This window comes from Hypanus sabinus, chromosome 13 (genome assembly GCF_030144855.1).
Source record: "Hypanus sabinus isolate sHypSab1 chromosome 13, sHypSab1.hap1, whole genome shotgun sequence".
NCBI lineage: Eukaryota > Metazoa > Chordata > Chondrichthyes > Myliobatiformes > Dasyatidae > Hypanus > Hypanus sabinus.
The window spans coordinates 12,455,925-12,528,013 of NC_082718.1; the positions used below are offsets into that span (position 1 = coordinate 12,455,925).

The 72,089-nt window shown below is 41.1% G+C and overlaps 1 long non-coding RNA gene across 1 annotated transcript; it reads right to left on the bottom strand.

Annotated features, from left to right (window-relative positions):
• Positions 1-23,261: 23,261 nt before the first annotated feature.
• LOC132403445 (uncharacterized) lies at positions 23,262-33,620 on the bottom strand. Its single transcript, XR_009515263.1, has 3 exons — positions 33,577-33,620; positions 30,450-30,561; positions 23,262-23,473 (listed from the first exon to the last, which is right to left on the bottom strand). It is a non-coding gene; the product is annotated as an uncharacterized LOC132403445 (long non-coding RNA).
• Between the last annotated feature and the right edge of the window lie 38,469 nt (positions 33,621-72,089).

A 72,089-nucleotide genomic window follows, 5' to 3' on the forward strand; every position in this document is an offset into this window, starting at 1 on the left:
ATCCTTATACTGTTTGGGGTCTGTATATAACTCCCATCATGGTCTTTTCACCCTCGCTAGTTCTTTCACTCTATCCACAACAATTCAACATCTTTGTCACCTCTTTCTAATGATTTGATTTCATTTTTACCAACAGAGCAATGCCACTCCGTCAGCTTTCCTGCTTGTCCTTTGGATACAATGTGTATCCTTGCACGTCATGATCCCATTTGTAATCTTTTTTCTAAGCTCCATGTATCTATCCAGGAACCTCTTAAAAGACCTTATCATATCCGCCTCCACCACAGTCACCATCAGTGCACGCACTCACCACTTTCTGCGTAAAAATCTTCTCTGTGACCTGATAGAGGTGTATAAGATGATGAAAGGCATTGATTGTGTAGATAGTCAGAGGCTTTGTCCCAGGGCTGAAATGGCTAGCATGAAAAGGCACAGTTTTAAGATGCTAGGTTTCTGCAATGGATTACCAGGGTAGTAAAGGAATCAGGCAGTTTGGCGGAGTTTAAGAGGCTTTTAGCTGGACTCATGAGTATGGAGGGAATGGATGTAGATGGATGATACACAGTTGGAGAACGTTTCGTAAAAATTGGCTTTGTTTGGTGCAAAATCATGGACTAAATGGTCTGTTGTGTGCTGTAGTGTTCTATATATTCCTTTTTCCATCAATGTCATTGGTACTAATATGCACCACAACCTCTGACCCTTCCCCTTGACCATTCAGAACAGTGTGTGGTCACTGTGATGTTCTTAATACTGACAGTGCAACATCTTACACCCATATACACTCACATGTCTGCTCCACATCTGGGGAATCCCCATTAAATGAAGCACCTTTGATCTGTCTCCTCTGTATAGTTGAGCCACCCAGGGCTCTATAGTCTTGACTCTAGATGCAATCCCAGGGAACCTCTTCCACTATCAGTACCTGGAAATGTAGTTTTGTTAGAGAGCAAGATAACCTCGGGGGTCTCCTGGACGCCCAGTGATGTATGATCAGTCTGGGATTCAGTTAGAATGTACTGAGAGAAGAGGCCACCCAGTTATTTTACCCACTGCACATCAATGAACTGTCAGACATCTCTTTTAACTGCACAGAAAATGAATAAACATCAACCATTATTCTGAGATTACTCACAATTTTACCTGTTCCGAAGGAATCTTAATTGTCTGTAAACTTGGATAAAACATCCACAGATCCACTGGCTGAGCAGTTCTCCTCATCTCCTGGTCAGAATCCATGACTCCAGCAGCACTCTCTGGGTGTTATAGTCATGGAGAAAAAAATACATTTTTCCAGTCATTTCTCCGTGGAGCGCTGGGCCTTTCTCTTCCCCAAACATTACTCACATGACTATTGCCAGATATTCTGTAACATTCAGAGAGAAAGGAACACTTCTGTTCATTTCTCACCATTCTTGTACAGCACACTGCACCGTGTACCCTTCACCAATGTTCTTCACCACACTGTGTATGGCAATGGAAGCCCCCCCCCCCCCCCCGAGGAACTTGATCTTTGCATCAGACAAAGCTGACTCTGCTTCTCCTGTTGCCAACAAGCTCAGTAATAGACAGAATAATCTGCTGAAATAAAAACACAACATGGAGAGAGATTCAGAGTTGAAGTTTCAGATCAAAGGCCCTTCAGTAAAGCTCTCTGACCAATTCCCTGACATGGTTAACACAATTATTTTAGCACAGAAGTTAGTAACAGTTATGTTCATGTTTGATGAGTGGTTATGAACTCCGTACTTTAGTTCAGTGAAGTTTAAGCCCAAGGGGAGGTGCAGTTTATTGAGTTGTGCTGGTTTATCAACAGTTAACCAGCAGGGGGCATCTCGAGGAGGAAAATAACAGAACAGTACAGCTGCTCAGCATAATGCAAAATTAAAATAATTGTTTCCACCCACCCATTCATATCCCTCCATTCCCTGTTTATTCATTTTCCTCAAATAATTTACTCAAGCTTCTTGAGTCCTAAATTAACCCATGATCTTCCACATGTGAGTAAATCCTATCCCCAATGATCCTCTCCAACAGCTCTCAACAAGAATTTTCCCATTAGTGTCCCAACATAGATCCCATTGGACCCTGGTGATATATACACTTTAATGATCTACAAGAGATTCAAAGTTCAAAGTAAAAACTATTATCAGAGTACATACACATCACCACATACAACCCTGAAATTCTTTTTCCTGCGGGCATACTCAGCAAATCTATAAATTAGTAACTGCAAACAGGATCAATGAAAGAGCAAGTGTATTGAAGACACCAAACTGTGTAAATGCTAATATAAATAAATAGCAATAAATAAACGAGAGCTTGAAATAACAAGTTAAAGAGTCCTTGAAGTGAGATCATTGGATGTGGGAACATCTCAATTGATGAGTGTAGTTATCCTCTTTTCTTCAAGATCCTGATGGCTGTGGGGCATTAACTGTTGTTGAATGCCCTGAGGCACTTGTACCTTCTACCTGATGGCAGCAGCAAGAAAAGCACATGGTCTGGGTGGTGAGGATCTTTGGTAATGTTTTCACCTTAGTCTAGATCTCAAAATGTCCCAGAATATCAGAATGTCCCACATTGATCTCACTATCCTTCACGTCCTGCTGCTCATACAAAACAGATGAAAAGTACTGGTTTAGTACTTCGCTGGTGTCACATGACTCCTACCCCTCTCTCATCATCCCCTTGTTTGCGATCTCAATAAAACAAGAGGGCTTCACTCATGGGTCTGTCTGCAGTTCTGTCTTGTCCTAATAGAGCTTATTACTGAGAGAAAGAGGACATATTGGAGATGAGGAAAGAGGAAAAAAGATAAGTTGACTAAGAGAAAGAGACATAGGGAGAAATAAGGACTGGGAGATAATAAGAAAGAGAGAAGGATAGAGCAAGACAGAGAGAGACACTTAAAGAAAGAAAGACAGGGACAAATGGATAGGGAGAAAGAGAGGGAGAGAGATCGATACATGGAGAGAATGAAAAAGAAGAAAAGAGTGCAGTGTATTGAGTACTGCAGTTGGCTGTGTTTTTTCTGCCTTTCATTATCATGGAGCTGCTTCACCAGCAGGGGGAGCCTGGCTGAACAGCATCCTGCTCTTCCTCCTGCTCAGTTTTACTAAAGGGCCAATTACTGAGAAAAAAAGGACAAATTAAAGAGAGAGGGTGTGGTGGTAAGTTAAAGACTCATGGGATGGAGAAAAGAAGAACTATAGACAATAGACAAGAGCAGAAAATTGACGAATCGGTGAGTGAAGACATGATAAAAGATCTATCAAAGTTCCGGAAGTGTGGAGCATTGTAGCTGGGAAAAGTACAACATACAAAAAGGATCTGAAAACACAGCAACTCCTGCAATGTAGGATCCCTCTGTGTCACCATTGTTTTTGGTGCTCTGGTTTCTGTCCTTTGACCTAAACACATAACCTCATGACCCAGAGATGAGAATGGAGATCAGCAAAGAAAGGTGTCAGAAATTACAGGAAGATCTTGATTAGCTCAGTAAGTGGGATGACCATCATTAACTGGCTTTCAATTCATCTGAGTGCAAAGTGTTGTACTATGGATTCTGGTCAATTGATTCTCATCAGGACCAGTACAATTTGACTCCATTAAGCAACTGCCCAACTAACCAAAGTTTCATGGAAACTTTAAAAATATATAAAAAAGATTTAAGACAGAGATTGATAAGTTCTTCATTGCACATGGCATCAAACGTTGTGGGGAGAAGGCCAGGAAATGGGGTTGAGGAGGAGATGGGGAAAAAAGGATCAGCTATGATTGAATGGCGGAGCGGACTCGATGGGCCAGATGGCCTAATTCTGCTCCTATGTCTTATGGTAAATCCATGTGCAGCTGAAATCTCTGAATGATAGGAACACATGAAGCAAAACTGCTTTTCAATTAGTGTAAATCAATACAGAAAATGTAACCACATGTCATCTACACGCAGTTTTGCACACATGTACAGTGTGGAAGGTTGAGTCAGCAGAACATGTAGAGCTCCTGATACCTCCTTGTGTTTCAGTCTAGGCTCTGCATTGACTAAGTATTAAAGCTATAAGACATAGGAGCAGAATTAGGCCATTCGGCCCATTTAGCATATTCCCTCATTTCGTCATTTCTGATTTATTTTCCTTCTCAACTACTTTCTTCTGCTTCTCCCTATAACTTTTAATGCCTTTACTAATAGGGCAGATGGTAAAAAAGGAAAGATAGCGTGCAGTCAGACTGTCAGGAAGGGCAGGCAAGTGATGGAACTCAGTTGTAGCCAACAGACTGAGTATCAAATCAATAGGGATGTAGAATCAGAAAGGACAGCAAATATGGTACTCAATGTGTTGTATCTAAATGTGCGTACTGTAAGAAATAAGGCTGATGATCTTGTGCAATATTACGGATTGACAGGTATGGTGTTGTGGCCATCAGTGAATCGTGGCTAAAGGATGGTTGTAGTTGGGAGCAGGGGTGCAGTGCTGCCGGAGCTCACCAAAGTATCGCTCTGGCACCTCTGTAATAAAATGGCAAAATAAACATGTGGGGAATTTAACAGCAGCCGCATATTAAATAGGGGGAACTTTACCAAAGTGGGGTTGGGGAGAGGGGTTGGTGGCTGGTGGGGAAAATACCACTAATATTAGGATAGGATATTTGATAATTTTTGATGAAATTCTGGAGCATTGACTGTTTTTTTATTTAGGTAACTGTGAAATTTGTCTTTGCTTGACCTGTTGTTTTCCCAGCAAACCCTGCTTTAGCCTCCCGCCATTTCTCAGATCCTCAGTCTCTCTCCAGCTGAGGGATGATTGTACACAAGTGTGAGCAATTTTTTGCTCTTTCCAATGGATACCATTGGATTCCAGGTAGGAGCTATATTAAGCAAGGAATGAACATTGAAACCTAAGGTAAAAGTTGAAAATAATGGAAGAAAAATTCTTTGCTTGCTTATATTCGGCCTGATTTTGATGAAATATTCAAGGTAATTATCCAAAATCCTCTTCTACACCTAGATAAAGTGAATGTAGTTTTTTTTTACAAGCTAAATGTAAAAAAACATTTCTAGGCTATAAGCTAGTTTTATGTCAGTTCAACTATCGTTAATACCAGATCAACCCCTTGCCCTAGCTCCACCAACTGTCGTTGATTGGAAAGAGGCTCTTTTTCTCTTTGTGTTGATAGGAAAAAGAGTAGTTTAATGAGGCAATGAACGAGATGAAACAGATTTCCAAACCTCCCTAATGGTTGCTCTCCTCCCTGTTAACATTCGTCACTTCCAAAATACGAAATTTTTTATTCGTATAGATACAATAATAATTTCTGTAAAGATTCAAGCTTCCTTAACTTTTTATATATATACTTAAAGACTAAACGAGATCTGTATTGGTCTAACCATGTAATACTTGATGTGTGAGGATATTGTGAGTATCGACACTCACAGGTAAACTTCCTGTCTAACCATTTCTGTGAGAGAAACGGTACGAGGCAGAATTGCCAACTTACTGCTTTTGATACTAATATTCAGCAGTATTCATGTCTTTAGCAATAGTTCATTAGACGTTCTTTTTTCTTATTTGATTACTTGGTTCCAATGTAGGTGGCTAAAAGTATAAAAAGCTTATTTGCTTTATTTCTGTTAGCTTTCTACCTGCTTACGAACACCGTTAAGCACCATGGGCCCTACTGTCTGCCCTGACACAGTCGTTCGTATTAGTGAGGCTACATCTGTGGTGGTCCGTGGATTACTCACTAATACAAAAGCAAATTTTTCTCACTAACAACCCTATGGCTTCTAAGCAAACAATGTTAACTTCTTTCTTTCGTAAACAAGCTGAGGAGTGTAACAAGAATAACGTACAAGAGACTGATTATAGTAAAAGTGACAAAAGCTGTGTTTCGCCTTCTTCTAGTTCAAATTTTCTAACTGGGTCCAAATGCAGTTCCAAAAGTCAGGCGTATATCCCTGTTCAGATGTTTTATTGTACCAGTTATACACTGAAATGTAGTGATAGGCTATAATCTTGTTAATATCTTAACTATCACTATATTTCTATGGAGCTCTGGAATTCATATATTTCTTTCATCTTGGTTTAGTGCTTGACATTATAAAAAGCCCTATATATATATGTGATGTTTGTGTACCTGCTCATGACATGAATGGGGCAAGGAAGTTGTCCAGTACATGAAATGAGCAGGTACACAAATTGGATGTGACATACGAGGGGTGATCAATAAGTTTGCGGTTTGTGGCCTGAGGTGGAAGGAGTCAATTTTAGAAAACCTAGCAATTTTCAATTATCTGAAACAGAAATACCACAAAAGTTATTAACTTCAAACTTTCTGCATAATCACTCAAAGAGTTGAACTGCACCTGCATGTTACGAGAGCTGTATAACCATAGGCCTTCTACCTTAGGCCACAAACTTATCAATCACCCCTCCTTACGGTTCCAGCACCTAAAAAATTGGCACTGCACCCCTGGTAGGGTGCAGAATGTTCAAGAGTAATTGCTACATCAGAGGGATGGGAAGGTAGGCAAGGGGGGTGGTGTGGCTCTACTTTTAAAGAATGGCATCAAATCAGATGAAAGATGCGACATAGATGTTGAAGATGTTGAATCCTTGTGGGTTGAGTTAAGAAACTGCAAGGGTAAAAGGACATTAATGGCAGATATATACCGGCCTCCCAACAGTGGCTGGATGGTGGACCACAAGTTACACCAGGAAATAGAAAAGGCGAGTCAATACGGCAATATTATGGTAGTCATGGGAGATTTTAACATGCAGTTCGATTGGGAAAATCAGGTTGGTAATTGATCTCAAGAGAGCGAGTTTCTTGAATGCCTAAGAGATATTTTTTAGAGCAGTTTGTTGATGAGCCTACTAGGGGATCAGCTGTACTGGATTGGGTGTTATGTAATGAACCGGAGGTGATTAGGGAGCTTAAGGTAAAAGAACACTTAGAACCAGTGATTACAAGTTGCATCACTGTCTGGCATGGAGGGGCTACTGCACAGAACTGAAAGAAGCTGCAGAGGGTTGTAAATCTAGTCAGCTCCATCTTGGGCACCAGCCTACAAAGTACCCAGAACATCTTTAGGGAGCGGTGTCTGAGAATAGCAGCGTCTATTATTAAGGACTTCCAGCACCCAGGGCATGTCCTTTTCTCACTGTTACCACCAAGTAGGAGGTAAAGAAGCGTGAAGGCACACACTCAGCATTCCGGAAAAGATTCTTCCACTCTGCCATTTGACTCCTAAATGGACATTGAAGCTTTGGACACTACCTCTAAGTACTCTATCACCTCATCCTTAATAATTGACTCTAACATCCTCCCAACTGCTGAGGTCAGGATAACTGCTCTATAACTTCCTTTCTGCTGTCTTTCTCCTTTCCTAAAGAGTGGAGTGACATGTGCAATTTTTCAGTCCTGTGGCACCACACCAAAGTCCAATGACTTTTGAAAGATCATTTCTAATGTCACCACAATCTCTAATACTACATCTTTCAGAAGCCTAGGATGCAGTTCATCTGGTCCAGGTGAATTATGTACATAATTGCTATTTGAGCACCTTTTCCATTAATAGTAACGGCATCCACTTCTCTTCCTTCACACGCTACAACATCAGGCATGCTGCCCATGTCTTCCACAGTGAAAACTGATGCAAAATACTCATTTAGTTCATCAGCCATCTCCTTGTCCCCCGTTATTATTTCTCCTGCCTCATTTTCTAGCTTTCCTATATCCACTCTCTTTTTGCTTTTATTTTCAACATACTTGCAAAATTTTTTAAGGATGAGGTGATGGAGTACTGGGTGACAAAGGTCAAGGTAGTACAAAGTCAGCCTGATTACCTTCAGGGAAAATCCTACCTGATGAACCTATTGGAATTCTTTGAGGAGATTACATGTGGGATAGAGAAAGAGGATGCTGTGGATGTTGTATATTTGGATTTTCAGAAGGCCTTTGACAAGGTGCCAGACATGAGGCTGCTTACCAAGTTAAGAGCCCATGGTATTACAGGAAAATTACTAACATTGTTAGAGCACTGGCTGATCGGTAAGAGCCAGTGATTGGGAATTAAAGGATCCTATTCTGGATGGCTGCTAGTGACTAGTTGTGTTCTGGAGGGTAGGTGTTGGGAGCACTTCTTTAGATGCTGTATATAAATGATTTAGATGATGGAATAGATGGCTTTGTTGCCAAGTTTGCAGAAGATTGGTGGAGGGACTGGTAGTGTTGAGGAAACAGGTAGGATGCAGAAGGACCTAGACTGATTAGGAGAATGGGCAAGAAAGTGGCAAATGAAATACAATGTTGGTAAACTCACTTTGGTAGTAGAAATAAATGTATGGACTATTTTCAAAACAGGGAGAAAATCCAGGATTCTGAGATGCGGAGGGACTGTGATGGCGGTGCGATGCAGTTTGCAGCGGCCGATCTGGAGCTGATATCTGTTATTTGTTAAGCGGGGTGCCATGCACAATCCTAATCTGATGAAAAACAGACATGGGGAGCACAGAGGAATATCTGGAAATCTCCAGGAAGGTCTTCTTCATTGCTATTGCTGTTGTGAGGTCCGGGTCTCTGCTGAGAAGAACAGGCTTGCATTGCAGGTGGCTGGGCAGAGGATGGTGCTCAGAGAGGCTGTGCCCGAGGGGATGGTCAGAGGCTCAGAGGTTCGACAAACTCGGAGTCCGCTGTGGTCAGGGCGCTTTCACTGTGTGCTGCGTGTGCGAGGCTGGGTTCGACGGAGCTTTCGTTGTGTGCTGTGTCTGTGAGGCTGAGTCTGGCGCTGTGGAAGTCCATAGCGGGGGTATTCCCTTCTGCCGCCTGCGTGGGATGACAAGTCAATCGGGACCCTGAGGACTTGTGGAAACTGTGTGGTGGTTTCTTTTGAACTTACAGTCTTTTAACATCTTTGGACTATTTTTACTGTGCCCAATGTCAGTTTTTTTTAATCAATTATGGTATCGTCTGCACTGTTGTAACTATGTGTTAAATATAACTATATGTAACTATGTGGTTTTGTGTAGGTCTTGTAGCTTTAGTTTTTGGTTTGTTGGGTGGTAGAGTTAGTCTCCTGATGTGGTGTGTCTGGGTAGTCTTGTTCTGTCTGGTGGATTTGGAGCTCCTTTCTAAGGAATGCACTAAGATGGTAGCGTGATATTAATACGCAGCAGCCTCTCCGGACTCTGGATTTAGGGATTACCAAACGTTATGTGGATTTTCTGTTGTAGTCTGTTTTGTTGTGTGCTTTTGTGATATCATTCTGGAGAACGTTGTCTCATTTTTTAACTACATTGCATTTGTGGATTCTATAGGAAAATAAACTGAAATTTAACTGAACTGAAATGGTGAAGCCTCACCTTGAGTATAGTGAACAGTTTTGAGCCCCTCCTCTTAGAAAAGATGTGCTGGCATTGGAGAGGGTCCAGAGGAGGTTCACAGGATGATTTCAGGGATGAAAGTGTTATCATACAAGGAACGTTTGATGGCTCTGGGTCTGTACTCGCTGGAATTCAGAAGGATGAGGGCGATCTCATTGTAACCTTTCGAATGTTGAAAGGATGTTTCCCACATTGGGAGAGTCTAGGACAAAAGGGCACAGTCTCAGGATAAAGCGGCGCCGCTTCAAAACGGAGATGCGGAGAAATTTCTTTAGCCAAAGGGTGGCGAATTTATGGAATTTGTTGCCAGATGCAGCTGTGGAGGCCAGGTCATGGGATGTATTTAAGGATCTTGATTGGACATCAAAGGTTACAGGGAGAAGGCCAGGAACTGGGGTTGAGATGGAGGAAAATCAGGATCAGCCATGATTGAATGGCAGATCACACTTAATGGGCAGATGGTCTATTTCTGTTCTTATGTCTTAGTCTATGGTCTACTTAAGAACCTATCAGCCTCCCCTTTAAATATATCCCAATGATTGGTCTGCACAATTATCAGTAACAATGAATTCCATATATTCACCACCCCAAAACTAAACAAATTTTTTCTCATTTCTGTTTTAAAGGGACATCCTTCTATTGTGCCCTTGTTCTTGAGTCCCCCATTATTAGAAGCATCCTCACCACATCCACTCTATGTAGGCCTTTAATATTCAGTAGGATTCAATTAGATTCCCACCTCCTACTTCTAAACTCTCGTCAGCACAGGCCCAGAGCCATCAAATGCTGCTCACATGTTAATCTTCATTTCCAGCATCTTTCTCACAAGGCTCCTCGGTGAAGGAACGTGTGTGGAGAAATTGGGAAAGATACAGTGCTCCGAGTTTGTGAATTACTGCATCAATCCCGCTGTCTTGCAACACACACCAGGAGAATATGTGGAGTTCATTGTGTGGTTCCTGCTGCTGAACCAGTCCAATCGAACACAGAAACTGGAGGAAGGGCAGCAACTCATAGACCTGGAAGTTGTGGGTAACAGAAATGGAGTTGTGATCTCCATCCCAGTAACATGGTCATCGCAATATTCTCATTGATAATATTCATTGATCCCAGTATTATAAATTCCCCACAGGCTGGCCGATAGGTTGTGCACCCTTTCTCAGTGACCAGTTACACCTCACAATGTCCTGTCTGACAACGAGCTCACAAAGTGTTGCCCTGGTTTCCACTCCACTCCAGGGGATTCTGTAATAATCCTTTTAATTAATGAGTTGCATTTCATCTGATTTTGCTGTATGTATCAGTTGCACCTCAAAGCAGAAGTTTTGCATAGATATTGGTGCGGCTGAAGTGATCACATGTCCACATTGCCAATGTCTCCACAATCTAGGATCTATACACGCATATGTATGTATATCAGGAACACCTCTTCGGACAGCTCAGTGAGAGAGAGAGGAGGGACGGCAGCAGAATCCCTTCGGAAACCTTCACTCTGATTTTGAACGTTTTGTGCTTCGAGCTGGAGGAACGGAACTCCACTGTAGAGATGATGTTGCTGCTGTTTCTGTTGCTAAGCACATTGGCCAACAGTGATGGTGAAGGTAGGCTCGCGTGATGTTTTTATGGTTTTCAGATATAAACCGCTGATCAGAATCAGTGTATGGCTGTGGCATGGATGACAGAAACTGGGAATTTGTGGATGGCTGCAGCAGGGAATGTCTTTTGTCTGACACTGTCTCAGAGTTATTGAATTGCAGTGTGAGATAGAGACTGTCGAGGACATAAGTCAGGTAGAGAAGTCCTGACGGGGACATGTCAGAGGAATCACACAGCTCCCACTGAGCTCTGAGCCCTCCCTGTCTCCTCCACTCTGCCATGACCACACCGAACTCACAACAGGTCTCTTCCTCCTCTTCGTGCATGAATGGGTGTGCAACAGGAGACACCCACACAGCACAGGTGTCCACAGGGTCCACATCACAGGAGGTAACGAACGGCTGGCCCCCCGGCTGAGCCTTCTTCTGCCCTGGTCATATGTGTCGCTCTGAGACAGACACAGTCGGGAACGCAAGAACAGTGCATCTTTGACATAACCCGGTTCCAGATATACTGTGTGTATCATAAAACCCAGTTGGACATTAATTGCCATAGGCCTGCTTCTCTTGTTTGGTGAGGAGACAGGCAGCAAGGTAGCAGTTTGGCCTCAGTTGTAGCCAGGACTAGGCCTCAGTCCTCAGGCCTGTGTTGCAGTGTGGCACCTCGGCTCAGTTGGGGGAGACCTCTCCCATCCGTGCTGCCAGCCAGTGGTGGATCAGTGGAATTACAGGCTAGAAAGTCAGGAACCATCAATTTATGGTACTTGCTGCTCAGGAATTTGGTCTAAAACTTTGTTTTCTTACATGATTATGTTCTGTTTTACCTTTCTTGTTGTTTTGAATGTGCATGTATGTATGGCATCTTGGGCCTGGAGGAACACTGTCTCATTTGGTTGTATCCATGTATGGTTTGAATGACAATTATTGATTTGATTTATGCTGACTGTCCAACTGGAGTTGGAGTGTATTTCTGCTCAGAAAGAACATGGAGCTTTGTGGAGATAATGGACTACTTGATGCCTGATGCTTTTCCAGGGGCAGCTCAAGGAGATCCCTGTACTAACCTGATGCGGGAAGCAAGTTGTCACTCTCCAGTGGATTTGGACTGATGGGCCAATTGGCCCTTTCTCTCTCTGGATCTTCTTTTATTCCCCAGTCACTTCACATCCTACAGGCAAACACATTGTCCATATCCTCCATTTTTTGACTTCATTTATTTTTACACTTCAGCGCAATCTTTTAGGTTCACTGAGATAACTTGGTATGTGCAAAAATGAAAAACATTTTTCTATGAAATGTTATCAAATCAATGTTATCAGTTTGCTTATTTTTCAGTCAGTTCCGTATTGGCTTTTATTCATATTTCACTGTCTTTGCCAACATGTTTCCATGGAGAAAAGAGAAATCAGGAACTAGAACCAGTTGGGCTGACAGCAGCCATCCCTCACTCATGGCTAATCAAATATAAACTACACCCAATACTTGTGACATTATTTCAACGTCTGATGAAGCATTGGCATACCATAGTCATAATCATAATACCATAATCTATTAGCATTTGGATGCAAATTGCATATCAAATTAGAAACAACTAAATAAGTTATACCTTGCTACACTTTCTGTGTGTGCACTATCTGAAATTATACACTCCTTCATCAGTAAAGCTAAAGCTTTACTATTTTTAAAAGATGTACGTATGGACTTTGGACTAGATAAGTGCAAAGGATTTAACATAAAGAAAGGTGCAATAGAGCTAATAGAATACAAAGCAGAGCAGTGGGATACAATACAACTGATGGATGAATTTGAAAGGTATAAATATCTGGGATATCAACAAACAAAAAAAATAGATAATAGTGTGATAATGGACTATTTGATGCTCCGTGCTTTTCCAAGGACAGCTCAAGGAGATCTCTGTACTAACCTGGTGTGGGAAGCAAGTTGTCAATTGCCAGTGGATTTGGGTTGATCATCCAATTGGCCCTTTTGCTCTCTGGGTCTTCTTTTCTTCCCCAGTCACTTCATATCTTACAGGCAGAGCAAGTGGCCTCATGAACCCATTCTACTTTCAGCTTTATTCACAATGCCTGATATAATCAAGGAATGTTATAATTATACTGCACAGATGGAGGGCATTTAGCCCATCCTATCAGTAACACCTCTTTCTTGTCCTATCAATTTGGTTCAATTCTCCTGCTCTTTCTCTGTACCGCTGGGAATTGTTCCTTCACACATTTAGCCAAATCTCTTGATAGTTATCATTGACTCTGCTTCCACCAGCCTTTCAATCAGTGGATTTCAGATCGGGGCAACTTCCTGAGCAGTATTTATTCCTCCTCTCACCTCTCAACCATCTGTCAATTCTTTAAGATCTTCCCTGTCGGGTTAGTGATCCAGCTGCCTGGCCGAGAGTCCCATTTACTGGAAAATACGGATCAATATGCAGTAGCATTTGCTATCTCATCGTCTTGGAGAGTTGGGAGACCCTCATGGAACAGTAAAGCACAGGAACACAATGTTAATTATTACAATCCTACTATATGAGTCCCATCAGCCTCCACATTGTCCATATTCCTCCATTTTTTGACTTCATTTATTTATACCCTTCAGCAAGATCTTTCAGTTTCACTGAAATAACTTGGTATGTGCAAAACTGCAAAACAATTTTCTCTGTAATTTGCCTCACTTCAACTCAATGTCATCAGTTTGCTTATTTTCACAGTGAGTTCCATAATGGCTTTTAGTTATGTTTCACTGTCTTTGCCAACATGTTTCTATGGTGAAAAGAGAAAGATATCAGGAACGATCAAACAGTTGGGCTGACAGTAGTCATTCCACACTCATGGTTAAAAAAAGTTCTTAATATATATAAACTACACCCAATACTTGTGAAATTTTGGCAACGTTTGATGAAGCATTGGCATGTTTCATGCCTATTAGCAATTGGATGGAAACTGTGTATCAAATCAGAAACAAATAAACAAGGCAACACACACAAAATGCTGGAGGAACTCAGCAGGCCAGGCAACATCTATGGGAAAAATTGCAGTCGGTGTTTTGGGCCGAGACCCTTCCTTAGGACTGGAGACAAAAAGATAAGGAGTCAGAGTTAGAAGTGGGGGAAGGGGACGAGGAAACACAAGGTGATAGGTGAAACAAAAAGGGGGGAGAGGTGAAGGAAAGAGCTGGGAATTTGATTGATGAAAGAGGTACAGGGCTGGAGGAGGAGTAATCTAGTAGGAGAGGACAGAAGTCCATGAAAGAAAGAAAAGTGGGACGAGCATCAATCATCAAAGATCTTCACCACCCAGGCACATTTCTCGCTGCTGCCATCAGGTAAAAGGTACAAGTGCCTCAGGACTCACATCACCAGGTTCAAGAACAATTACTTCTCCTCAACCACCAGGATCTTGAACAAAAGAGGATAATTACACTCATTTAAGATCTCTGTTATATTGTTATTTCATGCGTGTTACATATTACAATTTATTTATATCTGCATTTGAACAGTTTGTTTACATTTGATAGTTCCTGCTGTTTACAATTACTGTTCTATAGATTTGCAAAGTTTGTCCCACAGAAGAAAAATTCCAGGGTTGTATGTGATGACATGTATATACGCTGAAATAAATTTAACTTTGAATTTGAACTTTTGAACTTTGAGCATACACATGTTGAAGAACACTCACGGTCCTGTGATTTGGTTGCAAGGTTCCCGTTGTCGACAGTGTTTATCCCTGGTATTTAACCCACAACATCCGTCAAGAATGCCCTTGTGGAAGAATTCTATGGAGATATTAAATGCTGCATTGCCTGCACTAAAGCAGAGATAACACTTGAAATGTCGTTCATTAGCTAAAAAGCAAGTGGAAGGATGAGTCAGGACTGTTCAGAGGTGTGTAAGGCTCTGACTTATCCTTCATTCCTCTAACATTCATTAGATTTCTGGGTGCAGATGACTGAGCAGTAATACCTGCCTGTCATCTGTTGGAGGTGCCGCTACCTGACAAATGAGGGGGAAAACATTTGGGAGCTGAAGGGCTAAAAATGAAAAAAACGCAGGTGCTGGAAGTAGAGTTAATGTTTCACCTGAAAGATCTTTTGTCTTTCAGGCTCCTGAACATTCACTGATTTTGGGCCTGGCCAGAAATGAATTTGGATGTGAAAGGAAGGATTTAGAAGGTTGCTAGAATGGGCAATAGAGAAAGAGGTAAAAAAAGAGGATGTAGAAATAACCAGAAATTGGAGAAATGAATGTTCATGCTGTCAAGTTGTCGGGCTCCCAGATGGAACAGGAGGTGTTTTTCTCCTGCTTGAGTGGCCTTATTGTGACAGGAGAGGAGACCATGGACCAACACATAGGAATGGAAATGGGAGATTCTGTGTAAAAAGGAGTTTCCGTAGCTGCAAGTGGACTCCTTGTTGGTGTGTTGCCTCCCAGGTACTAGAGTCAGGAGTGTCGGACAGCAGCAGCAATGCATTCTGGAAAGCAAAACAAAGTCACAAAATGATGCTGATACAAAAAGTTTTGCTGAAACAGAATTTTGTTTCACACTGGCCTGGTGTGAAATCAAGAGCGCTGAATTAGTCAGTAATTTTGTTTTGGACCTTGCACCATCTGAACCAGAACAACTACATTCATTTTTTTCCAGGAATATACTGGTGAAGAAAGGCAAATGGAAAAAGTAAATTTGGGTCAACAGACTGATTGAGAGACGGAGAGAACAAATTCAAAAATGAAACTATCCGGAGTTATCAGAATGAACAGGACTGTCTGTATAGGTGTGGGTCGATGAGTGGGTGGGAAAGAGTCTGTTTTGCTATTGTTGTCTTGTTGCTTGTTATGTTCTGTTTTGTTCTACATCAATGTGGGCATGCTATGTTGCACCTTTTGCCTTCTCCAAATCAGCAGTCTGCTCCATTTGGTCTATTGAGGAATCTTTGGGTTTTACTGATGTATCCAGTGTGTCTTAGGCCAACCACAGCTCTGTAAAACATAGAATGCAGCAATCTCTTATTTCCTTTCCATACAGCTATCTTCCTCATCTGTCTTCAATTTTGTTTTCAGTGACTTGTTTAGGGAAGTCATGAATCTGCTGTTTAAGAAAGGATCTAAAATAAAATCAGGAGATATAGGCCGGTGAGCATATCATCACCAGTGAGAAAACTATTGGAAAGTATCGTAACAGAGCAGATAAAAGGAAAGTTATTGGAAGGTATTGCTAGAGGGTGGATATATGAGTATTTGGATCAACATCACTGATTAGGGATAGTGAGCATAGTAGGTGGTATCTAACAAATCTTATTGAGTTTTTAAGGGAAGTAACCAGAAAGGTTGATGAATGTTGTCAAGGCAGTGAATGTTGTCTACATGGAATTTAGCAAGGCACTTGTCAAGGTTCTGTAACGGAGGTGTAGTTTTTCACAAATAAAATGAGAAGAGGTATTTTATACTTAAGAGAAGGTGTAACAATTCATTTATTGTACTCCAAACACTGAGTACAGAAAATGCTAACAGAACTTCATATAATACAGCATCACATCAGACCAGCCTCTTAAAAAGTGAACCCCAACTCACTGTTGGTGATTGTGAATTACGTATGTTTCCACCAATTACATTACCCTGCACAGTCCCCACCCCCTAGAATTCACTAAAAATGGCAATGTAAGCCTGTCTGGAGCTCAGACAATCTGCCTGGTTCAGGTCCTATGTTCCATGGGTGGAGAAACAGCAGGTGCCTTTGGCTCATCCAGAGGTGTGTTGACGTGCTTATGGTCATATCTTGACAGCAAGAACGTGGCAGCAGAATCCTCCAAATCTTGTTGGGCCAGTTTAAGGCAATCTATTGAAATAAATTCAGGATTATCCCTCTTATCCATGACAAAAAATATTTTCCTTCCATTCCAAAATATAGAACGGGCCATTGTAAGGGGGCCTAAGGTGATTTGGGGGTGTGCATCATGGCAGATGAAAATAAATGAGGCAGAATGTAGGCCAACAGGAACCCAAGAGTGCTGTATGCCATGATGAGTGGTAGGAATAGGTGCAAATGAATCAAACTCAGGAGGGTGGAAGGAACACTGTCGAGGGGCCAACCAGGCAGTTATGGCATCAGGAATAAAATCATCTGGTACTCATAATGGCTGCCCACAATACCAAGTCAGCATCCATTATAAAGGACCTCCAGCAGCCAGGGCATGCCCTTTTCTCAGAGTTACCATCAGGTAGGAGGTACCATTAGACCAGACATTAACAGAGCTATGCTGCGACAACCACAGACTCCCAAGGAAGAGAGAGATCCCAGTGGGAATAGATAAGTGAAATCTAAGCATTTTATCCAGTCCCCTATCTAGAAGCCAAAGGGCTTTGAAACATGACACCTTTCGTGGCTCAAGTGCGGTGGCTGTCAAGGGATGTTCTAACCTTGAGATTGGGACTTGCAGCCATCGGGCCACCCCCAGATATAGAAAATTACCTGCGGAGCCTGAACCTATGAATGCCTGAAAGGTCAGTACCTTGTCGCCCCAGGCCAATAAAGAAGGCCCATTTATCCCAGAGGTTGTAGGAATATGAGGTATCTCCAAGGCCATCACTGACCTCCCTCTATTGGATGGTTCTTGGAATTGGAGTTTCCTGACCTCTCAGGAAAAGGAGATCAAAAATGCCATGTTTCTATTCAATAAAGGCACCATCCCTCTTTTTCAGAAGGAAGTGAGTTATACAGATACATATTACTTAAGTCTCCCATCCTTCAACAACATGAGATCAGTCTTGTTTTTGTTAAACTGGTCCAGCTTTCGATCAACCAAACCTTTGTGAGCTTTTCATTGACATTCTACAATGAGACAGTGGTTTAAGGATTGCTGGACAAATACATTTTGTAAAAGAATTACTTTGAAAATGTGGTGAACTATGTATACCTGTCTCGACATGCCCCTCTGTTGACTGCTCCTGTGGCTCCTCCCACAGACCCCTGTATAAAGGTGATTGGGGCACTGCTCCTCCCTCAGTCTTTGACATGTCGTGCTCCCTTTTGCTGTTAATAAAAGCCTATTGTTCACTTCCAGTCTCCGAGAGTTATTGATGGTGCATCAGAAATATTTTCATTCACCTTCATCACCATGGTACTGAGATATTTCATTGGACCTGAAAGACTGTACTGGAGCAGGGTCAATACGTTGGTACAGATACCACTTTGCTCACTGTCTCATCACATCCAAATTCAACCCTGAACAAAACTGCTGAGTGTTTGGGGACCTGAAATCCAATCTGTCTGGCTGATCGTGGCTTTCTGATTCCTCAGTTCACAGTTTTGGTCACAGTTTTGCAAAACGGTTACAGCTGTAAATGATGCTATTCACCCTGTGAAGTCTGTACTACTGTACCAATTCTGTGCAAGTGATCCAGATACATCTACTACCCATAGACAACCAATCCCAACTCTCCTCTTGTAGTCTCACCACATTCCTTAACAAATATCTCCAAATATTTCCTCTGATTTTAGCTTGTCAGATATATTTCCATTGTTCTACCTGAAAACTAATTTCCCAAACCATACAGTGGGAAATGTAACACTGTTTCAGTGGAGTAAGAGCATTATATCAAACCACATCCAAGGAAGGTTGTGTGTAGATAGTGCAGAAGGTCAAGAAGAAGTATGAAAGATTAATGCCAGAAATGAAAAGCTGAAAGAAGAGGAATGTTTGATATCTCTGGGTCTGCACTCAGTGGAATTCAGGAGGATGAGTGAGGATCTCATTGAGATTTTTTGGATCCTAAAAGGCCTGTAAGGAGTTTGTACATTTTCCCCGCAAGCATGTAGGTTTCCTCTGCGTGCTCCAGTTTCCTCCCACATTCCAAAGACATAAGTGTTGGTGGGTTAATTGTTATGTCATTAGGGTACAATTAGGGATTGCTGGATGGGACAGAAGGGCCTATTTCACACTATATCTCAAAAAATATATAAAATTTATTCTTATCAAGGAGAAGGCAGAAGATTGGGGCTAAGCAGATCAGCTATGATGAAATAGTGGAGCAGACTCAATGGGAAAATTGGCCTAATTCTTCTCCTCTATCTTATGGTCTTATGATCTTATTAGATGCCTCTGACATTACCAATAAGAAACAGCAATCTCTCAAAATGTTACTTGAACACTAGTAACAAGTTCTGGTCATTAAGATCCTCCTTTGTAACCAATTTCGCATGACAACATCAAATTTATCTTATTTTGGATGTTTATGGAGAAAGAGCAATGGACCTGCCCACAGGAGGAAGTGTTAACACAATAACATGTTATGAAAATCTCCTTCCCTCAACAATCTGAGATAACAGCTCACCATCAACTTCTCTAGGGCAATTTGGAATTTGCAATTAATGCTGATGCAGCTTGCAAATTTCATATTTAATAAATAAAATGACATTGCATGAAATAAAGAGGACAAATCCAGTCTAGCTATCTACCAGCTCACCAGGCTGAGCAATGTCAGCAGCAAGTGACAGGAATCATCCGAAATGAGGTTGGAAGTGGGTTGAATTCAATCCTCAGATAAAATCAAATGGCTGTGGTCTAACATCACAGTCCAGGATATCACTGCAGGAGTTCCTTAAGTCAATGTCCCAGACACATTCATCAACAGCAGCTTCTTTCCATCAGAAGGTTGTGAGTGGGGATATTCCTTGATGTCTGCATGATGTTCAGTTCCATTCATAACTCTTCAGAAATTGAAGCAGTCGATTTAGGAAACAGACTCAGACAATGGAAAATAAATGGCAAGTAACATTTTCCCCAGACAATGACTACCTCTAAAAGTGATGGTTGCCCCTTAACACCCAATGACGTTAATATCACCAGTTCGCTCACCATTTACATATTGGGAGTCACTATTGATCTGAAAATCAACTGGACACATTCTGCGGCAGTAAGAGTCACTTGGAAGCTAGGTGTATCTAAACAAGTGACTTATTTTTGGCATGCCAAGGCATCTGTAAGTTTTGAGATCAGGAATATAATGGAATACTCTCTGTACTTTTCTCTGTCATCACCACCCCACTCTGACAATTCTCACTTTCCAGCACAGGCCAACAATGGCTATTGTTCTGTCAGGCAGCAGGAACACTAACCCGAGTGATGTGCTCTTAGATGGCAAATGGATCAGAGGCTTCAGGAGGAATTCATTTTGCTCAGGAAGTTGTCATGATCTAAAATTCACTGACTAAAAGGTTGGTGGAAGTAGAGTCAATAAGAACTACCAAGGGTTTTGGCTGAATATGTGAAGGAAAAAATCCCAGTGGCACAGGGAAAGTGGTACAGAAACGATGGGGCAAATAACCTTTTCCTGTGCAGTATCATTGCATCATTCCATTGTTCTAACAGAGGATGAGGATGAGCTGAATGTACAACGAGTTTGAGAGATTACTTGCTCTGCCTGTTAGAGTGAAGTGATTGAAGAACAAGAGAGATTCCAGAGAATGAAAGAGCCACTTGACCCATTGGTCTCATTCCACTGGAGATCAATGGATTCCTTCTCACATCATGTTAGTTCAGGGATCTCCTGGAGAAGCATCAAATATCAAACTATCCATTATCTCCCCAGAAGTCCATGTTTCTCCTGAACAGAGTTCACTCCAGCTCCTTACTGGAAACTGGTCGTCATTCTAAATTGAACCCATTCCTCACAAATGGATTACAAAGTTTTCAGAGTTAGTGACGGAGGGAGATCATCCCCCATGATGGGAAATGGAGGGGAAACAGACCAGAGCAAGTATATGAGTGAGTGAGGTGATCTGTGTACATACTGTTGTTTTTGAAGGATTCAACTGAATATTAATTGTTCATATTGATTATATTCATTGAGTTCTAATATGATACACACATCATCAGATCATGAATAGATGAGAGCTCAATTAACTAAAACATTGAAGCCCTCCCTCCTGCACCATTTCCTTTGACAAATGTTAAGCTATAGTATTTCTACTTCTGCTTTCACTTGTACATGGCATGGGTGGCAATCCTGAGATCAATATTCCCGAGGTCTTGTCCTTTACTTGGCACCTAAATTTCTGAGCTCACTTTGCAGGACCTCATCACCACTCCTGCCTAAGCCATTGCTATGAATGTAGACCATGACTACTGGCCACAGTATCTCTTGTCTGTTCCATTATTGAATACCTTACCACCACTGCTCTCCTCTTCCCCGCTTATGCATCAGGGACCCCCCACTGCCCAGGACATGTTCTTTTCAGGAAGAAGGTACAGGAGCCTCAGAACTCACACCACCAGTTCCAATCTCTCCGCAGCTTAATTTTACCTGACTTTACCTTCCTGAATTCTCTGGCGATAAAGGGGACACAGTGCATGACGTTCAGTTGAAAATGAAGGAGGAGATGGTCATTGAGATCAACATGCTGGACACTTGTGCAGGGTGATTGTGGGGGTAAGTTGGTGAGGGTTTTATTGTAGTGGGGTTATGGGGTTAGACAGAGTGGCAGTGAACTGTGTAGAATAAGAACGGCTGAACTGTTGGCATCTGAACAGTGGCAGACCTGTGATCAAACAGTATTCACCACCTGTCTAGATCCAGGAAGGAAATGCTTATCGTTGAAGGAGGGATTGATGGCTCTGGGCCTTTTCTCACCAGAACCTATCAAATGTTGATAGACCAAGATAAAGCGGATGTGGAGAGGATATTTCCTATAGTCCAGGACCAGAAGCACAGCCTCAGAATATAGGGACATCAATTTAGAATGGAGATGAAAAGGTATTTCTTAAGCCAGTGGTGGGGAACCTGTGGGATTTGTTGTCATAGGTGGCTATGGAGCTCTGCTCACTGGGTATATTTAATGCAGTTTGATAGGTTCTTGATTAGGTAGGGTGCGAAAGGTCATGAGAGAAGAAAGGAGAATGGAGTTGAGAGGGAAGTGGATCAGCCATGATGAAATGGCGGATCAGACTTGATGGGCCAAATGGCCTAATTCTGTTCCTATGTCTTATGGTCTATGTAACACCCGATTTCTGGGGTTAATAGTACCTCCCCATTCACCTACAGTCAACTCTAAGCCTGAGTTGCTTCTCTCAAAGTCCTGGACGGCTCTCAGACAAACTTGGTTCAGGCGATGGTGGGAGAGGTTCATCTGGAACATGTCAGTCTGGCGTAATGAGGACCACACCAGGAGGTGTGGCTCTCGCTCTCATGTGTCAAACATAAAGTAGGGTGAGTGAGTACCTCCCCACACTGGGCTTCCCTGAATGTGCTGTTCAACCCACAGAAGCAGGTAGTGTGGGGGAAGCCAGTCAGCCCTTTTTGTGCTTGTGCCAGCCCTTAACTCTCCCATCCTGCACACTCCCCACCTCTGTATAGAACGAGAGTTGGTGCACTGGGTGCTGCACTGAATTGTTTCAGCTCCCACTCTGAGGAGGTGAGCATCACACACACTGCCAGTGGCTGTGTCCTGGTTCAGTGAGAGTACCTGAGAGGGACAGATGTTAGCATGAATGCAAGGAATTCTACAGACTCTAGAATCCAGAGTAACTCTCTCTCTCTCTCTCTCTCTCTCTCTCACACACACACACACACACACACACACACACACACACACACACACACACACACACACACACACACACACACACACACACACACACACACACACACACACCATCATGTAGTTTACTGACCGTCTTGGAGGGCTGAACACCAGCTCAGTTTCCAAATAAGAAACTATTAAGAAGAGTGAATATACCCAAGTGAGTCAGAATGATATAATGCTGAGTTTCTCCCACTGTTCCCTTTCAACATCAGTTCAGTAGATCGTCAAATCCCAGGGCCCCACCTTCCCTCATCACATTGACTGGAGAGTTGGGCACAGCCTGAGATCACTCAGATCGTGTCGAGACATTAGTCAAGAACCCAGAATTGTTTGCAAATTTGCTTAAGTCCTGGTTGACTTTCAAAGAGACAGCAGAGGTTTTCTTACAGTTGTGTAAAGGAATTTCTAACCCAGTTCATCTTCTGAAGCCCATCCAAGGTATGGTATTGTAAAACGTTCTGCCTGCACCAATTCTAATATCCCCTCTGTACCTCTCAAAAGCCCATGTTTCACTCCCATGTGTGGTGGCCAGGAGCTGACATATCAAGTGCAGGCAGAGGGAAAGAGTTAATTGTGTAAAGTCTGTGATGATTTCTCCTGAGTGCAGCTCTGAGTGTCGAGGAGGGGAGGAAGTAACAGTGGGACAGGAAGGCTGCTGGAAACTGGACTCACATAGCAACAACACACACAGCTCAGGATGCAGTTCTCTTTATTACTGGCTGAGAAATTAAATGCGTACGGTCACCACAGACAGTGAGAGCAGCTACAAAGAAATCTGAGCACCGAATCTACCGCTGGAAATGATGAGTAGATGGATCTGGAGTTTTCTAAATTCAACACAGTTTGTAAGAACAAACAAAACCATATTTCTCGTCACAGGGCTCATCATTCCAAGTTGAGTCATCTGGACACAAGGAGAAGAAAACTGACATGAGTTTGCAAGAAAAACATGTTTCAAATTCTGGAAATCTAAGATAGGTGCTGCAAATACTCAATAGGTCAGGTAGCATGTGTAAAGAGAGAAACAGAAAGGTCATTGATAGAAATGTTACCTCTGTTCCTTCTCCACAGATGCTGCTTTATCTGCTGATTGTTTCCAGCATTTTCTATTTTCACTTCAGTGTAAATGTTCCATTTATTTTAGTCAGTGTCTGTGAATTTTCCCTCCTCCTGGTAGAGTCATGGAGTCGTAGAGCAAACAGCACAGATACAGGCCTTTCCGCCCAACCAGTCCTTGCCTGACCAATTTCCCAGGCAGCTGATGTCAATTTCCTGTGCATGCGCCCCATTCCATACATACATGGACTATTTTCTTCAATGATACTATTATATCTGTCTCAAACACTTTCTCAGCGACCCCAGTCATTTTACTCACTTCTGTATAACAATGTTCCTGCTATGATTTGTAATGTCAAAACATTGAAGTAATTCACAGGAAGACACTGGAGTCTGAAATGTGAGTCTAACCGGGTGTTCACTTTCAGCAAGCTGCGCACATATTGTGTGGCAGAGTAATGACGTAGGCAGTTTATGGATTTATACTTATAAGCCATAATGAATTAGTTAAAGAACAAGAATGCTGACTCATACAATATATTTACAATATTACTCAAATACTACTGAAATATTAAATGCAGAACACTCCTCCCTGCTTAACTTTAAACTTCAACTCTGTAGAGATTACACCCCAACACAGTATACGATGTAATACAAATACTACAGACACACGTCCTCAGCGCAGTAAAGGGTAAATTCCCATTCAGGCCTAAAGATTTAATCACTGTGCAGGATTTGTTATGCTTTTGGGATAACGTCTTTCCTGACAAAGGGATGGCTCCGCTTGGCAGGTGAGACAGGCTCAGGATTTGGGACCTCCTCCGTACTGGTTGTCTAAATAGACTGCAGGAAGAGGTTTTGACAGTGGTTGCCACCTATCTTCCTGAACAATTTTCTCTGCTCTCCGCAACTGATTGATGTGTTGTCTACAAAAGATATCAGACCCCAATCTCACTGTGCAGAAGAGTGATCCAATTCTAGAAAATGGTACATAGAACATAGAATAGTACAGCACAGTACAGCCCTTCAGCCACAATGTTGTGCTGACCCTTAAACTCTGCCTCCCATATATCCCTCCACCTTAAATTCCTCCATATACCTGTCTAGTAGTCTCTTAAATTTCACTACTGTATCTGCCTCCACCAACTGACTCAGGCAGTGCATTCCACGCACCAACCACTCTCTGAGTAAAAAGCTTCCTCTAATATCCTCCTTGAACTTCCCATCCCTTACCTTAAAGCATGTCCACTTGTATTGAGCAGTGGTGCCCTGGGGAAGAGGTGCTGGCTGTCCACTCTACTTATTCTTCTTAATATCTTGTATACCTCTATCATGTCTCCTCTCATCCTCCTTCTCTCCAGAGAGTAAAGACCTAGCTCCCTTAATCTCTGATCATAATGCACACACTCTAAACCAGGTAGCGTCCTGGTAAACCTCCTCTGTACCCTTTCCAATGCTTCCACATCCTTCCTATTGTGAAGTGACCAGAACTGGACACAGTACTCCAAGTGTGGCCTAACCAGAGTTTTATAGAGCTGCATCATTATCTCACAACTCTTAAACTCTATCCCTCGACTTCTGAAAGCTAACACCTCATAAGTTTTCTTAACTACCCAATCTACCTGTGAGGCAACTTTCAGGGATCTGTGGACATGTACTCCCAGATTACTCAGCTCCTCCACCCTCCCAAGTATCCTGCCATTTTACTTTGTACTCTTTGGAAGGACAAATTCTCTTTGGAGTTTGTCCTTCCAAAGTGTACCACCTCACACTTCTCTGGGTTGAACTCCATCTGCCACTTCTCAGCCGACTTTTGCATCCTGTCAATGTCTCTCTGCAATCTTTGACAATCCTTTACACTATCCACAACACCACCAACCTTTGTGTTGTCTGCAACTTGCCAACCCACCCTTCTACCTCCACACCCAGGTCGTAATAAAAATCACGAGAAGTAGAGGGTCCCAGAAATGATCCTTCTGGGACACCATTAGTCACAACCCTCCAATTCAAAATGTACTCCCACCACCACAATGCTCTGCTTTCTGCAGGCAAGCCAATTCTGGATCCACCTGCAAACTTCCCTGGATCCCGTGCCTTCTGACTTTCTGACTAAATCTACATGTGGAACCAGTAGGATACTGTCCTTAATCTTTCCAAGTACCCACTATTGATCACCTCTGTAGTCCCCCACCAAAACTGCCTGTCTAGAGTGAACCATTGACCCTTCTTGCTTGAGGAGCCTTTTATTTGTCTTAGCCACTTGTCCTGCATACTCTGAACGGGCTTGAGGAAGTCCAAGCGTGAACACAAGGGGTGAATCAGGAACAGCATAGCTGGTGAGTTATCAGTTTTGGAGTTTCCACATTACTGTATGCCGGAAGGAAATTAGCAAGCCTCTAGCTCAGTGTCAGTGTGGTGTGTTCCATTGAATTTGTTCACAGTGTGTTCTTTGGACTCTGTGCAAAACTTCACACAAGCCATTTGGAGCTGGGTGCTCAGGTGCAAATATAATATGTCTTATCCATTAATTTTAGGAATAACTGAAACCGTTCCCCAGAAACTGTTGTCTGTTGTCACTAAGTGTTCTGGAACACCAGACCTTGCAAAGAGGCTTCGCAATACATCAGCAGTGTAAGGGCTGTTGTCGAGTCTATTGAGACACTCCTGGCCACTTTGTAGTTCCATCTGCTACTATGAGAAATCTGTGCCCATGAATGGTCAGGGAAAATCCACATGAATCCTCTGCCAGGGTAATGCAGGCAATTCCCTGAGATTGGAGATATGCTACTTTTGGCATCTTCATGACATGTTGGCATCCTATACAGTGCATGGCAGGCTATTCGATCTACCAATCTATCCCAGGGCACCAGACAAAGCAATGCACCAACACTTTCATTTTTACCACACCTAGATGACTAGCAAGTAGCTCCTCCAAAACCTTAGCTCTGAGTTTGGATGGTACAACACCTCTCAATCCCACATAAGATAACCTTCATCAAGGGCAAGTTCCTCTCAGCAGTGGTAAAAATGGGGAGACTGGAGTTTCTTCTGCAAATTCAAGACTATTTTGGTTGTTTCTGTAGACCTGAGACAGTGTGGGGTCCTTTCTGGTTTCCCTTTGGATTGTCTTTGCTGTAATAGGGAGGCTTTACTTTGTGTCGGAGAGAATACGTCAAGAAGAGTATTTTTTTTTGTAAATTGTTCTGGTATTTCTTTTCCCAAGGTAGACAGGACAATCTGTCAGCAAATCCATGATGAGTCAGCCTCTTCAATTTGATTTTGTAATTATGCCCTTCAAGAAACAAAGCCTACCTTTGTGATTATGATGCTACTGTTAGTTGAATAACCTTCCGTGGATTGAAAATGGACACTAGTGGGTGATGATCAGTAACAGGGGTAAACTCTTTTACATCCCAGGTGAGACTGAAGTCTCTCTGTCAATCTGTGCATAATCTTTCTCTGCAGCAGTAAAGGAACATGATGCAAAGATTATGGGGCATTCACTTCCATCCCTCATACTTGTGACATAACTTCACCTATACTATAAGGCAAGGTGTCACAGGCAAGCTTCACAGGATGATGTGGGATCATAATATGTTTGATATCACCACTTCATTTATCCTTTTGAAAGACATACTCACACAGCTTTGTCCATGGTCATTTCATGCCAATCTGAGGTGATGACTTCAAGGGGTGCAGCACAATAGCCAGATTTGGCAGGAACCTGTTATAATAGTTGACAAATACTGAAAAGGACCACACTGTGACACTTCCTTTGGCCTGGGGCATTCACCACTGCTTGAATTTTCTCAGCACCATTGTGTAATACTTGTGCGTCTATAGTGTGACCACAGTAAGTGATTCTTGGTTTAAAGAATTCACACTTCTTGTATTGAGCTCTGAGCTGTAATTTTCTAATTTTTCTTAACCCATAGTGAGGTTTTAGAGGTCCTTCCTTACCGGTAACAATGATGTCATCCAGGTAAAACCTGAGCACCTGGGCAGCCTTGCAGTACCTGGTCTATAGTTTTCTACCGAAGTGCAGGTGCAGATGCTAATCCAAAAGTAAGCTTAATTTAGTGATAAGTTATTTTTTGAGTGCTTATGGTGAGAAACATTTTGACTCTTCTTCCATCTCTATCTGCAAGCAGGCCTTAACTAAGTCCACTTTGCTGAAGTGTTTTCCTCCAGAAAGATTTGCAAAGTTATCCTCTACCCTTGGGCAGAGGTTATTGATCTATTTTCAGTACTGGGTTGATGGTGACCTTGAACTCAATATAGATCTTGACAGACCCATAATGCTTGTTTACTGGGATGTCTAGTATTGACCATGGGCTCCACTCAGCCCCACAAAGAATTCCTTCTGCCTCTATGCAATCAGCTCACATACTTCTTTATCATGGATGGTACAAGGAAATGGACAGGCTTTGTAAAACTTGGATGCGGCATTTTCATCTAACACTATTTTACCTTTGACATGTTTGAGAATTCAAACCCATCCTTGAACACTGTTGTATCTTCCTTGATTCACTGGTAGAAAGGTTCAATGCAGGGGATATGACATGAAAATTGTGGATGGATCTTCAATCAAGTTGTAGTTGTCTCAGCCAATCACATCACCACAATGCTGGTCCTCCTGTTTTAAAGCCTACAAGCCCAATATGGCTTGTTGATTGTTGTATTTTACTGTTACGAATGTGCATGTGAGCCCCTGCAATAGTGATAACAAAATTTGTTCGGCTGTGCTGCTTTCTGTTTAGATATTGCAATTTTGTCCATGCTCACAATCATTCCAGACTGCAACTCAATTACATCTCTGTAGTTCCGTTGATACAGCAACTTCACCTGCTCTCTTAAATGAAAGTAGTACTTCAGATACAAGCCATTTTTGAATGCTTTCTTTTTAAGATTTCATAAACTAAACTCAGGCATATCATTAAACTCATTATCGAACTGACAATGCTCAAACAATCTCCAATTCTGCTGCGTATGTTGAAATGGACTCCCTTTTCTTTTGCTTCCACTTATGCAGCCTAAAGTGTTCTGCATTCAATAATGGCTTTGGTTCTAAAGGTTCCTGCATTATTTTCATAATATCAGCAAAACATGTTTCTGCTGATTTGATTGGAACAGTCAAATGAAACTTTAAAGCAAACTGTATGCCTTAAATCCAATGTATTCAGCTAAATTGGTAGTCATTTCTCATTGGCTATTTCATTTGCTTCAAAATACTGTTCAGTTAGCTCAGTATACATGAGCCAGTTACCCAATGAGTAATTGGACAGATCAATCTTTACGATGTAGCCAGCCATTGCTGCTTATTTTTGTGATTATTATCACTCTTCATGAACCATGAATTCTTCCATTTCGACAGGTTGCTAGTCATCTCGAGTTTGTTTTAAAAATGCCTTATCATGACTGTTATATTTTGTAACTGCAAGACATGAAACTAATTCAAAGGAAGACACGGGAGTGAGAGTCTAACTTCGTGTTTTACTTTAAGTGAGGCGCACATATATCACGTACTAGCCTGGCAATGTTTACAATTCATGTATTTACACATTAAACAAGAATGATCACTCAAACAATATACTTACAATATTACTCAAATAGTACTGAACTATTAAATATACAACTGTTACTCCTCAGGTCCCTTTTAAATCTTTACCCCTTCACTCTAGAACTTATGTCTGCCTTGATTTGGATGTCACTACTCTGGGGAAAAGTCTGTAAACATTATTTATGCCTCTCATAAGCTTTATACATTTCTACAAAGTTTTCCCTCATTCTCCTATGTACCAGGGAATAACCAGGCATGACCAACATCTCACTATAACACAAACTCTCTACTCCTGGCAACATCCTCATAAATCATTTCTGCATTTGTGCCAGTTTATCCATGTCTTTCTATAACAGGGTAACCAAAACTGTTGCCTCAACTGCAAAATAGTGTCTCATCTGCAATCCTTAGTGCCCTGATTGATGAAGGTCAGTATGCTTAATGCCTTTTTAACCAACATATCTCCCTGTGATGGCCCTTTCAATGAACGGTGCACATGTGCTCCGAGGTTCCTCTCTTCCCTCAGAATCCTCATTATTGCATTCCCATAATCATAACTGATCCTAATGCTTTAACGGTATGTAAAGTCTGAACTAACAATTCATTGGGGCTATGAATATCTACCCCACTCGATACACACGCATTCGTTACCTGCAACCCCATGGATTCGTACCATCACTCAACCGCTGCAGCATCTATAAACACATATCGTAATCATTTCACCGGACAATAGTTTAACACAGACTTAACCACACAACCCACTGATCAATGCTCAGGGCAATCACACAGCATCCAGCAAAATTGATCTGGAATGATATCCCCACAATGAAACCACTCGATTTCCTCAGCTGTGTGAGTCTAGGATGTACACATTCCGGTCCCACCAAACCTGTGAGATTGAGATGGCTCACATTCTAGAGCACCCACTATCTCTAACCACAACCCAAACACTATCTCTACAGAAATACCATTACACTATCAGTGAAACCTTTCCCAGCTGTTACACTGGTATGGCTGTGTTCAGTTCTTTCTTTATGGGCAGAGTCATAGTGTACCTTCTTCCTGCTCAGTAATACTCAGCGTATATCCCCCTGTACCCTCCAATATGTCCCTCTCTAACCACTTGGCACTCAGTCCAGTCTTGTGGAACTCACTCCCTCTGTGGAACAGTAGGACTGTTGAGATAACTTCCTGTACAACACTGTGTCTAAAATTCACATTTAACATAAGTAATAAGTAACATTTCATTTACTGTGATACTTACTGAAACGATGAATGTTCACACAGTCTTCTTTGCCTCTATCATTATTAGGTTCATTGTTACCCCACATTCTATAACTGTACAAAGATCCATCAATCCACGTGAAATTTCCCTCCTGTGGGATATAAATCAGTGATTATTCCTGTGGGAATGGTGATTAACCTGTCCTTTAATGGTATGGGGCGGGGAGGGGGGGGGGGGTAGCTGTACCTGAACCAGTGTGAGACCAGAATATGAGGAGTCAGGACAAGCACATCCCTCTCTAACTGTTGGGCACTCAGTCCAGTTCTGGCAAGCACAGGTAGGCAGGAAATATAGGAGTGTTTAGTAGCACCCCACTCGGCTCAGGAACAGTTACTACCCGACAATGGTCATGAACTGGAGTGGATAACTTAATTGATGACTACTTCAAACTGATTCTACAACCTACAGACTCACTTTCAAGGACTCTTTGCAACTCATTTCCTCAGTATTATTTCTATTTGTGCAATTTGTCTTCCTTTGCACTTTGGTTGTTACGTATAGTGGTTACGTATAGTCTGGTTACGTATAGTGTTTATGTAAAATTCTATTGTATTTCTTCTTTCCTGTAAGTGCCTGCAAGAAAATGAATCTCAGGGTAGTATATGGCAACATATACATACTTTGATAATAAATTTACTTTGAAATTTGAACTTTGAGATCCTTACTGTGTTCAATTACAATCATTATTTATAGTCAAAAATGGGGTGCTCATCAGAAATCTCAGAATTATCTGTACATGAAGATATAAAATACAATATCAATCAGTCAGTGAGGTCAGCTTTACCCAGTATCCTGAATGGTTGTAAAAGCATGAATCACAGAAACTCACAGCTGAGAAACACTTTGTCCTTCCAAGTGAATCTAAAACCCTTGAGTTGGATGTGTATTTGTTACTCTTTTTCAAGAGTTCCTCAATGAATGAATGTTGAATCTTGTTTGGGGACTAAACAGAGTTTAACATTATTTTGGTGAACACATTGCCTCATGGCACATTGAACAATAATAGAAAACAACTCTCCTTGATGTGGTTTAGCCAGTGTCATATTTTTGGGCTAAGTGAATCTGCTTCAAGTTATCTGTAGTTCAAGTCAATCATTCTCGATCCTATGCTTACTCGGCCATTGTCAGTCATGCTCTTGACAGCTCAGTCAACTGTGGTACAGTCATGCAGCAGGTAGTGCTGCTGCCTCACATGTCTAGAGACCAGGATTCAAACTTGAGCTCTCCAGAAAGCACCTATTTAATGGAGAGCTGGGCGAGGACAAACTGTCATATGGTGGATGGAAAACGAGATCCAAAGGCTTTCTGAGAACAGCCCTGATGAGCTTCAACATTGACACAAGTCACTGGGAACCGCAAAATTAGATCATCATACCTGCACAAAAAAGGTGGTGCTCGCTCAAATGAGAACGTTGGAATGGAGGAAGCAAAAGGGGAATAGAATATCTGAAAATTTGAACACCACAGAGGTTATCGCATCCCCCACCTCCATTCTCCATCTAAATGAACATTTGAGCACAGATTGATCTAATCAGCTACCCCCGTACACATCACAACACTAGACTGGATGTCATGGTCTTACTCAAGAACGAGTGACACAAAACAGTGTCAGAGGTTTAGTTAGCCAACTACTTTTAAAGTTTTGATTAGGCATTTTCCATTGTTCAATATTTGCAAAGTTTTTCTGATGATTTTGTGTGAAGTATTCCATGCAAATGTAATGCGCTTGTTATTGATGTCAGGTGATTCATGTGATTTATTTCAATTTCATATCCCCACACCTTGTCATTTCCAATTTTCTAATTTCTTCATAGCTGCTTAGTGAAATTGCTCTGCACACCAGCCTTGCCCAGAGTCGCTGATACATTTTGGGAACAAAAATGCAACAGCTACAGGGAAAGGATTAACTAAAACCTGAACACAGAGAGAATCAGTCAGAGTGAAGGGAAATGGGGGAGGTGCATTAATCAGAGATCAAAGGAGAACAGGATAAATAGCAGAGCAGATGCATCTGTGGAGAGATTAGGCTTCTCACCAGCTAGCCAGAACATCAGCACTGTCTGTCTATATATTGTATTTCCATATGCAGAGTATATGACACTGATTATATTTTGTATTTCCATATATAGAACATGTAGCATTCTACCGTGTGTGAAGTATCCTCACTCCAAAGTTTTACCAGCACACAAACAGTGGAGATAATTTCTGGAAGGATAGAATTTAAAAATAGAGAAGTTGTGTAAATCCTGGACAGAACTGTGGTGAGACTGCACTTTGATCTGTGCACAGTTCAAGGCTCCACTAAATGGAAAGGCTACGGAGACACGGCTGAGGGTCAGTATTCCAGGGAAGGTGGATCTCATTCGAGGCAATAAATCTGACCAGGTGACTGATCCCTCAGTCGGTTACTGTTTCAGAAACGGTGATTTTAACTCCCTGACCTTCAGCACAGCCATGGATAAGGATATGAGCAGATGAATGAGAAAGGAAAGTCACACTGCTTGTGTCAGATAAAAGAGGGCGAGAGGAGGCTCACGTGGAAACATAAACATGAGGGATTTTATTTGTTCACAGTATGCAGTGACACGAGTCAGTTCAGAATTTATTGTCCCTCCCTGATCATCCTCTGACCATTTCAGAGGGCAGGTAAGAGTCACACATTGATGGATCTCTGGAGTCACAGTGAGGCCAGACTGGGGAAGGATGGCAGATTCCTCACCCTGAAGAACAACAGTGAACCGGATGAGTTTTTACAACAGTCTGGCAGTTCCATTGTCACCATTTCTGACAGCAATGTATTACTCCAGATTTGTTGCATTTTATTTACTTTGAGCCAATTTCCCTAGCTGATGGTCTGGGATGCAAACTCACATCCCTGGATCATTAGTATACACCCAGTCATTAACCCCCACACTACTGCACCCCTGTTACTATGCAGGATGTCAGGTGTAATTCTGTCAGTGAACACTGATGCCACTTCAGAGATTCATCAATGTGTTAATGCAATCAGCCCTCTGAAATGGTCAGAGAAGATTGGGGAAGGTCAGCTTCTGGTCTGGCCAGGGTCATGACGTCCTGTAGTGTAATTCACCATCATTAACTTTACCTTGCAAATGTCATTCAGGCCAATCCAAGCCTTTGGCCTGCTTTGGTCCACGAATCCGGTCACATTAGAAATGAAAATGTTATGTTCGGCTGAATACACAGAAGCCAGCTGTCCACAACGTTGGTCGTGATTACAGAAATCCTTTGAATGGAAAAAATAATTAACCTGTTTTTCATCTTCTTACAGACCTCTCAGTAAAGCACCCAAACAACACTAGAACATAGGGACAAGCTCTCTGATCCACAATGTTCTTTATCTTTTCTTCTCCTGAGGATTGATGACGGCTGACAAATAGATTTTAAGGTGCATTACCACCAACTTCTGAACTGCACTGCAGGTCAGGATATCTAAATCCTAAAGGTTTGCATTTGTATCAAATTCCAGAAAAAAGGACTTGTATTCTTAAGGAACTGTGCTATATATTTAAATCAATAACCTTGTGATCCTTTCTGCAAACATTGTTAATGTTGCATCGTATTTTATTCCATGATGCCTCACCAGTACGTGCTCAACTATTCTTGCAGATTGCAGTACTCACACCTCCTACTATTGTGTGTCTTCATTAAAAACAATGTAGTTTTTAACCCTGTGTACCTATACCTCAATCTCAATATTATCAGCCTCTCCCTTTTGTTCTTTCCTGCATTCCTCGACCAACCCACTTCTTTCTGGATATTATAAAGATGACTTCCTGTTCTCTCTTCATCCTATTGATTTCTTCACAGTTTTTGCTTTCGCTTTTGATAATGTTTTTCATTTCTCCTAGTTGCCTCCTTTGCTAATTTTTCTGCTTGTTCGTTCCTGCTAATACCAACATGTGCTGGAATCCATATAAAACATATACAGAATCCCATTAATTTAAGTTCAAATAAGATTTGTATTATCTCACAAATAATGTCTTATCTTGCCTCTGAATGGAAATCTTTTAGACTCCTGATTGTTGTGCCAGAATCAGACAGTATTACAACTCATATCAGTCCCACTTCTCTGCCGCTGCAGAGCCAGCTGTCACTTCATGTGTACACTCTGAGAAATCATCATGTATCCTGACCTGCTTTCTAATGTTAAAATTAGCCAATACCAATCTTACCCCAAATCTACTATTACTGTTTGTAAGCATCTGTATATATTTGTAAATATCCATGACTAATACTAGTTCCATAAATTCAACTATATCTTGATTTAAAATCATTTCTCTGCTTTTCTGTCTCCTTTTGAATAATTTAAGCTCCACTTTCGGTACCCAGGGAAAAGGCATTGTCATACTTACTGCCTTAGTACCCATTCTGCTTTTCCTTCAATAGTCCAAGCAAAGTGTCTGATTGCCTTTCTTTCCTTGTCCTAACATGGATCTAAAAGCTATTTTGTTGAATGGTTTTCCCATGCCCTTGCAGGCTTATCCAATATGTTAACACAAGCTGTGTTCCTCTCAGTTCCAAAGGTGTCTCTCCCGACTCCACCTGCATCGCTACGACTGGTATTGTACTTATTGCCTCACTGACTAACCTTAATGCTTGGCTTTGAATTGTATCCAACTTTCTGAGCATACTGTGTGATGCTGATCCATATACCATACTTCCATTGTCCAGTATTGATCTTATTAGTTATATATATATAAATATATATTGCTTTCAAGAATTTCTTGTAGCTTGCTTTTCCTTTCCTGTTGAACACCTTAGAACATATAGCACTTTCTTACTTTTGGTTATTAATTCCTTAATATCTGCTGGCCATGTAGGTCTTGTATTGAACCAAATTCCTAAAAATTTAAAGTTATCTACAGTTAGTATTTCTCTACCATAAAGTTTTCATTTTAAGTGTTGTTCTATCCTCTTCCTAGTGAAAAACATTATTTTGGATTTCTCTGCTGAAAACCTGGATGGTAGGCAGCCGTGAATCCAAGGGGGTCATGGGTTTGTGCCTCTGGTGAACTGTGTCCTCTCTGAGGCGCAAGCCTGGATGGGAAGATTTGAAGAACTGGCTGTTGCCCATGCAGCAGGTCACCAACTAATTCCACAGATTCACCACTGTCTGGCTGAAGCAATTCCTCCTCATCTCCATTCTAAATGGATTTTCTTCTGTTCTGTGTCCTCCACCTTAGGAAACTGCTCAAATCTACTCTGTTGAGGCCTTTCAAAATACGATATGTTTCAGTGAGATCCCCCCTTTGTTCTGAATTCCAGTGAGCATAGGCCCAGAGCCATCAAATACCCCTCACTTACAATCCCAGAATCATTCTCATGATTTTCCTTTGAAACCTTCTCCAATGTAGGCACATTCTTTCTTAGATAAAGGGTTCAAAACTGATCACTATACTCCAAATGAGCCTCACCAGTGCCTTATAAAGCCTTAACATTACAAACTTATTTTCATATTCTAATTCTCTTGAAATGCGTGCTAACATTGCATTTGCCTTCCTCACCACCAACTCAACCAGCATAAGGACTCGCAAGTTCGTATGCACCTCAGATATTTTAATTTTCTCTCCATTTCAAAAATAGTCTAGATTTTTATTTCTTCTACCAAAGTGCATGACCATACACTTCCCGACATTGTATTCAACCTGCCTCTTCTTTGACCATTCTGCTAATCTGTCTAAGTTCTTCTGCAACCTCTCTGCTTCCTCAGCACTATCTGCTGCTCCCCCTATCTTTGTACGGTCTGCAAACCAGGCCACAAAGTCATCATTTCCTTCATCCAAATCATTGCCATATAATACAAAAGGAAGCAGCCTCATCACAGACCCCTGTGGAACACCTCTAATCACTGTCAGCCACCAGAAAAGGCTCCCTTCATTCACACTCTTCGCCTCCTGCCAATCAGTCAAAGCTTTTTCCTGTATTACCATCGTCTCACACCTTGTTAAGCAGACTCATGTGAGGCACCTTGTCAAAGGCCTTCTGAAAATTCAAGCACAGACCATCCACTGATTCTCCTTTACTTATCCTGCTTGATATTTCTTTAAAAATACCAACAGATCATTTTCCAATGGTCTGATATCTACTCTCAACTCTCTTTTACTCTTTATATATTTGAATAAAATTTTGGTATCCTCTTTAATATTATTGGCTAGCTTACCTTAATATTCCATCTTTTCCTTCCTTTTAACTTTTGAATTGCCTTGTGTTGGTTTTTAAAAGCTTCCCAATCCTCTAACTTCCCACTAATTTTTGTTCTATTCTATGCCCCCTCTTTGGCTTTTATGTTGGTTTTGACTTCTCTTGTCAGCTATGGTTCATCCTGCCCTTAGAATACTTCCTTCTCTTTGAGGTGGATATATCCTGTACCTTTTGAATTACTCCCAGAAATTCCTGCATTGGTGCTCTGCCAATATCCCTGACAATGTTCTCTCCAATCAATTTTGGCCAACTCCTTTCTCATGCCTCTGTAATTCCCTTTTCTCCATTGTAACACTGAGACATCTGACTTTAACTTCCTCTGAAATTTCATGGTGCATTTGATCATATTATGATCATTGAATGCGAAGGGTTCTTTTACCTTAAACTCTCTGATCAATTCTGGTTGATTGTACATCACCCAGTCCAGATTAGCTAATCTTCTCATGGGCTCAGCCACAAGCTGCTGTAAAATAAACATCTCATTGGCATCCTAGAAATTCCCCTTCTTGGGATCCAGCACCAACCTGATTTTCCCAATCTACCTCCATATTGGAATCCCCCATGACTATCATAACATCTCCCTTTTGACTCTAAATTTTCTTTCTCCCATTCTAATTTGTAAACCACATCTTAGTGGCTGTTTAGAGATCTGTATAATATCAGGGTCTTTTTACATTTGCAGTTTTTTTAGCTTGACCCACAATGCTTCTACATCTTCTGGTCCTATGTCACTTCCTTCTAATGATTTGATTTCATTTTTTGCCAGCTGACCCACCCCACCCCCTCTGCCTTCCTGCCTGTCCTTTCAATACAATGTGTATCCTAGGATGTTAAGCTCCCAGCTATCATCCTCTATCAGCCACAACTCTGTGATGCCCACAACATCTTACATATCATACATGCTAGTCTGTAACTGTTGCTACAAGTTCCTCTGCTTTATTTCGTACACAGCAGATATTCAGATATTGTTTTCCTAACTATTGCTTGCACCTTTTTATATTCAATTAGATTTTAAAAATTGTGTGTCCGCTTTAATATTCTAAAGGCTCTATTATGAAGTTTTATTGCTTTCACACCTTCTTATGACTTCCATGTTACCATTTTCTTGTTCAGCTCTATTCCATTTACTTGGTATACTTATTGTTGTGTGTTGTTATTGTCACTTCTACAATCTTGTTACATAAAAGATCCACATCCTCACTGATTTCAATATTCCGTAATTCCTGATCAGAATCAGGTTTATTATCACTGGCAAGTGTTGTGAAATGTGTTACCTTAGCAGCAGCAGTTCAAAGTAATACATAATATAGAAGAAAAAAACTAAATAAGCAAATCAATTGCAGTACATGTATATTGAATAGATTCAATATTGTGCAAAAGCAGAAATAATACACATTCAAAAAGTGAGGTAGTGTTCATGCGTTCAATGCCCATTTAGGAATTGGATGGCAGTGGGGAAGAATTTGTTCCTGAATAGCTGAGCGTGTGTCTTCAGGCTTCTGTACCTCCTACTTGGTGGTAACAATGTTAAAAGGGCATGCCCTGGATGCTGGGGGTCACTTCTTTCTTTAAAGTTTACCCAATTAGCCTTTTCAAATAGCCAACATGCCAGCATACCTTCCTGATCATCATTTCTATTTCTATTTGACATTATACAGGGTAAAGATACTGCCTGTTGTTTCTTTCAGAGCCTTCCATGAACACTTTCCTGGATTTAATACAATCATTCCTACAGTTCTGATCAAGAAGATCCAAAACCTGGGCCTCTATACCTCCCTCTGCAACTGGATCCTTAACTTCCTCACCAGAAGACCACAGTCTGTGAGGATCAGAGGTAACATTTCCACCTCACTGATAATCATCACTGGTGCACCTCAGGGGTGTGTGCTTAGCCCACTGCTCTACTCTCTCTACACACATGACTGTGTGGCTAGACACAGTTCACATGCCATCTATAAATTTTCTGATAACACAAGTATTGTTGGTGCAACTAATTTTAGAGGACCTAACCTGGTCCCAACATATCAATGCAGCTATAAAGAAGGCAAGACAGTGACTGTATTTCATTAGGAGTTTGAAGAGGTTTGGTATGTCAACAAAAACACTCAAAAACTTCTATAGATGTACCGTGGAGACACTCTGACAGGCTGCGCCACAGTCTGGTATGGCGGGGGGGGGGGGGTGAGTTTGGTGGGTTGGCCACTGCACAGGACCAAGAGAAGCTGCAGAGGGTCATAAATTTAGTCGGCTCCATCTTGCGTACTGGCCAGTGATTATAAACCTGATTCTGAGATGGTGACAAGAAGGCATACAGGAGTGAAATATATCAGCTAATTGAGTGGTGTCACATCAACAACCTTGCACTCAATGTAACTGAGAGCAAAGAATTGATTGTGGACATCAGAAAGGGTAAGATGGAGAATATACACTGATCTTTATAGAGGAATCAGAAGTGGAAAGAGTGACCAATTTCAAGGTCCTGGGTGTCAACATCTGTTGATTTATAATTTAACATTTTGATGCAGTTATGAAGAAGGCACAACAGTGGCTGGGTTGCATTTGGAGTTTGAAGAGATTTGCTATGTCCGCAGACATTCACAAATTTCTATAGAAGTACCTTGGAGAGCATTCTGACTGAGTGCATCACTATTTGTTATGGATGGTTGGTGGTGAGGGTGCTCCATCATGGGTACCAACCTCCATAGAATCCAGGATATCTTCAAGCACCCCCATCATTAAAGACCTCCATCACCTGGGACATGCCCTCTTCTCATTGTTACTATCAGGGAGTACATATAGTCACACACTCATCAATTCAGCAACAGTTTCTTCCCGTCTGCCAGAAGATTGCAGAATACACACTGAACCCATGAACACAACCTCACTACTTTTTTTGCACTACTTATTTAATTTAACTTTTTAACATACCTACGTATACATAACAACAAATTTCTGATTCTAGTGTTGCCATAATTAATGTTTAATCAATTACTGATTCAGAAACTGCAATAAAAGTTACTCTTGTCCCACTTCCATCATTTATACAGATCAGGTTTTCCTTTTCCATATGTTCTTCTCTCACTCCTCCATTAATGTTATCATGTTCCCCTCGCAATGGGTTGTGTGTGAACATTAAAATACCCACACCATACTGTATTTCCCTCTGTACCAGTAAACCTATTTCTAATTTTTACAAGAATTATAGATATTAATAATTTTAATTGTACCTTCCTTTGTGCATCCTTCAGTTACTATGTACTCTAGTTCTTCTTCCTTTTGTTCTTCATAATTTAAAACTCTTTTGACAAAAGTTGCACACTCACCTCCTCCTCTGTTAACTCTATCATTTCTTCCACTGTCATAACCATTAACTACAAAATCTAGTGTTGGATGACATCATGTTTCTTACACACATATCACATCTGGTTTCTCAGCCAACTAAGTTACATAACTCTTAATTTTCTGTCCACTAGCTATTAAACTTCTAGAACTCTGCTGAAGAATTAACAGGATTAGTATTAGTAACCTTGTAAATAATCCTCTAGACTTGGATCACCCCTACCCAGTTCTACCTGCGCTCGGTTCCATGAAATCATCTGATATTCAAAAACCTCTCAGCTGCCTTCACTGTCATTTTTATCTTTTCCATATTTGTTTTTTTCTGCTCAGAACAATTCAAACCTTTACCATGAACAAAACTAATTTATCTATATTAATCACTAATGTTGAAAGATTTCACTGACCTTGTCTTGTATTTGTACTTGAATCATTTCCACTTTAACTCTTCTCTCATTTTTTACCATGCTGTTTCCACATGTGACACAACGTGCTGTCCCCTCATTTGTATAATTCCATTGCTTTTTTCCTAACTTCACATCCACCAGAGGCTACTGTGTGGGCTCCACCACGATGACAGCATTTTACTGGTTCACCTTGTTTGCACTGCTCACACATACATATGTTCTCCTCCACACCTACCACACCTCCGCTGCATGCCCATATTTCTGACATTTATAACAACTTAGTAGTGGTGGAACATTGGCTCTGTCACTAAAGCACATGAATCCAATTGGTACTTTTTCCACTAAGATTGAACCCTGAAATATTAACATAACAGATGTGCTGTAAACTTTAGTCCATTCCACACTGTTTTCAATCTTTTTATCTCTGCCGTCAATCCTCCTTTGATATTTTTCTTTAGTTTCTGTTTTCTCTGATTGGTATTCCCATTATCACCCCTTTTCACACCACTTTTTCCTCTGACACTCTTTTCTATAACCTTGCTTTTGCTAACATTTAGTACCTCCATTGCTTTGTCCCTCTGCTCCAAATTTTTACAAACAATCAACAGTGCTCCATCATACAGAAACTTCGCTGTACTAACATTATATCTCTTATTTCCTTCTTTAGATCACCAAGCAGTGCTAATGGACTCAATGCATTTATTTCACTCTCTTGCTTAGACTTAAACAGTAATTTAAACTCCTCCTCTATCACCTTCCTTCAAATCTAACATTGTTCTCTATCATGATCATTTTCTCATTTATTTCCACTTTTCCTATTTCCTACCTGTCTGCACTTTCTTCCACTCCTCATAGACCCTTATATCCTCCTTTTCCATTCCACTCCTCCTATCCCAACCCAGTCAGAGTTCAAATTCAACCCACGATGTCATGATGAGCTAATTAAGCCAGTGTTGGCGAATTAAAGTAATCCCTTCTGTATGCACCTGGTCAATTTATGCGACTATTTTACATCTTCTTAAACACCTCTATTGTATCTACTGTCACTACTGCTCCATGGGCCAGATTCCCATCACCCACTAATCTCTGTCAAAATCTTGACCTGCACAACTTCTTTAAACTTTTTCCCTCTCATCTCAAAAGATTGCCCTCTGGTGTTAGACATGTCGATCATGGGAACATGATACCAGCTCTCTACTCTACCTATGCCTCACAGTTTTATTCCCCGTCAAGACTCCCCTCAGCCACCACCACTCCAGAGGAAACAAACCTTGTTGTCCATTCTCTCCTTGGAGCACTTAACAACCAATGTAGGGAGCAGCTTAGTAAACCTGTTCTGCATCCTTTCCAAAACCTCCACGTCCTTTCTGTACTCTCCAGAGTATAATAACACTGCAATGTAACTTCCTGGCTCTTCAAGTCAAGTCATGTCAAGTCACTTTTTATTGTCATTTCGACCATAACTGCTGGTACAGTACACAGTAAAAACGAGACAACATTTTTCAGGACTCATTGCCTTGAACTCATTACCTCAACTAATAAGAGCAAACGTGCCAAACACCTTCTTTACCACCTATCAACTTGTGCAACCACTTTCAGAGAGCTATGGACTCGCATCCCAAGAAGCATCTGTACATCATGGCCGTCAAGGGCCTCACCATGTACTATTCCCTTGCATTTCATCTCCAAACCACAACGCCAGTCTGGATTAATAAGCATCTGCTGTTTCCCCACCCATATCCACAATGATCCATATCCTTTGGCAATCTTCCACACTCTCCACAACACCATCGATCTTTGTATAGTCTGGAGTGAAACACTCCCTGGAACACAGGGACTCATCACAGACAACTCAACTAGAGGCTGCGCTGTGAGTTCATGGGAATGAACCAGCAGAGACCAATATTCCACAGGACTGCTAGAGAAATCACTGGTTTAAGTGACTTACCTCAGCTTCCTCCCATGTCTTCTTGTCACTGAAAAACCGGTAACAGGAGGTTAAAGGAGGAAAATAAAACCACTTTTCATCACAAGGTCCTCTGGGTGGTTCACGTTTTTCACGGTGCTGCTGAGTCCTCTCCAGTTCCAAGGAATTCTCTGTCCCTTCAGTCAGAGAATTAGAATTTAAACCAACTATAGTCAGCAAAGTACCAGTCATAAACGAAGGACGAGGGATGACTGCTCAGGCGCGCGGATGTCAGTGAGTTAGACCAGTGTGAAGTTTAAAAGGAGACAGCTTTACAAAGTGGGTGATGGAGTAGGAGGGCTTTGGTTCAACAGGAGTTGAGGGCAGGTAGGTTGCCTGTGAAGAATAGAAACAGGAAGTATGTCTGTGAGGCCGGTGTTCTGTACTGGGTGTCAGACGTGGGAAGTCCGGGAGACTCCCAGCCTCCCAAAAGGCCACATCTGCACCAGGTGCATCAAGTTGCAGCTCCTTAGAGACTGGGTTAGGGAACTGGAGCTGCAGCTCAATGACCTTCATCTGGTCAAGGAAAGTGAGGAGGTGATAGAGAGGAGCTTTAGGCAAGTAGTCACACCAGGGCCTCGGGAGACAGATAAGTGGGTGACAGTCAGGAGAGGGAAGGGCAAGAGGCAGATACTAGAGAGTACCCCTGTGCTGTCTCCTGTTTGAGTACTGTTGGGTTGACAGCCTCCCTGGGGGAAGCGACAGTGGCCACAGCTCTGGCACAGAGTCTTGCCCTGTGGCTCAGAAAGGTAGGGAAAGGAAGAAGGCAGCAGTAATAAGGGGACTCTATAGTTAGGGGGTGAGACAGCTGATTCTGTGGACATAGGAAAGAAACACAGATGGTAGTTTGCCTTCCAGGTGCCAGGGTCATTGATGTTTCTAACCGTGTCCATGATATCTTGAAGTGGGAAGGAGAATAGCCAGAGGTCGCGGTACATGTAAGTACCAATGACATGGATAGGAAAAGGGAGGAGGTCCTGAAATCAGACTACAGGGAGTTAGAAAGGAAGCTGAGAAGCAGGACCTCAAAGGTGGTAATCTCAGGATTATTGCCTGTGCCACGTGACTGTGAGTTAAAGAATATAGTGAGGTGGAGGTTAAATGCGTGGCTGAGGGATTGGAGCAGGGGGCAGGGATTCTGATTTCTGGATCATTGGGACCTCTTTTGGGCAGGAGTGACTTGTACAAAAAGGGCAGGTTGCACTTGAATCCAAGGGGCACAAGTATCCTGGCAGGGAAATTTGCTAAGGCTATTAGAATTGCTGTGGGGTGGGAACTGAACTGAAGAGACGGAGGAAAGGGCTGTTGGCTCACAAATAGAGAAAGCTTGGAGACAGTGCGAGTGGGAGGATAGGCAGGTGATAGAGAACGGATGCGCTCAGACCGATGGTTTGAGATGTGTCTATTCTCATGCAAGAAGCGTCATGAACAAAGCGGATGAGCTTGGAGCGTGGATCAGTACTTGGAGTTAATGTATTGTGGCCATTACAGAGACTTGGATGGTACAGGGGCAGGAATGGCTATTTCAAGTACCAGGCTTTAGATGTTGCAGACCAGACAGGGAGGGAGGCAAAAGAGATGGGGGGGGTGGCACTGCTGATCAGAGTTAGTGTCACAGCTGCAGAAAAAGAGGAAGTCATGTAGGGATTGCTTACTGAGTCTCTGTGGGTGGAAGTTAGAAACAGGAAGGGGTCAATAACTCTACTGGGTGTTCTTTATAGACCACCCAATAGTAACAGGGACATTAAGGAGCAGATAGGGAGACAGATTATGGAAAGGTGTAACAATAACAGGGTTGCTGTGGTGAGAGATTTTAATTTCCCAAATATTGATTAGCATCTCCCTAGAGCAAGGGGTTTAGATGGGGTGGAGTTTGTTAGGTGTGTTCAGGAAGGTTTCCTGACACAATATGTAGATAAACCTACAAAAGTAGAGACTGTACTTGATCTGGTATTGGGAAATGAACCTGGTCAGGTGTCAGGTCTCTCAGTGGGACAGCATTTTAGAGATAGTGATCACAATTCTATCTCCTTTACCATAGCATTGGAGGATAGGAACATTGGATAGGAACAGACAAGTTATGAAAGCATTTAATTGGAGTAAGGGGAAATATGAAGCTATCAGGCAGGAGCCTGGAAGCATAAACTGGGAGCAGATGTTCTCAGGGAAATGTATGGCAGAAATATGGCAAATGTTCAGGGGATACTTGCGTGACATTCTGCATAGGTAAGTCCCAATGAGACAGGGAAAGAATGGTAGGAACCAGGGTGTACAGATGCTGTTGAAGATCTAGTCAAGAAGAAAAGAAAAGCTAACATAAGGTTAAAAGATGAGGTAATGATAGAGATCTAAAAGATAATAAGGTTAGTAGGAAGGAGCTTAAAAGTGAAGTTAGGAGAGCCAGAAGGGGCCATGAGAAGGCCTTGGTGAGCAGGATTAAGGAAAATCCCCAAGGTATTCTACAAGTATGTGAAGAGCAAGAGGATAAGATATAAGAGAATAAGACAAATCAAGTGTGACAGTGGAAAGGTGTGTATAAAACCAGAGGAGATAGCAGAGATACTTAATGAATACTTTGCTTCAGTATTCACCATGGAAAAGGATCTTGGTGATTGTGGGGATGACTTACAGCAGATTGAAAAGCTTGAGCATATAGTCATTAAGAAAGAGGATATGCTGGAACTTTTGGAAAGCATCAAGTTGGATAAGTCACTGGGACCAGACAAGATGTATCCCAGGCTACTATGGGAGGTGAGGGGAGGAGGTTGCTGATCCTCTGGCAATGATCTTTGCATCATCAATGGGGACAGAAGAGGTTCTGGAGGATTGGAGGGTTGCAGATATTGTTCCCTTATTCAAGAAAGTGAGTAGAGATAGCCCAGGAAATTATAGACCAATGAGTCTGACTTCAGTGGTTGGTAAGTTGATGGAAAAGATCCTGAGAGGCAGGATTTCCGAACATTTGGAGAGGCATAATATGATTAGGAATAGTCAGCATGACTTTGTCAAAGGTAGGTCGTGCCTTACGAGCCTGATTGAATTTTTTGAGGATGCGACTAAGCATATTGATGTAGGAAGAGCAGTAGATGTTGTGTATATGGATTTTAGCAAGGGATTTGATAAGGTATCCCATGCAAGGCTTATTGAGAAATTATGGAGGTGTGGGATCTAAGGGGACCTTGCTATGTAATTGCTTGCCCACAGAAGGCCAGGAGTGGTTGTATACAGGTCATATTTTGCATGGAGGTCAGTGACCAGTGGTGTGGCTCAGGGATCTGTTCTGTGACCCCTTCTCTTAGTGATTTTCATAAGTGACCTGGTTGAGGAAGTGGAGGGCTGGGTTAGTAAATTTGCTGATGACACAAAGGTTGGGGGTGTTGTGGATAGTGTAGAGGGCTGTCAGAGGTAACAGAGGGACATTGATAGGATGCAAAACTGGGCTGAGAAATGGCAGATGGAGTTCAACCCAGATAAATGTGAGATGGTTCACTTTGGTAAGTCAAATATAGTATTAATGATAATACACTTGGCAGTGTGGAGAAGCAGAGGGATCCTGGGGTCTGAGTTCATAGGACACTCAAAGCTGCTGTGCAGGTTGACTGTCTGGTTAAGAAGACATACAGCGCATTGGCCTTCATCAACCATGGGATTGAGTTTAAGAATCAAAATGTAATGTTACAGCTACATAGGACCCTGGTCAGACCCCAGTTGGAGGGCTGTGCTCAATTCTGGTCACCTCACTACAGAAAAGATGAGGAAACCATAGAAAGGGTGGAGAGGAGATTCACAAGGATGTTGCCTGGATTGGGGAGCATGCCTTATGAGAATAGGTTGAGTGAATTCGGCCTTTTCTCCTTTGTTACAAATGAGGAGCAACTCTGATGGGCAGAAGGGCACAGAATCGTCAAAGCCCCCCTCCCCCCTTGGAGAATCGCAAATCGCTACTATTCCGATGCTTTTATCAAAGGAAATGAGAGAGATAAACAGCTCACACAAATTTATGAGAGAGAGGCACAGCACAGGTTGGAATGTCTCCTATTGACAAAGAGAGAGATTACTGCTATTGTCTCTTGGAGAAGGAATCATGTATTGAGTACTGTTATATTCATTGAAACCCCTCAGGGGGCAACCAGAGTGGTCTGGTTGAGGGATTGCATCATCCCAACCTGATTGACATCTGAGACCCTGTGAGTGGGGATAAAAGTAGGGTCTGGAGAACACCCCTCAGACGCACCAGGAGAGATGCTACGAGACCGGTGGGGGTTTGTGTGTGTGTCTACACTTGCCTGGGTGACGAGTCCTCCACGGAACGGTCTAGCTAAAGGACGGAGACGGATCAAGATCGTACAAGGAAAGTCAGCAAGTCAATAGCTGTTACTCTCTCTCTCTCTCTCTCTCCTTCTCTCCCTCCAACAATTGCAACACAGTGAGCAGCAACTACCGCAGCCTGCATGAACTGAAGTGAACTTTATATTTCTATTGGACAATTCATTATCCCCTAGACAACGATAGAGCTTATTTCTTATTGATTATTATTATACCCGCACTTTTAGGTTTAGTATTGATGTCGTATATTATCTGTATATTTGCATTGATATTATTTTTGTGTATTTTTACTAATAAATACTGTTAAAATAGTATCATCAGACTTCAACGGATACTCCTATCTTTGCTGGTAAGATACCCAGTTACGGGCTTCGTAACACCTTGCAGCGGTGAAGGATGAGAGGTGACCTGACAGAGATGTATAAGATGATGAGAGGCATTGATCGTGTGGGTAGTCAGAGGCTTTTTCCCAGGGCTGAAATGGCTAACATGAGAGTGCCCAGTTTTAAGGTGCTTGGAAGTAGGTACAGAGGAGATGTCAGGGTAAGTTTTTTACGCAGTGAGTGGTGAGTGCGTGGAATGGGCTGCCAGTGACGGTGGTGGAGGCAGATACAATGGAGATTTCTGGAAAGGTACATAGAGCTTAGTAAAACAGAGGGCTATGGGTAACTCTAGGTAATTTCTAAGTAAGTACACATTTGCAAAAGCTTTGTGGGCCAAACGGCCTATATTGTGCTGTAGGTTTTCTGTTTTCTATAAACATTCACAGAATTTGCTGATTCACAACACCAAACTTTGATGGACAGACAGAAGGTCAGAGTTCGAGGGGAGGAAGGAGCACCAGCTGTAACCATGGCCTGTCTAGTGTTTAATACAAACCTAATGTGATCTCCCTCAGTCCATCTCATGTAAAAGGGAGAAAGGGGCAGATGGACAAACCACAGGCTGATTAGCCTGACATTAGGAAGAGAAAAGATATCAGGAAATGATCTGAGTGATGGCACAAATCATCATTTAGAGTGGTGCTTCTAATCAAGGACAATTGCATGGAGATGTTAAAGGAAACTGTACACTTTCTCTTCTTTGGCTGTCCATCAGGATCGAGAAGGATTTGCCTTCCAAAGGAGTGGAAGGTATTGGTGCAGGATTTCATTCAATGTGGGGTGCCTGTTATCCAACAACTACCACTCTGTCTACTCTAGACAAAGTGTGTGCCTGGTCTGCTGGCAAGGAGGGCCAATTCCATTGGGGACTAAGCTCTATTAAACAGACAGACAGACAGGTAGACAGACATGCACTCACAATCTGACCACGTACTCATCACGATCAGAGATACAACATCTTGCACAGGTTTGTTCTCACCTCTTTTCCTTCCATCTTGTCCCACCCTGGCCCCCTCCCTCAGTCTGTCCTCCCTTGACAAATTTGTCAACTGGTGTGATTTTCTGTCCATTCCTCTGGAAATCTAGTTACAAATTGACCATTGTTGGGAATTAACTATTTTCAGATGGGATTTGAAGAGACAGGGAAATTGATAAAGGAGGGGTTAGTCCTGACATAAATGATGGGATGAAGACGGGGAGAAAGGATCTGGGTTTAGTAAATGAGGTAATGTCAGTTTGCTGCTTTTTCATTTGCTGAGAAACCGAAATGTGCAGAAGATATTAGGTTTGTATCTGGGCCCCCAGTGGTGGGAGTGTAAAGTGTGGAATACAGCAGAATCTCAGAGGCACATTTCAGAAGGGTAATCCTACAGTCATGAGGTTCTGTGACTTTCATGTAGATTGAGAAATGCACATTAGCAGCATTCACTAAGTATACGCAGAATGGCTTTCTGGACCTTAATGTTAAAGATCCAACAGTTCAGCAATGAGCAATGAACAAAGTTTAATTCAAAATCTTGAAGTCAGGGGCGTCATGTGATGACGTAGGCTCGAGATGTTGGGAATCCAGCTCCCTAGTAAAAAGTAATGAAATAGGGTTTAAGTGAAGAAGAGTTAACAAGTACCTATTAGAAACTGTTTATAAGCAACTCAGGATTATTTTTAGATATGGCTCCTAAACTGAAACAGAAGAAAGCTACTCCTTCGAAGACTGTGTAAGTCGGTGGGGGAAAAGGCCTAACCGTTTCGGCGAAGCCTCGGACTCAAGTTGGATTTCCTCCCGGTGAAGTGCATGGCACTTCTGATGGTGCGGGACAGGAAGTTGCGGCAATATCAGCGGTCTCTAAGAAGAAACGGCAAGAACAATGCATGCGCGAAGAAACAAGTATGCATGAACAGATATTAACAAAACTACAAATCCCAACTACAGCTGGAAGTGAATCGGAAGTGGAATCAGATTCTTTGGGAAATACATATGAAGAAGAAGAGGAAAAGGAGGAGATTAAAGGAGACATAAGAGATATCCTGATATATATGATGAATGAATTAAAAGCTATAAGAACAGATATAAGATGGATGCAGATTACACTTGATAGTGTGGTGGAAAAACAAAAGAAGATGGATAATAAAGTTAAAGAGATGGAAGTAAAAATGGAAGAAAACACTGAAAGAATAGATAAGATAGAAGACAATAATCTTGCCTGGACAATAGAAAGAAAATGGATGTTGGAAAAAATAGATGTGCTTGAAAACTCTAGTAAACAAAATAATATTAAAATTGTTGGTCTTATAGAAGGTACAGAGGGAGAAAATCCAACAAAATTCTTCCAAGAATGGATTCCAAAAATTTTGGAAATGAAAGAAAGAAGTCAAGTAATTGAAATTGAAAGAGCACACAGAGCTTTAAGATCAAAACCTCAACAAGATCAAAATCCAAGATCAATTTTGATAAAATGCTTCAGGTACCAAGATAAAGAAATGATCTTGAAGGTGCAAAAAAGAGAAATGGGCCATTGATGATAGAAGGGAAAAGAGTTTTTTTGTATCCAGACATAAGTTACTATCTTCTGAAGAGGCGGAAGGAATTTAATCCAGTGAAAAAATCTTTATGGGAAAAGGGCTATAAATTTTTATTGAGCTACCCAGCAAAATTGATCATTTTCCTGGATAACGAAGAAAGAAGATTTTTCGTTGACTACCGGAAAGCGGAGAAATTTGTGCAAGAACTACCTGATATCCACGAGGGGGAGTAAAGAATTATAGAAATGAAGTGGACTAATGATGAAGACTGAAACATGGTTGGACTTGATGGACATCTATAAGGAATAAGAAGAAAAATATAGTTGAGGAGTATTAACTGGGAGTAGAGACATTTATTATATTCTTTTTTGTTTCTTCACTAATATATTTTCTTTCTGTTTTTTTGCTGGGGAGCTGGAGGAGCTCCTGATCGATGGCTGCGAGTTTCACGCGTACAATCATGGCGATTGCCATGACCCGTAAAATGGGGGAGGGTAATATTGTGTTTCTTTTTATTCGCAAAATTAATGGGGGGGGGGATTTTGTTTTTTTTCTTATATATTAGTTATCTTTCTTTTATTTTTCTTCTTTTTTGCCTGGATAGTTGGGAAGAGACTCATAGCAACATGGAGAATTTTAAAGAATTCCCAAGGTATTATGAATGATTAATTTACTTAATTTTTTAAATTTAATGTTAATGGACTTAATGGACCTGTGAAAAGAAAAAGAGTTTTAACATATATTAAGAAAATGAAAGGAGATATAGCTTTTCTACAAGAAACACATTTAACAGAAACAGAACATAAGAAATTAAAGAGAGATTGGGTTAGAAATGTCATTGCAGCTTCATTTAATTCAAAATCGAGAGGAGTTGCAATTTTGGTTAATAAAACTTTACCAATTAAAATACAAAATGTCATAATTGATTCTGTGGGGAGATATGTGATTACACATTGTCAAATTTTTTTCAGAATTATGGACTCTTATGAACATTTATGCAACAAATGAAAATGATGCAAAATTCATACAAGAAGTTTTTTTGAACTTGGCTGATGCACATGATAAAATATTAATAGGTGGAGACTTTAACTTTTGTTTAGATCCAGTTTTGGATAGGTCAACTAAACTCACTACAAAATCAAAAGTAATAAAACTAACTTTATCATTAATGAAAGATTTAAACCTGATTGATATATGGAGAAAAATTAATCCAAGAGAAAGAGACTATTCATTTTATTCAAATAGACATAAAACTTATTCAAGGATTGATTCTTTTTTATTATCAAAAATATTCAGGATAGAGTGAAAAGTATGGAATATAAAGCAAGAATACTGTCAGATCATTCCCCTTGATAATGACAATGATAATGATGGATAAGGAGGAATCGATCTATAGATGGAGATTTAATTCAATTTTATTAAAACATCAAGATTTTTGTGATTTTATGAAAAAACTCAATTTTTTTTGGATACAGATTTACATTCAGTTGAGGATAAAATTGTATTATGGGAAGCGATGAAAGCATATTTAAGGGGTCAGATTATAAGTTATACATCTAAAATTAAGAAGGAAGACATGGCAGAAATAGATCAATTGGAAAAAGATATCATAAATTTAGAAAAAGAATCTCAAAGATATATGACAGAAGAAAAACGAAGACAACTTGTTCTTAAAAAATTACAATATAATACACTCCAGACATATCGTACAGAAAAAGTAATTATGAGAACTAAACAGAAATATTATGAATTAGGTGAAAGATCACATAAGATTCTTGCTTGGCAGCTGAAAACAGAACAGGCTTCTAAAACAATAAATGCAATTTGAACAAGTGCAAATCAGGTTACTTATAAACCTTTAGAAATTAATGAAACTTAAAAAAAAATTTTATACTGAAATATATCAAACAGAATCACAAAATAAGATTGTTGAGATAGATAAATTTTTATCACAAATAACCCTTCCAAAATTAAATTTGGAAGAACAGAAAGGATTAGATATGCCCTTTACGTTAAAAGAGGCTGAAGCTTTAGGATCACTTCAGAGTAATAAATCCCCAGGAGAAGATGGTTTTCCTCCTGAATTTTATAAAAAAATTTAAAGATGTATTAATTCCTCCTTTTATGGAATTAATATATCAAGTGGAAAGAATGCGTAAACTCCCACTATCTTTTTTAGCAGCGATCATAACTGTATTGCCATAAAAAGATAGAGATCCTTTAGAACCAACATCATCTAGGCCTATTTCTTTGTTGAATGCAGATTATAAAATAATAGCAAAAATTTTATCGAATAGAATATCTAAATATTTACCAAAATTAATACATATGGATCAAACAGGTTTTATTAAAAACAGACAATTAATGAATAATATACCTCGGTTACTTAGTATAATTCATTTGGCACAAAAAAGAGAGGAAATGAGTGTGGCTGATGCTTTGGATGCAGAAAAAACATTTGATAGATTGGAATGGGATTTTTTATTTAAGGTATTGAAAAAATATGAGTTAGGAAAATCTTTTATACAATGAATTAAAACCTTAAATATTAATCCTCAAGCTAAAGTAGTTACAAATGGTCAGATTTCAACATCATTTTGCTTAACAAGGTCAACTAGACAAGGATGCCCATTATCACCTGCTTTATTTGTATTGGCAATAGAACCATTAGCTGAATTAATTAGAACAGATTCAGACATTGGGGGCTTTAAAGTTAATCAAGAAGAATATAAGATTAATTTATTTGCTGATGATGTTTTGATTTATTTACCAAATCCATTGCAATCTTTGCAAAGACTATCTTTTAGATTGGAAGAATATGGGAAAGTATCAGGGTATAAAGTAAATTGGGATAAAAGTGAAATTTTACCCCTTACCAAAGGAAATTATAATCAATGTCGATTAGTAACTCAATTTCGATGGTCAATAAATGGGATTAAATATTTAGATATTAGAGATGATAATGATGTAAAAATTTATATAAACAAAATTATTTGCCATTATTAAAAAAAATAAAAGAGGATCTTGATAAATGGATGACATTACCAATAACATTAATAGGTAGAGTTAATGCTGTAAAGATGAATATATTTCCTAGATTGTAATATTTATTCCAAACTTTACCAATACAATTGCCTCAGAAGTTTTTTCAAGAATTGAATAAATATGTAAGGAAATTTCTTTGGAAAGGAAAGATGTCAAGAATATCATTGGAAAAATTGACATGTAAATTTGATTTAGGAGGATCACAACTTCCAAATTTTAATAATTATTATAAAGCAAATCAACTTAGATTTATTGCGTCTTTTTTTGATGAAGAAAAACCGGCATGGATTAGAATAGAATTAGATAAGATAGGAGGAAACATACCAGAAGATTTTATATATAAATGTGAATCCAAACGGATACGGGAAAAAAAAGAATCTCCTATATTAAGACACTTGATTGATTTATGGAATAAGGTAAATATAGACAATGAGATGAAGAAATCTTTACTAGCAAAAAGAACTTTAATTCAAAATAGGCTTATTCCTTTTACAATGGATAATAAATTTTACATAATTGTTTCCAAAAGGGGTTAAATATATAGGTGATTGTTTTGAAGGAGGTATATTGATGTCATTTGATCAATTAAAAAATAAATATAAAATATCAAACAACACTCTTTCTGTTATTTTCAATTAAAGGCTTATTTATGAGAAAAGCTGGGTCAAACAATGTTGATGCCAAAACCTAGTGAAATAGAAATATTAATTCAAAAAGGAAAGATTAAAAAAATTACATTCTGTATGTACAATTTGATTCAAAAACAGACAATTAAATCAGGAATTCATAAATCAAGACAAAAATGGGAATCTGATTTGAATATTAAAATTGATGGAAAAAGCTGGTCAAGATTATGTTCTGATAGTATGATAAATACAATAAATGTTTGACTTTGATTAGCACAATATAATTTTTTACATCAATTATATATAACACTACAGAAAATAAATAGATTAAATTCAAATATGTCTGACCAGAGTTTTCGATGTAATCAAGAAATTGATACTTTTTTACATTCTACTTGGTCTTGTTTTAAAATTCAATCATTTTGGATAAATCTAAGACTTTTATTGGAACAAATTACTGGAGTACAACTCCCACATAATCCAATATTATTTTTATTAGGAGACATTGAAGGGACGATACCGAAACTTAAATTGAATAAGTATCAGAAAAAATTTATAAAAATTGCATTGGCAGTCGCCAAAAAAGTTATCGCAGTTACTTGGAAATCTTATTTATATTTAACTATGGAGCGTTGGAATAATGAAATATATAGTTGTATTCCACTTGAAAAAATTACATACAATCTAAGAAATGAATATGACATATTTTTGAAAATTTGGCTCCCATACCTACAAAAGATAAGATTAAATACATAGGTCTTTTGAAGATAAAATTATAAAGTAATTGGGGAAAATTAAAAATAAACATAAAAATTATTTTGAACCCCATGGAGCATGTGGGGATCCTCCGATATCCAGGCAAACTTCCTCTTCTTTCTTTCTTTTTTTTCTTTCTTTAGACAAGGATTAAGGGGGGGAGGGTTAAGGGGAGGGAGGAGGGTTAATATTATTTTTTTCTCTTTCTTACTATTTTATCATTACATTTATTCCTTGCAATTTTCTAAAAATTTAATAAATAATTTTTTAAAAATCTTGAAGTCCATGTATCTTCAGCTAAGAATGAACATATTAAATTGAAAGAGATTTTCAATAACTCCAGAATTTAAAAGTAAAATAAGCCAGATACAGATATGAGGCGTGACTTTGCCTTGGTCAAGTGGGTAATGGAGAATATACAAAAGGAATCAGAATCAGGTTCACTTTCACTGGTACATTCGATGAAATTGGTTGTTTTCCAGTTGCAATACAGTGTTAGACTTAAAACCACTCTCACAGGTGTGATAGCAGAGAAATAATAATGAAAATTTAAAGAACAAACCCACAGTTTATAACAAACACACTGTATATCCACCAGAGATACAAAGAACAGCAGATAGAGCTGTCCAACTATCGGTAACCTTCAATGACAAAGATCAAAGGAAAAGGATTTTATCAGTGAGAAAAGAGCAGCAAGCTGGAGATTTGGAATAATTAAAAATGCTCTTTAACAGCAAAACAAAGAAAATACATTTCATCAAATAAGAACCAAGTTATTGCTAATGAAAAAGGAAGCAGAATTTCAGGGCCATCCTCTGAGAAATGGAATAAATTTTCCTCCAGAAAAAAAGGAAAAGATGAACGAAAGTTGTGAGTCATTTGCAATCAGGCCATGCTCCCTCATGCCTTCACGCTCAACCTCACTGGTGACAAATAGACTGCACTTTGTGCATTGGACCCAGTGCCTAGAGAAATTACTTCTCTATATCCACAGAGTTCCTCACAGAAAGCCACATATCCATTTACCTGCAACTTTATTTTGCTATGAAACATCACTGTTGAAAAATCTGTCTCTTGATCTGCAGGAGAGTTTCTGACATCTTCCATATCAACAGTTTGGAGATGAGTATCCCAGAAAAAAGACAATTGCTACCACATCCTGACCAGTCCAATGTCAACAAATTCCCATGTCCCACAGTCCCAACATAGGACCTGTGTTCCTCACAGCAATATATTTATAAAGCTCCTGGAATGAATGGACCTTACCTGTCACATCACTTACAAGCAGCACGGTCATCACCAAAACCCAGACCAGCATCATGTTTCTTCTCTCAAACCTGAAACAAAAGAAAATAATCCATCATTACAGTCAAGTTTCCCAGTGAAGTTGGGGATATCCCGTCACCATTCGCACCTCTCTCTCTCTCTGCCAGTTCTCTGCATCAATAAAGTTTCTAATGGAATTGCGTCCCCAAATATTGTTGTTTTCAATCTTAGAAACCTCAGAAAATATTGAAATTAAACACAATTGGCTCGTCTAATCAACGTAACTGTTACCATTGGATAATCAACATAGACTGACCAGAACAAAATTAACAGGAAACCACAGAAATGACTTGTGAGCTCCAAGTATGACTGTAGAACATTACTCTTTAACTGAACACTGAGAAGTGGAGGCTGTAGAAAGCATTTATGATCCCATGATGTTTTTGTGATATTAGAGTTCAATAAATATTATCAACAAGAACAATTAGGATGTAATATTCAGTTAAACCCTTCAAAAACAGAGTATTCACACAGATCACCTCACTCACTCATATCCTTGCTCTGGTTTGTTTCCCTTCCATTTCCCATCATAGGGGATGATCTCCCTCCATCACTGTCTCTGGAATTTGTAATCCATTTGTGAGGAATGGGTTAATTTAGAATGACGACCACTTTCCAATAAGAAGCTGGAGTGAAGTCTGCTCAGATGGAACATGGACATTTGGGGGATAATGATCTGCCTGATTTTGATGCTTCTCCAGGGACAGTTCAGTGAGATCCCTGAGCTAACATGATGTGGGAAGGAATCCCACATTGATCTCCAGTAGAGTGGGACCAATGGGTCTTTTATTCTCTGGAATCTCTCTGTTTTTCAGTCACTTCACTCTCACAGGCAGAACAAGTGATCTCTGAAGCTCATTGTACATTCAGCTCATCCTCATTGCCTGCTAGAATAGAATAATGCAATGATACTGCACAGGAGGAGGATATTTGCCCCATCATATCTGTACCATCTTTTGATTGTGTAATCCATTTAGTTTAATTCTCCTGTTCTTTCCTTCTGCCACAAGAATCTTTCCTTCACACATTTAGCCAAAACCTTTGATAGTTATTATTGACTCTGCTTCCACCAGCCCTTCATTCAGTGATTTTCACATCATGACAACTTCCTGAGCAAAATGAATTCCTCCTGAAGCATCTGATCCATTTGCCATCTAAGATCTCATCCCTTTGGTTACTGTTCTTGCAGCCTGGCAGAACAATAGTTATTGTTGGCCTGTGCTGGTCAGAGCAAATCGTCAGTGTGGGGTGTGGGTGGCAGAGAAGAATACAGAGAGTACTCCACAATGTTTCTGATCTCAAGACTTACAGATGTTGGAAAGGCATTGGTACGTCAAAGATGCATTATTTGCTGAGAGATACCCAGCCTCTGAGTTACTCTTTCTGCCACAGAATCTGTGTGTTTCATTCAATTGGTTTTCAGGTCAATAGTGACTCCCAAGTTGTAGATGGTGGGGGAACTTGTGACATTAATGTGATTGGCTGTTAAGGGACAGCCCTCACTTTTAGAGATGATCATTGCCTGGGGAAAATGCTTCTTGCCAATTATTGTCCAATATCTGAATGTTTTTCCTGGATGGACTGCTTCATTTTCTGAAGAGTTGTGAATGGAACTGAACATCATGCAGACATCAGGGAATGTCCCTACTTCCAACCTCCAATGATGATGACATTGACCTAATGAATGCCTGCAGCGACGTCCTGCACTGGGATGTTAGACCACAGCCATCTGACCTGATGTGAGGAATGAATTCAACAACTGAAGAGTTCTCTCATTGACAACACTTGTGTCAGAATCACCAGGTCTCCTCGATGCTGCACTCTGGCAAATGCTACCTCGTTTTGAAGGAGAGTCTCTCTGATCTCACCTCTGGAATCCAGCTCTTTCTTGTGTTTGGACCAAGACAGTTATTTGTTTCAAGGCTGATTGATCTTGGTGAAACCAACACGAAATGTGGGTGAGCAAATTATTGGAAGGGCAGTGACAATTAACCTCATTATGGACTATTCCTCTCACTTGCTGATGACAGTGAGCAGCCTGATTGGCTGGTAATTAGTTGTAGTAGATTTGTTCTTCTTCATTGTGGGATACAAAGCCATTTTATTTATTCAGACAATACGGATTTTGCAAGCTGAGTCAGCATTTAATTGTAAATGCCTAATTGTCCTTGGGAAATTGATGGTGAGTTGTCATCTTGAACTATTGAGGCAGATCTTAGACTGTTGATGGAAGGGACATACTATCTCACTGTATCTCACTTCCTCTTGTGGGCAGGTCCATTGGTATTTTCCTATAAACACCCAAAATATAACAAATTTGATATCGCCTTGTGAAATGGTTTACCAAAGAGGAACTTACTGACCAGAACTTGTTACTTAGAACTAGTGTTGGACTAACATTTTGAGATATCACTGTGTCTGATCGCTAATGTCAAAGGCATAGAACAAGACCATAAGACAAAAAGACCATAGGATACAGAAGCAAAATTAGACCATTTGGCCCTTCAGATCTGCTCCACCATTTCGTCATGGCTGATCTAGTTTCCCTGTCAGACCCAATAACCTGCCTTCTCCCTGAAAAGAAAATATTTTATGTATATCCAACCCTTTCAGTGACTCTGCCCAGCAACCCCTAATTTAACCCTGGCCCGATCACAGGACAATTTACAATAAACAATTAATCCATCAACCAGTGCGCCTTTGGAGTGTGGGAGGAAACTGGATCACCTAGAGGAAGTCCACACAGTACAGTCCAAACTCCTTACAGGCAGTCGGGGGGAATTGAACCCAGATCACTGATACTGGAAAGCATTGTGCTAACTACTACACCCCCATGCTGCCTGAATGTGGGACAAGCACTTTGGATAGGTACTGGGGTCACATAGAGGTCACAGTAGTAATGATCTGCAGGCTTCACTGAGGAGTTGGTTATTACTGCAGATTTACAGTTTTAATGTAAATGATGACAAACTGGACACTGAGTATCCATCAACTTCTGCTGGTTATATCATGAAAATCTCTATTGGATTAGAGGACTTGGTTTTTCCTTCATACTCCATGTTGACTCTGCATGATAATGTCATGTTTTTCTTAGCACTCGGCTCCATATCCTTCTTGGTGGTTTCAAACTTTTACCAGTTTTTATGCTGCAGTACCATTTCCTGGATGAGAGCAGCTGGAACAATTTGTGGTTGGGGTGACTTGGGTCCCCAATGATCCTTGGGGCCCTTTTTACACTCCTATCTCTGTAGATGTCCTGAATAGTGGGAATTTCACACCTACAGATGCACTGGGCTGTCCACATCTCTCTCTGCAGAGTCCTGTGATTGAGGAAAGTACAGTTCCCATACCAGGCTGTGATGCTCTCAGTTGTGCCCCTGTAGAAAGTCCTGAGGATTTGGGGACTCATGCCAAACTTCTTCAAACATCTGAGGTGAAAGAGGAGCTGTTGTGCTTTCTTCACCACACAGCCGGTATGTACAGATCACATGATTTCCTTGGTGATGTGTATGCTGAGGAACTTAAAGCAGCTCACCCTCTAAACCCCAGATCCATTGATATCAATAGGGGTTAGCCCATCTCCATTTCTCCTGTAGTCCACAATCAGCTCCTTTGTTTTTGCGACCTTGAGGGAGAGGTTGTTTTCTTGACACCGTTGTCAGGGTGATGACTTCTTCTCTGTAGGCTGCCTCATTATTATTTGAGATAAGTTCAATGAATGCAGTATTCTCAGCAAATTTAATTAACAGATTGGAACTGTGGCTGCTGGCACAGTCATGGGTATACAGAGAGTAAAGGAGGTGGCTTAGGACACAGCCCTGAGGGGCTCCTGTGTTGAGGGTCAGAAGGCAGATGTCCTCCGACTGGACATCCTGTCAGAGCACCTGCAGAAGTTCGTACCACCTGCAGGCACTCTGACAGGATGTCCAGGATCCAGCTACACAAGGGAGGATGACGACTGAGGTCTCTGAGCTTTCTACAAAGTGTGAAGGGAATTATGGTTTTGAATACTGAACCGTCATCCAAGAACACCATTCTCTCAGAAGCAACCCTCTTCTCCAGGTGTGTAAGGGTAGTGCGCAGAGCTGTGGCAATTGCATCATCTGTCAGTCAGTCGGTTGGTAGATGAATTGTAGGGGGTCCAGTGTGGGTGGTAGCATGCTGCCGATGTAATCCTTGACCAGCCTCTCAACACATTTGCTTATTATTCAGATGAGTGTGACAGGATGCTAGTCATTCAGATATGTTACCTTGGTCTTTTAAGGTACAGGAACAATGGTGGTTGTTTCTAACAGGAGGGCTTTTACACTGTGAGAGAGAGAGATCAGAAATTTCCGTAGCGCGCACACTGGAATGTGGTTTGATCCCGCAGCGTGCGACTGTCCACTCGTTGGAAACACCTGCGTACTTCAGCCGCAGAGATGACCAAGGTGCAGGTTGCTTCGGCGGCTCTCCTCGGGGGCTCAGTGTTGGCGACATCGAACCGTGAGTAAATGGGATTTAGCTCCTTTGGGAGAGAGGCAGCAATGTTGAAAACACCACTGCGCTTAGCTTTGAAGCCTTAGATGGTGTGCAGACCCTACCTTAACCATCCTGTGTTGTTGGTGGAGAGTTGCGTCTGGATCTTGTCCCTGTATTGTCATTTCACTGCCTTGTTGATTTTGTGTAGATCCTAGCTGCATTTCTTGAGTTCCTGTTGGCTTCTGGTAACATTAGCTTTGTCTCAAGTGGTAAGTGCAACACGCACGAAACTGTTGACCCAGGGTTTCTGGTTTGGATAGACCCTGACCATGTTTTGGGAGACAACACACTCAATGCACTTCTGCATGAAGCTCATGACCAACTTCTTTTTTTTTAAATGTTATTTCTTCTTCTACTTGGGTTTACAAAGTTTTTAATGCTGCATCATGTCTTTCATTTTGCTGCTTTGATACCTGCCCGGTTTATTCAAGTAGGAATTCCAATGATTGAATTCTGCTTTCCTTGGCATAGATGTCTTCTGGAAAATTTGAGATTGTTAGCTTTTGTTTTGATTATCTGTACTTGTTCCTCTTCCAGTTCTCTTTTGAGTAATTCATTCTGCCTTTCCACTTCATGACATTGCTCAGACTGTAGCTTCCTGGTCTGTTCTCTAGCAGCAATGTATTCTTCTTGATGCATTTCAATTAATTTCTCCAATTTGACAATTTCATTATTTTTTTCCCGCAAACGTTTTGGTCATGTTCAACAATTTTCACGGCTTTGGCTGAGTACGCAATGGTTTTCTCCTCCAGTTGTTTCCCCACTGTAGAAGGCTGTGACTTTGTTTTTCTTAGCTCCTGCTCCAACTTCTCCATGCCATTTTCTTTTTCCAAGAGTTGCTCTTCAAAGTTCTGACAGTTGATTATCTGCTCAGTAATCTGAGTCTCCAATGTTGAGATTGTAAATTCTGCCTCTGATAATTTTGTCTGCAGTTCTTCAAATTCCGTTTGTTTACTGCTAAACTAATTCCGTTTGTTTATTGTTCTTCTGCTAAATGCTGTTCCAGGGTCTTTCTCTCAGTCCTTTTTCTGCTTGAGGATAGATCTAGGCTCATTCTATCCAATGAATCTCCACTTCAGTCAAAAACAGCAGAATATTGCTGCTTTGAGACTTTGCTGTTGGTCAGATGAGATTCCAGCCTCTGAATTTCACCATCTTTCATTCCTAATTTCAATCTTGGGTCTGCAGAAAGTGAATCACTGAAAGCAGCATTTAATTTGGAATCTTTCATTTCATTTTCCTTTCTCATATTAAAGACATCACTGCAGTTTATTACCCCTGCACTGAATACACCACTTACATTCTCTTTATTTCCTCTCCAATGCAGTTGCAGAAGTGACAAGTTCATCATCTCCAATTTAGTGCACTCAAGCTCTTTACTGAATTAAAGCATCTTTTCATTTTGGGAAGCTGCAAGTATTCTTATTTCCGCATTCTCTGGCCTCAGGCTTTCAAAATTGTCTCTTTAGTAGCCAGTTCATTTTGCAACATTTGAATCTTTTTGTTCGCATCAGATAAAACTGAATATAGCCCTGAATTTTTAGCCTCCACATCCCTTTGAATCACCTTCAGATTGCAGTTCTGTTCCTTTAAAAGCCTGATTTCTTCATTCTTTTTTCTAACTCATTTTCTAAGGTGATATATTTCTCATATAACTCTTCGTTGTCCTTGTCATAATGTTCCAAGCTCTTCTGCAAATTTTCTTCATTTGCTTGAAACATAGTAATTTTTTCAGCAGTCTTTTCCTTGTACCATTTGAAAGCGTCAGTAAGTTCTTTAGCATTAATGAGGGCTTCATTTCTTTGCTGTTCAGCTCTGTTTCCTCTTCTACTTTGTTCATAAAGCTCTTCCTTTATCCTTTTGCATTCTTCTGTCAGCTCTTCCACCAGCTTGTCCTTCTCAGCTACCATCCTTTGACTCTCTTCCAACTTTTTTTCAATAACACTGAGAGCATTCTGTTGAGACTATTATTGCCTCTAAATCTAGGATATTTCCATTTAACTGAGAAATATGATGTGTCTTTTCCTTAATAGATGGTCCAAGATTAGAAACTTTAACTTTCGATTCAGTCAGCTCCATTTGTATACTTTCAGTTTCCCGTACCGAACTGTGATTTTGGGAGGCTAACGAGCATTATCCTCTCGTAGGGCACTGACCTTTTCCCATAATTTTTCATTTTCCTGCTCCACACCAGATGTAGCCAACAAATGAAATGTCCTGCCTCCAAAACTGCTGGTTGGATTAATGTCACTGAAGACAATTTTTTTGAGGAAACATTCTCTCAGCTGTTGACAGGTGATGGTTGGCGATTGGAGGAACTGCAGGACTGGACTGAAAGAGATCTTCCATTGTTAAAGGTGCTATATGATCTTGCTGTGAGAGTATCAGATTGGTCATTTAACCAGGAACTGTTTAAATCTATTCTTGAGCTTTGCAAACTTTCCTCAATATTCATCAGCTTCTTCCTCAAAGCTACTAAATTATCCATCCACTTGCCCATATGACTGCAGTATATTAGGTGGCAGCACTTATATCTAGCTCCAGAAGTTTCATATTGGCTCAAGTCCCATTTCAGGGACTTAACCCCATATTCAAAACTGACACTCCAGTACAGTACTTACGGAGTGTTGCTGTCACCAATGCACCTGCTTTCAAGTACCTTCAGCACAGTATAAGTGTAATTTATCATAAAGTAGGGAAGTGGGTGGGTGATCACAGATGAGAGGGAGCCAGACTTGTGGCTGTCATCTTCCCACTGGGCTATTGCTGCTCTCGTGACCACTTTCTTGAAATCGGAGATGCCTTCATCATGAAGGACACTCCAGTTGATGTCATTAAAGTAGTCTTGTAATATGGCAACTGAATTGGTCAGACCAACAGTGGACCTATCTAATCTATTCAGGCCTTTCTGGATCCAATCAGAGATCCCCATTCATCCTCCAGACTCTATTAAGTGCAGGATCATAGATATCAAATATTCTTCTTCTGTTATTCCTTTCATTCCTGGGATTATTCTTGTGTACTTTGTCTTGACACACTGTAGGGTCTACTCACAACCTTGGATACATGGCTGGGTTATAGTTCGCAAAGTTGCTCTCCTTACTCCACTGAAACATTGTTAAATTTGAAAATGTAGTTTTCAGGTAGAGCAATGTAAATATCTCAGACAAGGTGAAATCAGAGGAAATATCTGGAGATAATTATGAAAGAAAGAGATGTGTCTCGGTTTGGAGAGTTGGGAGGAAGATGGTTTGTGTGTCTGTGGGTAGTGAATGAATTTGGGTTACCTGCACAGAGTTGGTACAGACTTCACAGGGTGAATATCATCCTTTACACTGCAAACATTCTGTGAGTCTGCGACCAACATGAGTAGAACTGAGGAATCAGAAAGCCAAAATCACCCAGACAGAATGGACTTCAGGTCCCCAAATACTCTACTGTTTTGAGAGTTGGTCAGAATGGAATTTGGATGTGGTAAGACATTGAGTAAAGTGGTGTTTGCCCCAGTGTATCGACCCCACTCCAGTACAGTCTTTCAGTCCACTGAGAAACCTCAGTACGGTGGTGATGAAGGTGAATGTAAATATTTTAAAGTAAATGTTTTACAAAATGTCTTTGAACTGCAATTCTTACGTAGAATTTTTATGAAAATCTCACAAAGGTTTGATTGATCAAAAGCACAGTCAGTTTAATAAAACAGAGACTGATCTCATGTTGTTGAAGGATGGGAGACTTACATGATTTTTATCTGTATTACTCGTTTCCTTCTGAGAGCGGATATGTTGGTTTTTCTCTGTAACACACAAAATGTGTTAACTTACATCTTCTGATAAAACCGGAAATTGTTAATCTCAAAGTTTTGAGACTTAACTGTTTATCTCCAATGACAATTGATGAAGGTACAAGCATTTAGAGAAGTATGGAGTCACTCAGAGGTCAGAGGGTCAATGATCGATGGGTTCCATCTAAAAAGTGTTCACTCAAGAGCTGGATGTTTACTGCAGACTGACCGATCCACATACTGAGATGTTCCATAATATAGTAATGGGAATTTGTACCATCTGATCATTGTTGGCCTCTAAGAGACGACTTTTAAAAGATTGTCAACCATCCATAGAAAGGATAATCACATTTGGTACTTATAGAAGTGAACTTAAAAGAAGTTATTTGCATTATGCTGCTTAACCTGAGGTTTAATAAAACATTGATATATGTTGTTGCTAGAAATGTTCTCCCTGTAATGATAGACACATTTATTATCAGTGAGAAGACAATGGTTGTTACTGAACTAGTCACCTCCAGTCCTGGACTAATGGCCCAGGGAACGAAGTTTGAACCCATCACAGCAGCTGAGAAGTAAATAGTCTGGAATGAAGAGCTGTTGTCAGCAATAATGAACATCAAACATCCCGTCACCTTCCATAATATCCTTCAGTAAATAACATGTACAGAGTTCATTCTGAATATCAACCATTGAACTCTGCTACCTGGAGTACATTTCCTTTGTGACATCCGCTTACAACCCTTTTGCTATTCAATATTGATGTCATGATCACTAATACCTAGATTAGTGGTCACCAACCTTTTTAAGCCCAAGATCGACCCTACTAAATCAGTTAGTCACACGCATGCACACCAGGCAGAAAAGACCGGAAACCGGAAGAAGAAATAATGTATGGACAGCAGGGGTTATCACCCTTTATTGCACTGCGGACTGGTTTAATATTGACAATATTCTTGTGGACCGGCTGCTGGGGGTTGGAGGGGGGATTGGTGTTAAACATTACCGGAATGCAGCGATACTCGAAGCAGGTTCCTTATGTCCAGTCTATTCTGCAATTTAGTTTACGTGGCTCTCAGCACTTGCCTCTGTCCCACTTGCTCACATTTTTTTCACTTAAAAAACTCAGCGGGTTTGTCTCTGAGTGCAGGGTGCTTGGACTCAAGGTACCGAAGCAGTTTTGAGTGCTTCATTGCCTCATTAGAAAGCCTCCCGCCCGCCTGCCGCCAGACGTCTTGGCCAGGTGTGGCTGGTCGTGGGTGGGGTGAGAGGACAAGGTCAGGGCCGAAGATCCCCGTGCCGGGGCTGTGGCGGTCGCAGTCGGGAGAGAGCGACAAGGCGTGCACTCGCACCCCCTTGTAGGATCTATTGGCCAACAAAGGTTTGGCTCAAGGGATGACTTTCAGTAGATCACAGCAAGGTGGCTGCTCTGCTACTTATGGAATCCTGAGCCCAAATTAGGTCGTCTGCAAATATTTTAGCACCGGGTTCCCCATGAACATTCGGTGTGCTAAACAGGTTCAGAGGTGGCACCAATCTGTCCGCGCTCCAGGCCAGTAGCAATGGCACTTCTCGCCAGCCACGCGAGGCAGCCGGTTACCCAAGGCCAACCAGTGATCCTTGGCATGAGGGTATCACTGCTTTTAGGTGACTGATGACCTTACGTGCATTCAAGTTCAACAGTGGGCATGACAGGGAATGAGGAAAGGTGCAGCTGACTCATATCATTTCATATCGACAAATCATATCGTTTTCTCATGGCCCAGTGGTTGGGGACCACTGAAGTACACTGTGTAGTGTGTGGCAGGGGAGCTACACACATGCACACTGGGCAGAAAGAACGGAACTAAAACCCTGCAACCCGGAAACAATCTCTCAACAGTATTTGTGTATTTTCATCTTTTTCGGGATCGACTGGGAAAGTCTCAAAGATTGACCAGTCGATTGCGATCGACGGGTTGGCGACCACTAATCTAGATGCTCCCCTCGATGATACTGATGTAGGGTAATGTAATTGGTGGAAGTATATATAATTAACAAACAGTGTCATTGAGTTGGGGTACACATTAAGTGGCTGGGGTTACGTGATGACGTAATTACATGAAGTTTGGTTACCGTGCTTTGCGTTCAGGTTTTGGAGAACATTAACTGAATTGTTACAGTTTTTCTTAAACATAAAATGCCTCACTTCATTTTATTTGTGAAAACCTACATTGGTGACTCAATTCTGATGCTCTTGGACAATTCCTGAGTTATTGAACATGTCGGCCAATGCAGTCGCTTTGAATTTGCTGGAGTTCTGGGAGAAAAATGCCGTCAGCTTTTTAAACAAGCTGAGGCCCAATTCACTTGGTGAGAAATCTCCAACAACACCAAATATTTCTACATGGTAGTGGCACTCAGCAATTACATGCTTGCGAGAGTGGTGAGTCTACTTGAACACCCACCTGAACATGATAAATACCAATCGCTGAAAACTTACCTTTTACCAATTATTGGGCTAACGGCGTCTGAGCACGTCGAATAGTTGCTCTCCTTGCCCAGTCTCAGTGATGCTAAGTCATTGGAGTGAATAGACCACATGCCGTCTCTCCTGGGAAATCACCATCCCTCCTTTATTTTAAAGAACTCTTCATGTAGCAAATGCCTGATCACGCTTGCATAGTCCTTGCTAATGCATCCTTGAAAGGCTCGAGGGAGGCTTGTTAAAATGGTGGACTGTCTACACTCATCCAAGCAGAGCTGCATAATTCCTCCTCCTTTCCTTGCCTCAATAAAACCGGTCAGCAAGGCCTCCAAACAGACAAGTCCTGTCTGTGTTTTTACCACGCTCACTTTGGTATGAACACTCGGATGTTCTGACTGCCGTGCAGCTTCAGCAGTGCCACCACATTGGGACATCAGAGATCTGTGAACACTGCGGGCTCCAGCTGCCAGGGACATCTATCGTTCATTACTGACACCCTTTCAGGACGACTCTTCCTGTGTGACATGGGTGCTCAAGTGAGTTTGCTGCCTGCATCGCTTGTTGATGAGAAGCAAAGAGTGACAAAACCTCGCTGGACGCTGATAATGGCAATGGGATACAGACTTATGGGACACGATGGGTGACACTCTGCTTCAGTGGGCGACATTACACATGGGACTGTTCTGGCTAATATGGCTAGAACTCTGCTCAGTACAGATTTCCTCTGTGCCCAAGGACTGTTAGACAATCTTAGGAGCTGCCAGTATGTGGATGTCAGGGACCTTGGGTCTTTACCCTGAACCCAAGGTAAGTTGTCTACAATGATTTTTTCAAGTACATGCATCACCAGATGTGTATTTACTCAACTGCTGGGTGAATTCCTAAACCTTGCCAAGCCCACTTTCTCCACTACTGTCACAAAACATGGGGATGAGAATCATATTTCCACAACTGACTCACCAGACCAAGACCACATGCATAGACTGGGCCCAGAAAAGCTGGCAACTGTGAAGGCTGAGTTTGCCGACAAGGAAAGACTTGGCATTGGATGCTGGTTGAAGAGCCCCTGGGCTTTGTCCCCGCATATGGTCTCTAAGTCTGATTCTGGTTGCTGCTAATGTAGCGATCACTTATGCCTTAACTAGTTCTGCACACCTGATCACTACCTACTTCCATACATCTAAAACTTTTCGGCACATTTACCTAGAAAGTTAATTTTTTCCAACGTCGACTTACCTAGGGGTCACCGGCAATTGCCAGTGTGCTCGGAGGACATTCCCAAAACAGCTGTGATAACACCATATGACCTCTTTGGCTTTCTACATTCACTTTGAAAATGCAGCAGAGGCTTTCCAATGACTGCTAGTCTCCGTATTAAAATTAGACTTTCTTTTTGTTTACCTGGATGACATACTCGTCGCCAGTGAATCCAAACCTGAACACGTATCTCATCTCTGCAAACTTTTTGAGCGCTTAAGACAACAAGGGTTGATATTAACCCTTCTAGGTTTGGGCTGTTAACCATTGACATTCTTGGCCATCATATCTCCACAGAAGGTACAAAATCCTTCCTGTTGAAAATAGCTTACTGAACATGCAGTTGGCTGACAGTAAGTTCATGCAAACTGTGGTTTCTCTCTTGTGCAATGTCTCAACCGGTTGCCCTTGCCTCATTGTATCTACAAGCTGAAGGCAGATCGTTTTTGACTTCTTTCGTGGCCTCTCACATCAGGGCCGGAAGGCCTCACAGCAACTGGTTGCACTGGAGTTAGTGAGGCACAGCATTAAAAAAGGTGTGCACGATTGGACTGCAGCCTGTGTGAAATGCCAGTGGGCAAAAGTTAACTTTCATGTTCAGGCACCATTGGCACCTTTTATAGGCCATCAGTGATAGTTTAACCATTTCAATGTTGGTCCTCTTCCTTAAAACTTGCAGAAAATACTACAGAGTAAATCATATACAGAGAGCATGGTAGATAGAGAAAAATAAATTCATTGCCCAGGGAAGAGAGAAAAGCTAAAATGTCAATTTGCAATTTCAAAAGGAGCACTAATCTGTATGTTGTTGATGAAAAATCAGGTAATGGTGAGAGTGACATAGGACTGTGAAGCCTTGAAATCTATAGTGTAAAAAAAAGAAAGTGGAATGGAGTGATGATAGCACGAAGTGGTGACTCCTTTGCTTGCATCTTTGGAAACAGCTCTATTTCCATCTTTAGTACATTTATTCAGATTCAGATTCAGTTTATTGTCATTTAGAAACCACAAATGCAATGCAGTTAAAAAATGAGACAACATTCCTCCAGAATGATATCACAAAAGCATATGACAAAACAGACTACACCAGAAAATCCACATAATGTTTGGCAATCCCCAATCCAGAGTCCAGAGAGACTGCTGCGTATTAATATCGCGCTACCGTATTAACGCGTTCCCCAGAAAGGAGCTTCAAACACACCAGACAAAACAAGACAAAAAATTAATGCTACAAGACCTGTACAAAACCACATAGTTACAACAATGCAAACAATAGCATAATTGATAAAAAAAACAGACCATGGGCACAGTAAAAATAGTCCAAAGATGTTAAAGGACTATAAGTTCAAAAGAAATCACCACACAGTTTCTACAAAGTCCACAGGGTCCCGACAGACTCGCCATCCCACGCTGGTGGCAGAAGGGAATACCTCCGCTATGGACTTCCACGGCACCGCCCGATTCAGCCTCGCAGACACAGCACATAATGAAAGGTCAGTCGAACCCAGCTTCGTAGACGCAGCACACATCGAAAGCGACCTGACTGCAGCGGACTCCGAGTCCTTCGAACCTCCGATCCTCTGACAATCCCCTCCGGCACAGCTTCTCCAAGCACCATCCACTACCGAACGTATTAAGATGGCCCTGCCAACGGCCATCGGCAACACGACCCCGAGGACTGGGGGACAGTTCTTCCCAGTAGAGTCCTGGACTTCACAGCAGCAGCAGTAATGAAGAAGGTCTTCCTGGAGATTTCCCTTTCAAGGTTTTTTTGAAGGCCTTGTTTGTGAAGCTGCTCTGTGACTTCCATTTTATGAACTGCTTGATGAACTGATTTTTGCTCTTGGATAACTTAATCAGAGCAATTGAATGTGGACACAGGGAGTTTCTTCTAAATCTGAGACCATTCTCAGATGAACTGTTCATTGTGTTCAGTGGCAGGTTTGCAGAAGTAATCTCTTTATTCCGGCCCATTGTCTGGGTGACCTGGTTTGATTGGTTTGAAAGTGTGTTGAATAGAAGAAAAGAAGTCACCTAAAACATGAAATTATGTAGCACTAGGACAATATCCAATGAGAAGCTGGCACAATGAGCCAATGTGATTGAAACACGACAGTTGAACTGATAAGGGAAAACTATAAGAATGAAGAGCCTCAAATGCAAAGCAGCGATATCTCCAGAGACTTAACTACCGCGAAGAACCCCCATGCCAGGGGCAGGGAGAAGGAACAATTGTCCAGCCAATATATTGGTGTTATAAATTTGAGAAGTGGTCTGGGTGTCTATTGGCAGAATGGGATCAGTGGAATTCATATTTAAGCTGTTGGCCTGGGGTCAACATTGTTGTTTGTGCAGAGTCAGTAAAGTGCAGCATTGACTAATTAAGAGTTGTGTAGTGAATTACATAACCTCAATCAGCTGATGATTGATCAACACATGGATCTAAGCAAACCAGGCAGGGAAAGGTTCAACCATGCTTCTAATCTGTCTTGCAGCAAAAGAATGTTGTACATTTCAGCTTGGATTCTAATTTTCTAATTATTGTAGTAAGCAACGAGATTAGTGCCATTCAGAAAACATGATCTGACAGAAACTTACACACTCCTCCTTTTCACTTTACATTTGCTTATCTGTAGCACATCTGTCTTTATTTTACATTTATGGCTTTGGTATGTTGAATTACCGGGTAAACAAGTAGCATTTGGGGAACTGTCAGTCTGTGTCTTCTTTGAGGCTTGCTGCACGCTTGAGTGCTTGCTGGAGTGGTGCTGATGCTTTTTTGCTGGTGGGGGAGGGGGGATCGTTGCTTTGCTGCTGCTTGTGTGTTTGAGGGGGGAGTTGTGGGGGGCTTGCGGTTCTAATATTTAACTGTCATTCATTCTTTGGGGCACTCCTTTGTTTTCGTGGATGTTTGCAAAGAAAGAATTTCAGGATGTATATTGTATATTAAATGTATTTACTTATTGAATTTGAGGTTTATTAAAATTCTGAGTTTTGTTTTATTTCGTTTATAAATTCAAATCAGAAACCTTGGAGATGATTTGCATTTTTATACTGTATCTGATGACACAAAGAGTTGCGGTAATCAACACTAACCGGAATGAAATACATCATTATTTTTCATGTACTGAGGTCAATGAAAGTCTTGTCTTGCATGCCATTCATACAGATCAACTAGAAACATAGAAATATAGCAACATAGAAAACCTACAGCACAATACAGGCGCATTGGCCCACAATGCTGTGCCAAACTTGTACTTCCTTAGAAATTACCTAAGGTTACCCATAGCCCTCTATTTTTCTAAGCTCCATGTACCTATCCAGGAGTCTCTTATAAGACCCTATTGTATCCACCTCCACCACCGTTGTTGGCAGCCCATTCCATGCACTCACCACTCTTTGCATAAAGAATTTAACCCTGACATCTCCTCTGTACCTACTTCCAAGCACCTTAAAACTGCGTCCTCTCATGCTAGCCATTTCAGCTCTGGGAAAAAGCCTCTGACGATCCACATGATCAATTCATTACAACAGAGCTTTGAGTTAGCACAAGGTAAAACAATGACAGAATGAAGAATTTGGTATTACAGAGAAAGTGCAGTACAGGTAGACAATAATGTACAAGGTCATAATGAGGTTGATTATGAGGCCATGAGTTCATATTATCGTACTAGGCCACTGTTCAGTAGTCTTATAACAGCAGGATTGAGATTGATCTTAAGCCTGGTGGTCCATGCTTTCAGGATTTTGTGTTTTCTGCCTGATGAGAGGAAGGGCAGAAAGAATGTTGAAAGTTGGTAGAGTATTATGCTGGCTGGTTTAACAGGGCAGCACAACAGTACACAGTGTCTATGGAGGGATGGCTACTTTCTGTGATGTACTGAGATGTGTCCACCATTCTCTTCAGTTTCGTGCAGTGACATGCAGAACAGCTGCTTGACAAACCACCATGTATTGGGATAGGATGCTTTCTGCAGTGTATTGATTAACGATAGTTGAGGGTAGAAGGGGAATGTCAATTTTTTTTTTGCCTCCCCAAGAAGTAGATGTACTGGTGAGATTTCTTGGCTGTGGTGTTGAGGTAGCTGGAGCAGGACAGGCTACTGGTGATGTTCAATCCTGGGAGCTTCACTCATAGAAACTTGGAGCTCTCAGACCTCTTGACCTCAGTAACATTAATATTATCAGCAGCATGTGCACTGCACCCTTCCTAAAGGCAATGACCAGCTCTTTTGTTTTTCTGACATTAAGGGAAAGGATCTTTATCTTTAACGTCTTTATTGTCCAGCTGCTTCAGAGATGAGTATAGGGTCAGGGAGATGGTATCTGTTGTAGACCTATTTTAGAGCTCGGCAAATTGCAGAGGGTTAGGTTTTCTGGGAAGCTAGATGTAATCTACACCACGTCCAACCTGTCCTCTACTCACCTACGCTGGTTGCTGAATCTTTGAACATGGACCAGTCTATGGATTCAAATCAGTTACATAGAAGCTCATCCATTTCACCAGAGTAGCACTGAACATCATTCTTCATGTTCTGTTTTTATTCAGGGAGAAAGAGATCAGCCTGGTGGTCTGATTGCCGAAGTGTGGGTGACAGACTCTTAAACAGCCTTGTCCAGATTCAACAGGCAAACTCAGGCTGTATCTCAGTGAGTGTCCGGGGACCCAGCAATGGA